Source organism: Musca vetustissima, unplaced genomic scaffold (genome assembly GCF_032173495.1).
Source record: "Musca vetustissima isolate MV318-11 ecotype Yass unplaced genomic scaffold, APGP_CSIRO_Mvet_v1 utg14365, whole genome shotgun sequence".
NCBI classification, from domain to species: domain Eukaryota; kingdom Metazoa; phylum Arthropoda; class Insecta; order Diptera; family Muscidae; genus Musca; species Musca vetustissima.
In genome coordinates this window covers 168,491-227,734 of record NW_026880519.1, presented here as the reverse complement: position 1 = coordinate 227,734, position 59,244 = coordinate 168,491, and the positions used below count along the sequence as shown (strand labels likewise).

Below are 59,244 nucleotides of genomic sequence, written 5' to 3'. Positions count from 1 at the left end.
GGTAACTGTGATATTAAGTTCAATTCTCGCTGCCTATGCTGGCGATTTATGTGAGTGAAAAAAATAATAAATAAAAAAATGAAAAAGGATAAAAAATAAAGTGTTTCAGAAAAAAAAAACTGAAAATAAAACCAATAAGAAAAGTTCAGAAGTCGGACGGGGCTGACAATATGATACCCTTCTATTCCGATTCCTTTTGCCGGTTACAAACATCTGCACAAAGACATAATATCCCATATTACCGAGAGGTGAAGGATATAAAGAATGGCCTTGGGTATGCTGTAATCCCCATATGAGTCCTTCCGATTTTACATATTTCCAATGTTCTCTGCCTGCCCTGCCTTTTTACTGTTTTAAAGTACACTATTTCCGAGTTAATTCGGGTTCAATTTAATTGTCTTTGAAATGTCAAGATCTCTCTGAACCCCAAAATACATGTCAAATATTTTTCAATTAAAATTATTTTCTCACTTTTTTTTGTTTAACAATTTTCAGCTACGGATATAAGCAAATGTAAAATTGACGACAATGTGTGTGTTGGCAAAAAAAAAAATGGAGGAAGTATTACGCAAATATCCCACCGGTAATCCTGACATTGGCATGCCCAATGTCTCGGCATTAACATTGAAAAATGTCACCATCTCACAAGTCTCAGACACATCTGCAATAAAATTAAATTTCAAATTTTTGCAATTGGTAGTTGAGGGTCTGCAAAATGGTCAGATTTTGAATACTACCGGTTGGACAAAAGATCCCAAAATTTTTGAGGCGAATTTTTTCTTTCCCAAATTGCTGATAAATGGAGATTATGAAACGGATGGTCGTATTTTGGTGTTGGCAATGAATGGCAAAGGTAAAGGCTACTTTGAGCTGACCAATGGTATTTTCAACGTCAGGGTCAAAGTGGCGTTGGAGAAACGCAACAATGGTAAAAATTATGTGAAAATAACAAAACATAAGCTGAACCTTTTACCGGAGAAGTAAGGCTATAATTTTTATTTCTTTTTCTAAAAAAACTAATTTTTTCGTGCATTATTTAGACTCTTTTGTAATATGGACAATTTGGTCAATGGTAGCCCGGAATTGACTGCAACCATTAATGAGGTCATAAATCAGAATTGGCGTGATGTATGGCATGAAGTATCGAAAGGAATTAATGGTGCGTTAAGCGAAATTCTGGATAATTTACTCAGTAGCATATTCAATGAATTTTCGTATGATGATTTTTATGCAAAATGAAATGGTGATTAATTATAATTTAAAAAAATATAATCGTATCGTTTTCTCGTAGTTACTAAATTGTGATTTTTTAATTTGTACTTTGTGTGTGTATTTGAATTATGTTATAGAAAATAAATGTTTTTTCAAGAAACTTGAAATACATACATGACAAATCGTATTACAAAAAAAAAAAAGGATAAGTTTTAAAGATGTTTAACGAATTTTCATGGAAATTGTCATTTTATTCCTACTGGGATGGTTATAAAAATTTACGAGTCTATAAAAGAATTTCCGACAAAAATGCCTTCAATGACTCCATTTTCTACTGGATTGTTTTCAATAAAAATAAGAAAATTTTTAATTTTTTTACATAAAACCACATGGAAATAATAAATGTCAGTGGCTTAACAATCAAAACAAACTTTCGTGTAAAGAAAATGCACCTACATTAAACAAAAAATAATAATGCAAACAAAACGAAGAAGCCAAAGAATAAAAAACCAGGCGTTAAACCACAAACCCATTATTATGCAATAATGTCAGACCAACATGAAGACCACACTGCCCGACCAACATTGCCCAAGAGGGGGAGAGGGGAAATCATTGAAGTGTTACTTCCACACCAACGGCAGCAGAGATCAGCCACCAAACATAGCGTCGTCGATTCATTGGAAAACATAAAAATGCTAACAAATTCGAACGGAAACTCAAGTTCATTGTAAACTTGCGAACGGTAAACATGTCTACGAAGTTGCTAATCGTTTTGAAAATATTAATTGCAATCATGCAGCAAGTGGGCTTAGTGCAATGCATTATTGTGGAAAGGAATTTACACTCGTATTATCGTCTGCCAATATCGGCGGTGCGACGTACCAATGCCACCCAGGAATATTATATACTCCAGTGCCCGTTCAAGTCTTCGTTACAAATACCCAAACCCAAGGATATGGATCTGTGCGTAATTGCAGGCAGATATAAAGACGAGGAAAAGGATAAGCGAGGAGAGAAAATAAAACCTGTTGTAGAATTGGCTAAAGCGAAAAAATATCCATCCAACAAGGCGGAGCACAGAAATCATGAAGCGCCCAAGGAGGTGAAATGGATAAAAATTAAAAAAAGAAAACCCAAGAAAATTGTGATGTTGGTAAAGAAACTATCCAAACCGAAGGAATACTATAAGCGTCCCAAAACAGAAATCACCGAACAGTACAAAGCCACCAATGTACGCTTGTATTTGGATCATCCAGCTTCGGCTTCCGAGACTAAAATTACAGTGAATGGAAAACCAGTCCAAGTACATGACTCACTGGCCTCAAGTTCCTCCATCAAAGCGAAAATGTTACCAAAACCGCCACCAAGAGATAAAAAGTTACCCACAACCAAAGATATGGATTTCGTGGATGATTACCCGTCTGAATCTTCAGAAGAAAGAGGTGAAATGAGTCCAGCCAGTCCATTGAAATATTTAAACACAAAAAATGTTTTGAAACAATTGCAATTGCATCACAAAGCTAAACCTCATCATAGCCATCCATTGGATAAATCGGAAAAATTCTATGCCCAATCGAAAAACTATAAAAAAGGTTTCAAAACGAAGGGCTATCAAAACATGTATCATCGCGATGAAATCTATCAGGATCATATATTCTATGACGATTTACACGAACGTGGAAAATATGATATTTATAAAAAATCGAAAAAGAATTTGTGAATAAAAAAATAAATTTTAGAATTATTTAAAAGGGTTTAATTGATTGAATATTCGAGTTTTGCCATGCAGCTAAAATACGACAACAATCTACACGCTTATAACGCCACAGTTAGGCGTAGTTGAGCTTCAGGTGACGACAGAAGGTTTTAAGATTAAAATAAAGTCTCAGGCACATCTTCAATAAAAAAATGGTAGCTGAAGGCCTTCCAAATGGTCAAACTTTGAATACTACCGGTTAGACAAAAGAATCCCAAAATACGACCATCATAACGTCCCAGTTACGCAGTTGGGCTTTAGGCAGAAGGTTTTCAGACTAAAATAACCATCTCACAAGTCTCAGACACATCTCCAATAAACTTAAATTTTACATTTTTTATAGCTGAAGGCCTTCAAAATGGTCAGATTTTGAATACTACCGGTGGGCAAAAAATTCCAAAATTTTAGAAGCGAGTTTTTTCTTCCCCAAGCTTCTTATAAATGGAGATTATGAAACGGGTGGTCGTATTTTGGTGCTGTCAATGAATTGCAAAGGTAAATAAAGCCTTCATTGAGCTGACCAAATGACCGATTAAAATAATGAAGTAAAAAGATGTTAATTATCATATTTTGCAACTGCACCAGATCACCAGCCATCATCTGATGCTTCCAATAAAAAATACCACATCCAATAAGAATATGGACTCTCGATAATAAAGCATTGAAAAAAAAACAGAGAATTAGCGGTAAATAAACTGGTCGAATCGAAAGTGTGAACAAATTCGGAAAATATGAACTACCTGACATTAATAAGTTCAATTTATCGAGAGTTCACTGTATTGGATTTTCGCATTGTCGAGAGTTCACTGTTGGTTGTATGAACCTAAAAATCTTAAATATTAAATTATTTGGATATCACAATTAAAAATTATTGGCCTGCCTTATTTTGAAACTACAATTCCTCTTCCAAGACGTGTTTGTAATTATCAAAATAAAACATTTATTATTTCCATTACTTATTGAACCCATGAGCTCAACAGGTGATTGGTTGCCTGTCAAACGCTTTGCAAAAACTTTGTGCTAATACTGGCAGCCACTAACAACTACCACAACTTCTCACTTCTAATTCAATTAAGATTCGATTAAAACGCCATTATTGAATTGTCAGATTATCGCGCCAAATAACTGCAGTACTTCGCTCTTTGGCGCGTTAAATAATTGCAGACTACGACCAACACTAGTTGGTAAAGCAAACAAAACAATACCAAGTTTATGCTAATAATAACTATTAGAGGTTTTACTAAGTACACATACACATATACAAACATACACATAATAACTTTAACTAGGACTAGAGGAATTTGTTTGTTAGTCGGTAAAAATTTAGACGCATCAAGTGATTTGCTATTGAAATTAGTTTTAAACACGCAATCTATACTATAGTAGGTACAGTGGAGGTACATGCCGGCTCTGACACTAAGGTGAAGCAACTTTATTTTGTTGAGAATGAACAAAAAAGGAGAAAACAAAACAAAAATATAAACAAAATAAATTTGATGGATATACTCTGAACCGGTGAAACATTCCCCCTAACTGCTGTTAATGGATGTGAAGTTCATTTACATTTGCATAAACGAGGCATATTTGTTGTGGCCCATCCACAGGTCTAAGCAGCTGATTTGTTTTTACACTAGAGGAAAGAAATAGTTGAAAATATTATGAGCTAATAAAAGATATATTTTTGAGGAGCGTTGTTTGATTTTGCACACCCATTGATGTTTGATACTGAAACCCGGTCAAATTTGAAGTATTTTAAAGGTGTATACCACATTTTGCAATAGAAATTCATAAATATGGATCAAATTCAGAGATGGTGAAATATCTCCATGTAGTAAGTGTTTCATAAAGGTTCAAAAAAGGCACATAGCCACTGATTTTAGGTCGTTTTTAAAGCCTTAGTTTCAAAGACAATTGTGATGCCTGTTTTGAGATACGTCCCATATAGCGGTTCAGACCATTTATAACATATTTATCACCGAATTTTATTTACATACAAGTTTCTCCATTGTTGGCCCACAAAATCCAACCGATTAGGGTTGCCGTTGGTGCTCGAAAAATTTACTATAACAAATAACAACCAACCACTACATTACCCCCTTTGTTTTTGTTTATTATCGTAAATTTATGTTATATGGATCGTAACCTTGGTGTTCGGCTAACTTGTCTTTGGGACCAAAAACAACAACGCCACTATCACCTGCACCAGTTGCATGTTACGTGATTTGGTGTCATCTGCCGGTTGTGACACGCTTCGTGAGCAATAGCATCAATAAAAAACGCTAAGGTTTTCCGAATAAATAAACAAACGGAGACACCAGGACAAACTAACAGACATTTATTTATAGACAGACAGACAACATGCATACATGACACACGCAGGACTCCAAGTTCCAAAATAATAAACAATAACAACAGGATATTCGAATAGGAAGTGTTGTTAAGAAATGCAAAAAGGTTTTCCTGTCATAACGGTTGAAACCTTTCGTGATAAAAGTCGCAAATCGCAAAAGACAACGGAAACGGAAATTGACTAAACACAACAGCTAAGTAAAAGGTAAAGTTACAGTGAAGTGAAAATATATACATAGTATATAAAGCAAAGAAAGAAAATGGAATTAATAAAAGTTATGCAATCGTATGTGAAAATTGGTGAAAATTTATAATTTTCTGGATGAAAATTAATGAATTTTGTTAGTAAATGTACAGGGAAATTAATTACTAACCTAGTTTAGAGTGAAAATATTGCAATAATTAATCGAAAATTAAGTGAATTGAATAAATTGAAATTTTTTTCGTATGTTATGTAATTAAGTGAAGAAAATGTTTGATAAATTAAGATTTCACAAAAAATGTTTAAGAAAATTTATAAAAAGCAAAGAAAAGTATGGAAAATTGTTCAATAAAAAAAGAAAATTTATAAAAAGCAAAGAAATGTACGGAAAATTGTTCAATAAAATTGAAAATTAAATGAAATGAAAAAAATAACGTAATATGTTGTGGAATGTTATGTAACCAAGAGAACGAAAAGTTTGTTAGTTTGAAAATTCTTCAAAAAATAGATTATGTAACCAAGTGAAAGAAATGGTTATATTGAAATTTCAGTTAAATTAAAATAGTGAATCCACACACAAAAAAAGAAAATAATTCAATAAAGGTGAATATCAAGTTAATCAAATACATAACAGGAAATTGTAACGGAATGTTACGTAACCAAGAAAACAAAAAATGTTGTTTTGAAAATAATATATTTAAATAAAATTCAAAAAATATATTTAAATAAAATTAGAAAAATATAAATAATAAAAAATAGTTATTTTATAAAAAAAAATCGTTGGTAACAAATATGTTATATGCGTAACTAATTTAAATATTACGTGATTATTGTAATAATATATTATAGAAAAAAAAATAAATTAATAGTGATTAAAAATAAATAGTATGTATTTATGTGTGTGGAATGAATTAAATTAGTACTACAAAAATTAGTTATGTAAAAAGTTTAATTCGTAAGATAATATATTATAAATTTTATTCTATATATATATTATATAAATAATTATTGTGCATTATAAATTGCGATGTTATGAAACTTGGAAAAAATTGTTATTGTGAAAATGTTATCGTTATTCGGTTGTGTGTGCGTGTCATTATTCCATGCATTATAGCTCATGTGGAAAGGATACGAAATATGATAATGTCAACCTTAAAATCGATTTGTATTGATTTTGTTTTTTAAATATAAAAAGCATTTTTATTACATAACTAATGGCCAATTATCATCTAATATTTGAAATCGTAACAGGGCGACTACGAAAAATTGTGAAAAGTGAAATGAAAATAATACCAATTTTGAGGACAACAAATTTGAATTTTTGATTGGTTCCATTGGAGGCTACCTAACATATATGGGAACAACTCTAGTTTAGTAAATACAATCTGATTTTTCTGAATTTTTTTTTCAGAGGTAGGTATTTTTATTTTTATTATGGGGATATATTTTTTTCTTGGGGGACGTACCAGATTACCCGATCATTTGACTCGGAAGTTCGGTTACGGGTACACGCTTATATCTGGTTCTACGGATCCGGTTAATATAAAATCATTTTAAAGCTTATAAAAATAACTTTCCATTGAGTGGTGATATGATGGTTATCTCAAAACGTTGTTGTTTTTTGTGATTAAAGAAAAGTCCTTATGATAACTCCTCACTGGAACATCGGAATCCAAAAATTCCAACGGTGTTAGAAAGAGTACATGTCTGGTTCTCGTATGAACTAGGATTATTGACTTCGCACAACAATTAACAAAATGGTGTAAGGACTTCACCGATTGGCTTTATCCTTGTTCATACGATATCTATACACTCACAGATAAACGTGCCAAAATTTGGAATCGATCGGATTATTAGTTTTTGAGTTATCGTGCCCGCCATTCGCAACAACGCTGTTTGGAGAAAAATGGGTTTTAAGTTTGAGAAGCCCTCTTGCCGTAATTTGATGCTAGCACAATAAATCGGCTATATCTTCAAAAATTGTTGAGATTTTCATTTGAAAATTTATAGGGACATTCTTGAATTATTGTAGGTTTGAATTAAATCAAAATACAACATTAAATTTTTTGAAACCGAGGGGGGGGGGGTTCCTTAATGCAAAAATTATGGATATGAACAAAATATGATTTTCTCTTAAATTAAAATCGGGTATTATATTCAAATACATTTTATAATTATTATTTATATTTGTAGATTTTTTGAAAGTCCTTTTCAAAAACTAATCATATTATTTTAATAATTCTGTAATCTATAAAAAATATACATTTGGAAACTCATTCGAAACGGGTTATATACAAATTTTAATGGTTAGTCGAAAATCTTCAATTTAGTCCGACTGAATTAGGCGTTAGATACAAAATCTTTAATTCAGCCGGGCTGAATTAGGTTTTCTATAGAAAATCTTCAATTCAGCCCGGCTGAATTAGGGTTTCTATACAAAATCTTAACTTCAGCCCGGTAGAATTAGGTTTTCTATTGAAAATCTTCAAATCAGGCCGGCTGATCAATAATTCGTCAACTGTGACGATCTCATATACAACTTTTGTAGTACAGCGATTGCATTTTTACTTTTTTTGCACAAATCGACCTTAGCCTTTTTTTAGCGTTTGTCAAAACTTTACCCATTTTAGTGAAAATGATACCTATTATATATAAAGTTTATATTTGTGTAATTAATAATCCGGATTAGTGAGATTTTAATTATAATTACGTTAATTTCCAGATCTTCTACTTCTTCTTCCTGCAAAATGGATGGACCTTCAACCAGCGCCGAAGCAGCGGCAGCTGGTAATGGTCCAGATCCACGCTTGGAGCTAATGGGTTCCTTTGTTATAAAATCCCTAAAATTAAAACCCGAAAAATGGACACGTGTCATCACCGTAGAAGAGACCAAGGGAATTATAAAAGAATTCCTTGATCGTCCAACACCAGTAGTCCTAATTATTATTCTAACACAATCTGCACAGTTATTGCCTTCGACCACATTTCCACTGACACAACTGAAAAGCAAGGGAGTTTATTTCATTAAAAAGCACCCAGAGCCAATACCCCGCGAGAATTGTAATCATTTTATTATCAGCGGTGATTTGGCCACACGGACAATTGACCAGTTGTCGGCATTGGTGGAGGAAGTTTTGGTACCTCTGCTATCGAATGAGATCAATTACAAGAAATGGCCATTTATGGTGGCTCAAGATGTCCAGAAACATGTCCACAGTTTAAAGAGTACCGTGCATCAGGTTAAGGGTCAGGTGAGCGGTGAGACTATCCTAGCCATGCCAGTGGGTGTTGAGAAAATCGTTAAAGCCGCCGCAGCAATTAGTGAAAACCCACAATTGCAAATTGATTTGTATTTGAAAAGTGCCATCGAAGGTGTGGTCATCAAATGGGCCACGCAGGTCCATGAAGTCATCAAGGAGAATCCGGCAAATGCCTTCCTAAATGGTCAAAATCCAACACCGACAACGGAATTTGTTTTCTGGAATAATCGTTTGAAAAATCTTTCGTTTATTTTTGAGCAATTGCGTAATGAGCGCATTCGGGCCATGGCCTTGGTTTTGGAACATTCACGTAGCGCATATTTTCCATGCTTTCAAACGCTATTTAAAAATGTAGTTACTGGTAAGATGATAATATTATTTAGTGAAATGATATTAAAATTTAAATTTTCTGAAATTTCCAGCACTTGCTGAAGCCAAGGACATTACCATGTATCTGAATCCTTTGAAGAAATGTGTCCAACAATTGGAGGAAATGGATTTTGCTGAATGTAAACCTAATCTAATACCACTAATGCATGTGGTCTGCACAATATGGGGTAATTCCCGTTATTATAATCATTCGTCGAAAATCACAATACTACTTAGACAGATCTGCAATTTGATTATACATCAGGTAAATGTATGGCAAATTATTTTAAGGCTCAGTTTTTTGCTTAGTGTTTGTATTTTAGGCCAAACGCTTTTTGGATCCCTCTTCGATATTCCACAGCGACATAGATGAAGCCATGCAACGACTGACATTGTCCATCGAAATATTGAAATTCTTTCGTGCTCTCTTTGATCACTACAAGGAAAAAATTGCCGATTATTTTAAAGAGCCCGAGGAGAGGCCACCGATTCATTGGACTTTTCATCCTAATTCAGTTTTCAAACGCTATAATGCTTTTCTGGAGCGTTTGACTACGATTCAATGGTGAGTAATTTAAAGCAACTGTGTGCAGCAAAACTCGAGTAAATCAAAGCCACGTAAACTAAACTCCTGAGTATTTCGTACTCTAATAGGAATAGAATAGAAATAGAAAACCTTAGACATTTTTAAAAATAAGTTAAATTCATTGCATTTAAAAGTATTAGGACTCTATATCGAACACAGAAGTTCGTTGTTAGCACTTGTGTTCCTATCTCAAAGTTTCTTTCATATTCCGAACCGTTGGGCGCCACTGCATCTGAGCTTGAACTACAATCTTTATAATTCTCTTTTGTTTATTATTTTCTAATTTTTATATTCCTTTATCGTTTGACATATTTATCTTTGCTCCTTCCACAGGTTCTTCTTCACGGTGATTGAATTCTTGAAGCTGGAGAAAGTTGAAATCGGTGGTCTACGCGGTCGCCAACTGAGTACACGCATTACGGCCGTTTATGTTGAGTTCAATCAATACTTTACGGCCTTCGCATCGAAAAGTTATGATGTTTTAGATCCCGATGATCTTGAATTCGATGTGGATTTTGAAAATTTTCAAATGCGTATACTAGAGTTGGACATGAAATTGGCCGCGATACTGTGTCAGGCATTCGACGATTGTTACAATTTGGAGAGTATTTTTAAGGTGAGTAGACGAAGAGGAACTTTTTTGATTGGTCGCCAATTGTGTTTAAATTATGTCATATTTTCTACTTTAATGTAATAAATGATACGATGTGGCTTTAGCTTGGATACAACCTACATGTCGATTATATTTCTTATATTTGCAAGAAATATAACGTTGGGCGCCAATAATTATTTTTATATATATATATTCTAAATATAAAAATGCTGTTGATGACCGGTACTTTTACAAAATAATAAGATCACAATAGGTCTTATGAGTCAGTCGGCAGCCCTGTAAAGCCCGGAGGAATCGTTTGTTGTACCTCCATCTCAGTAGTTCTTCAGAACTTCTAGTAAGTATTTTAGAAAATGTAGGATCTTTAACCTTCTTGGGATCTTCCAAATTACATTTTTATGACATTTGGGAAATATAAAAATTACAATAGTTCTCTATATTAAAATATTTTTTGTATCATTTAAAATTATGACGGGTTCGTAGATGTGCTGGGCGCCAGTTCTCTATATTTAAAATAGCTTTCAAACAATACTTCCTTAATTTGATTAGACAAATTGGCGCCAATTATATGTTCCAGGCTCTTTTATATTGAGATCGAAAGTTTAATTTAATATTTTGTTCACCTGTCTTCTATATTGTATCCTTTTCACCCTCTACAGCTTATTAACATTGTGGGAAGTGTATTGGAGAGACCCAAGATCAAGGAACAATTTACACAAAAATATACCGAGATCGTACGGATGTTGGACGAAGAGCTGACAGTGTGTGAAGATATCTATGACAAACAAATGTTTATGAGATATGATAATTTGACATTATATCCCGAATATAATTGTCCACCGGCGGCGGCATTTATACGCTGGTGTGGTCAGCTGGAACGGAGGATAACCATACCCATGAAACAATTTCAGGCCTTGCAACATGAGTAAGTTCCACACAATACTCTGCTAAGTACCTGGAATTTAATGTTAATCTTTTTTTAGAATAACCAAATCGGAACAATCATTGGATATTATAAAACGTTACGAACGCCTGCTATTGAAAATCGGTGCCAGCCGTTCGTATGTCTTCGAGGAATGGACGGAAAAACTAAATGAACAAATCGAAACAAATCTGGAAAAGTCGCTGATCAAACGTGATCCCAGTACAAATCTATTGATACTCAATTTTAGTGCCGAACTATTCTGCATATTGCGTGAGGTACATTACCTAAAGCAAATGGAAGTTGAAGGTGTACCGCAGGTGGCCTTAGATTTCGCTGACAAGGGTGATGTCTTCCGCACGTACACATTGAATTTGGAAAAGACCATTGATTGGTATAATACCATTCAAGAGAATAGTTCTACGGTGGAATTGAAAATGATTGAGAAGGAAATACGACAGATCGATGATTTGGTTGAGGTTGGCATTAATGAATTGGTATGGAATTCGGAAGGTAAGTTAAAGTGAATAGGCAGACGTAGACATTGGGAGGAGGTGATTTTCATTGGAATATGGCATTAATTGTAATTCATGATTATAAAAATTATAATGAAATAATATAAGGAAAAAATCATTAAGAGTACATAAATATGCTCGTATGGGAGGTTCAAAAAGGTTGGGCGCCAAAAAACAGGACGGAATCTCATTACAAAATTTATAAACAAACCGAGTTAATATACAAAAAATTGTTTATAAATATTTTTGATAAAGAATATATTTTTTTAATTGTTTTGGAACTACTTTTGAAGAAAGACTGTCATCTCCACACTTGTTTTCCCCTATATATGTATTGTAAATTGTCTATTTCCCTCTCTTTATCATTATCTCTCTCCATGATGCTGTTACAGACATTCTAACCTATCTCAATAAGTTACGACAACCTGTTGCTGCTCTTCAAAATCGCATGGATCATACACAGGGAAATCTCAAACAAATTCGCGATATAATGTCCGTTTGGGTTCGCCAGCCATTGTTCGAAAGACGAGATGGCAAAAAAGATGCTGTACTGTGCATAGATGAGCGACCCGATCGCACTGCCAAACGCTATGCAGAAATTCAAGAAGCATCAGAAAAAATACACGAACTACTACACGACAATATGATTCAGTTCGATATGCAGGATAAACAAAATGATGAAATGTGGCTCAACTATGTGGACTTTGTCGATAACATCGTCTACGAATATTTGCTAAAGACCGTCGGTGTTAGTGTCGGATATATTGTCGAGAATATGGATCCAGAAAATAATTATGCTCCGCTGTTTGAGGCCCGACTGGAATTGGTAGAACCAAATATGGTGTTTGTACCATCTTTGAATCCTGCCGACAGTATGGGTTTCAATAATATGCTAATCGAATTGGTTCGCGATATCCTGAAAATGGGAACTCTCGTGAAACGCCTTAAGAAAAATGTCAAGCAGAATTACGGTGATATGATCAAGGCCAATCAGGATATTATCGATATGCGTAGGGAAATTCTAAATGGTGTGGATTTGGTAATGGAGGAGGCGGCCATGTTTTGTCGGCAATTCGAAAGATATTCGTATTTGTGGTTGGACGATCGCCATGAGTGTATGGAATATTTTTTGGAGTATGGTCGCATACTCGATGCCGATGAAATCGAACTGGTCATGCTGAACGATGCGGCAGCCCCCAAGCCCAGTCCACCCACCATAGAGGCGTTTCGCGAACAGATCGACAACTACGAAAGTCTGTACAATGAAATTGAAGATATTGCACCCTTTCAAGTATTCAGCTCCTGGTTTCAAGTCGATGTGCGTCCCTTCAGACAGGCTTTGCTGAATACTGTGTGCAAGTGGGGCAACATGTTCAAGACTCATCTGGTGACGACGGTGACTTCGAACCTCATGGATTTGAGTAATTTTATACGCAAGGCAGACGAAGGTCTACTGCAGACCGTCAAAGAGGGTGACTACGAGGGTTTGGTCAGTATTATGGCCTATCTGATGCAGGTTAAAGAGCGTGCCGTAAAAACCGATGAAATGTTTGAGCCAATGCAAGAGACCATACAGCTATTGAAATACTACGATATGGATATACCGGAAGAGGTGAATGTGTTGTTGCAAGAACTGCCCGAACAATGGGCAAATACGAAGAAAATTGCCAGTACAGTGAAACAGCAGGTGTCACCGCTGCAAGCCACCGAGGTGGTTAGCATTCGTAATAAGGTTGCCGCATTTGAAATTTATGTTCAGCAATTTCGTGATACCTTCAAACACTATGATTTCTTTCGTTATGATTGCGCCCAGCCATATCTGTTGTGTGATCGCATCAATGACGATATGTATCGGCTGGAATGTGAAATGGCTGAGATACAGGAATCTGGTGGGCTATTTGAAGTTAATATACCGGAATTTAAGCTATTGAAGCAATGTCGTAAGGAGTTGCGCATGCTGAAGGTAAGTTCTACTCTATGGAAAAGGAGGTGTTTTTAGAAATATTTGGTTTTTGATAATAATGACCTATGAAACGGGTCTCTAATGCAATATGTGATTTTTTTCTTAACTAAAAGCCTATATTTTTTATTTTTGTGCATACAAGGCTCAAGTATTGCAATATTTTTTATGCTCAACATTTAATTATTTATGTTGTTAATAAAAAATCTCATATTATTCAGCAACTGTGGGACTATGTCTTCATAGTCCAAACCTGCATTGAAGATTGGAAGACGACACCATGGCGCAAAGTGGATGTTGAAAACATGGATATCGAGTGTAAGAAATTTGCGAAGGATATTCGTCTATTGGATAAGGAAATGCGTTCCTGGGACACTTTCATAAATTTAGAGGCAACCGTAAAAAATATGTTGACCTCATTGCGAGCTGTGGGTGAACTACAAAATCCTGCAATAAGGGAGCGTCATTGGAATCAATTGATGAACTCAACCAAGGTTATTTTTTAATCTCAAATATTATTTATGCATTATCTAAGGCGAATTTTAAATTAATTGGAATGTATGTAAATATGTTTTTGGAAAATATTTGAAATTCGTCGTTTTTGTAAATATCCGATTATATTTTTATTATATATTATCATATATAGTTTACTACATTTTAGAAAACAAATGTGGTGTTATTTCTGATAGATAAATGAACTAAAGGTTATATAGATCTTTATATTAACTTTTTAATTTTTAATGGGTATTGCTGAGGCTAATCTGTGATTTAAAGTGTGCCGAGAAGACCCGTATATTTTTGGACCTGCCGAGCCTTTAAACCCTACACCATAAGGTGCACATCTAATCGGTATTTTAATTTGGGATATATGCCATGGTTATTTTTTTTAAACCAATCAGAACCTGAAATATTAATTTAGAACCGATTCTGTTGAAAAACGTACCATACACCCCACATTATTCGTGGAATACCTTTATATGGGATCTAACCCGAAACTTGATTCTATATTGAGCATTCGTTGTATGGAAGTTTTCTATGTGGATCCAAAATACTAAATTCTATATTCTAAATAGTGGACCAACATTGATAATAATTGGTAATATACCAAATAACAGCCAATTTCATTTCCAAAGTTCCTAAAATATTGAATATTTGGGACTACCCCTATATATAGGCTATATCAAAACCTGGACCTAAAATTGCATTCCAATTGATACGATATATTGTAAATATTAGAGGTTTCATCCAGATTGCAATACTATATAGTGGAGGGTAATATTTTTATTAGGGAATAATTTAAATCGAAATAATTGGGATCGTTTTCTTCCTATAGAAAAAGTCGTAGGGCCAATTTTTGTTAAAATCCTAAAATAGCCTCCAATTCTGAGGGCAGAATTGATATTATCATATATGTTCTGAGGACAGTCCTATATGTTTTGTGCAATTCCGAATCCAGCCCCTTCTTCATTTTTCTCTTTTCTGGATTTCGAAAACGTTCATTATTGAAATTCAGAAAATCACCACCACATTTGTCATAATAAAGCAACAAAAAATATCCTTATAGAAGACGAAAGAAGGATATTAGCATGTATTTGTAAATACACAATCATTCTAGTTCCCTATCCCATATACATAACTACATAACTCTTAGATAATAAGTTCCTCTTGTAAATATCTTTATGTGTAAATATTCTTTCTATTCTTGTAAATATCAAAAAACCAAAAATTTCTACAGAGTTTAGCAGCGCTCCCCAAGGAGATAACCGTAAGTTTTGAAAAATCACACAACAAAATGAAAATTTATTTCTTCCTCTCATTAGCATGTGAAGTCCTGTTGTTGTTTATTATTCTCTCTCTATATCATTTAGAACATTTGCATGAGCATGTGTGTGTGTTTGTATTATTTTATTAATCAATTAATTTATTTGTGGCATTGCACCTTTACCTAGAAACTTGTATAGCACCCGAACCAACCAAAAACCAGCAAACGCTCTGCATGATCCATTATGTTAAGAATTTGCATGAGCATTTTGTTTCCCTCTCTTTCTCACTCTCTCAATGTGTACGTGTGTTTGTGTTTGTGTTTTATCACTCGAAATAGATGGAGTGATTGATTTCGTTTCGATTCAAACAAATTCAATTTCTCTCTCTCTCTCTCGCAAATTCCCCTTCCATTAGGTCAAATTCATAATGGACCATGACACAACACTAGCCGAACTACTTGGCCTGAATCTGCACGAGTGCGAAGAAGAAGTCAAGAATATCGTAGACAAGGCCGTCAAGGAAATGTCTATGGAGAAAATCCTCAGGGATCTGAACACAACATGGTCTGCGATGGAATTCGATCATGAACTCCACCCACGCACTGGATGTAATCTCCTCAGAGCCTCGGAAGAACTCATAGAGACTCTCGAAGATAATCAAGTTTGTCTCCAAAATCTCATAACATCCAAGTACATCGCTCATTTCCTCGAAGAGGTCTCAGCGTGGCAGAATAAGCTGATGATCGCTGATCAGGTAATAACGGTTTGGTTCGAGGTGCAACGCACTTGGACACATCTCGAGAGTATCTTCATGAGTTCGGAAGATATTCGCAAACAGCTCCCAGTCGACTCGGATCGCTTCGATCGCATCGATGCCGAATTCCGCATACTGATGGATGAAATGGCAAACTCCTCGAATGTCGTCACATCCACCAACCGACCCGGGTTGATTGAACGCTTGGAAAGTCTGCAAAAGGAGCTTACACTGTGTGAAAAGGCGCTGGCAGAGTATTTGGAAACAAAACGTTTGGCTTTTCCTCGTTTCTACTTTGTGTCGTCGGCCGACCTGCTGGACATCCTGAGTAACGGTATTCAACCGGACATGGTGACCAAGCACCTGACCAAGCTCTTCGATTCGATCGCTCGCTTGAAGTTTAATCGCGACGACAAGAATGAGGTTGAGACCGCCTCGGGAATGTACGCCAAAGATGGCGAATATGTGGAATTTCACGAAGTGACCAGCATGCGAGGTCCCGTAGAAGTATGGCTTAACCGCATACAGGCAGCCATGCGAGTTTCGTTGCGTCACTATATCGGCGACGCCGTGGTTGCCTATGAGGAAAAGCAACGTGAACAATGGTTATTCGACTATCCTGCCCAAGTATCACTCTGTGGCTCACAGATCTGGTGGTCTACAGAAGTGAACATCGCGTTCAGCCGCCTGGAAGAGGGTTACGATAATGCCATCAAGGATTATTACAAGAAGCAGATCTCTCAGCTGAGTCTGTTGATCACTCTGCTGCTGGGCGAACTCACGAAGGGAGATCGCCAGAAGATCATGACCATCTGCACGATAGACGTTCACTCCCGCGACGTCATAGCAAAGATAATTCAGGCCAAGTTAGATTCGGGTTCGGCTTTCATGTGGCAATCGCAACTGCGACATCGTTACGACGATGTGGAGAAGGATTGTTTTGCTAACATTTGCGATGCTGAGTTCCGCTACAATCACGAGTATCTAGGTAATACGCCACGTCTTGTCATTACACCGTTGACAGATCGCTGCTACATAACGTTGACTCAAAGTCTGCACTTGGTAATGGGTGGAGGTCCGGCTGGACCGGCCGGTACGGGTAAGACGGAAACTACCAAGGATTTGGGAAGGGCCATAGGTATCATGGTCTACGTGTTCAATTGTTCGGAACAAATGGACTACCAGTCGTGTGGCAATATCTATAAAGGTTTGGCCCAGACCGGGGCCTGGGGTTGTTTTGATGAATTTAATCGTATCACAGTAGAGGTGTTGTCGGTGGTTGCCGTACAGGTAAAGTCGGTGCAGGATGCTATACGCGATAAAAAGGATAAATTTAATTTTATGGGTGAAATCATCACCTGTGTACCATCGGTGGGTATTTTCATTACAATGAATCCCGGCTATGCAGGACGTACCGAGTTACCGGAGAATTTGAAGGCGCTATTTCGCCCATGTGCAATGGTGGTTCCAGACTTTGAATTAATTTGTGAAATTATGTTGGTTGCCGAAGGATTTCAAGATGCTCGAGTACTGGCGAGGAAATTCATTACCCTATATACGCTGTGTAAGGAGTTGCTGTCCAAACAGGATCACTACGATTGGGGTTTGAGGGCTATCAAGTCGGTTTTGGTTGTGGCGGGTTCTTTGAAGGTGAGTTGGCAATTGCAATGGAATTATTTGCTGGGATTTGGGCATTTCAAAATTTGATAAAGAAGTATCTGTAAAGTGTTTAAACGACAATTATCCAAAGTGGCAGAGAATTTTTTTGTTATGTAGAAAAGAAGATACCTTCGACCTTAAATTCTCAGTTCTCACATCCCAGCAAATTGTACGATATATATATTATTTTTGTATTTATAAATATTATTGATTTATGTCCCAATTCCCTTTCCAGCGTGGTGATCCCGGTCGGCCCGAAGAGGAAGTACTCATGAGGGCACTACGTGATTTTAATATACCGAAAATTGTCACCGATGATATGCCGGTCTTTATGGGTCTCATCAGTGATCTCTTCCCAGCCTTGGATGTACCACGAAAACGTGATCAAGATTTTGAACGAACCGTAAAACAAGCCGCATCCGATTTGTTACTGCAAACCGAAGATACCTTCATACTGAAGGTGGTGCAACTGGAAGAGTTGCTGGAAGTACGACATTCCGTTTTTATTGTTGGTAATGCTGGCACGGGTAAGACCCAAGTATGGAAGACCCTATTGCGCACCTACCAGAATATCAAACGGAAACCCATCTTTAATGACTTGAATCCGAAGGCGGTGACCAACGACGAACTCTTCGGCATTATCAATCCAGCAACGAGGGAATGGAAGGATGGTCTGTTCTCGGTGATAATGAGAGATCAAGCAAACATAACGGGCGATCAACCCAGGTGGATTGTGCTCGATGGTGACATAGATCCCATGTGGATTGAGAGTTTGAATACCGTAATGGATGACAACAAAGTTTTGACTTTGGCCAGCAATGAGCGCATTGCGTTGACGCCTTCGATGCGTTTGCTCTTTGAGATTTCGAATCTGAGAACAGCCACTCCTGCAACGGTGTCCCGGGCGGGTATACTGTATATTAATCCGCAGGATTTGGGATGGAATCCGTAAGTTAAGAACATAAACATAAAATCGCATTCAATTAATGTATTCCTCTTTTGCTGAAGCTATGTAACCAGCTGGGTGGAGACCCGCAAGATACCCTCGGAAAAATCCAATTTGGTAATGCTGTTCGACAAATACATCCCGGCATCGCTGGAAACGATACGTGTGCGCTTTAAGAAGATCACACCCATTGCTGAGATGGCCCACATCCAGATGTTGTGCCATTTGCTGGAATGCTTTTTGACCCCGGCTAACACACCAGCCGACTGTCCCAAAGAGTGGCACGAACTGTATTTTGTTTTTGCCTGCATTTGGGCATTCGGTTCGGCTATGTTCCAGGATCAAACCATTGACTATCGTGTGGAGTTTAGTAAATGGTGGGTTAATGAATTCAAGACGGTGAAATTTCCACAAGGTGGGTTCGCATTTCATGATTCATTCGCAGCAGTTTTAATATTATTTTTGTTACAGGAGGCACTGTCTTCGATTATTACTTGGACACTGAAACCAAACAATTCCTACCATGGACGGAGAAAATACCCAAATTTGAATTGGATGGTGATTTGCCATTGCAAGCAGTACTGGTCCACACTTCAGAGTCCATACGCATTAGATTCTTCTTGGATCTACTAATGGAAAAGAAACATCCGGTCATGTTGGTGGGCACTGCGGGATGTGGCAAAACTGTGCTAATCAACGAGAAATTAAATTCATTGTCGGAAAATTATGCTGTGGCCACGATACCCTTCAATTTCTATACCACATCGGAAATGTTACAGAAAATCCTCGAGAAACCCCTCGAAAAGAAGGCGGGTCGTAATTATGGACCTCCCGGAAATAAAACCCTGATTTACTTTATCGATGATATGAATATGCCAGAGGTGGATTGTTATGGCACGGTGCAACCTCATACTCTAATGCGTCAACATTTGGACTATGGCCATTGGTATGATCGTAATAAGTTGACGCTAAAGGATATCCATAATTGTCAATATGTAGCTGCCATGAATCCCACAGCGGGTAGTTTTACCATAAATCCTCGTTTACAGAGACACTTCTGTGTCCTGGCTGTTAGTTTTCCCGGCACGGAGTCCATTACAATGATGTACTCATCGATTTTATCACAACATTTCGCAAATGCAGAGCAAAAATTCAATCCGGTGGTTATGAAAATGACGCCGAATATTGTGGCAGCAACATTGGCCCTTCACAATAAGGCATCGCAGGTGTTTTTGCCGACAGCCATAAAATCACATTACATCTTTAATTTGCGGGATATAAGTAATGTTTTCCAGGTGAGAATCTGCAAATTTTGAGATCTGCAAGGATGAGAATATTGAAAAGTCGTAAGGCCCCGGATTTTTTTAATCGGGCTTAAGAATTTTTAGAATAGATGAAATATCACACCTCAGTTACTGGGGATTTTAGAAGTCAGTTCTAATGACTGATAATTGTCTCTCAGTCCCTAAAAAATAACCGATATTTTTAGGGATTGAGAGGCAATTTTCCATTCCAATACCAAATAACTATTAAAATATTTTTAATTTCAATTACAGGGCTTGCTGTTCAGTTCGGCTGATTGTCTACCTATGCCCACAGATTTGATACGCCTGTGGCAGCACGAAACGCAAAGGGTCTATGCCGATAAGCTTACCGATGAAAAGGATATCGATAGCTTTACGAAAATGCAGCACGACATTGTGAAGAAATCCTTCGAAGAAATTGACGAATCGGTGATATTCGATAAACCCAACATCTATTGTCATTTCGCTGGAGGAATTGGTGAACCTAAGTATATGCCAATACCGGCATGGACTGAGCTTCACAAACTCCTCCAGGAGGCAATGTCTTCATATAATGATTTGGTGGCGGCCATGAATTTGGTGTTGTTCGAAGATGCCATGATGCATGTGTGCCGCATCAATCGGATATTGGAGTCGCCGCGGGGCAGTGCATTGTTGGTGGGTGTGGGCGGCAGTGGCAAACAGTCATTGTCAAGGTTGGCGGCGTTTATATCCAGTTTAGAGGTGGTCCAAATTCAATTGAAAAAGGGCTATGGCGTGAGTGATTTAAAGGTGAGTTGACCGCGAGATTTAAATTGTGAATACGTAATGAAGTAATTTACACACTTTCCCATAGAATGAATTCTCCGGCCTCTATTTGAAATCTGGTTTGAAAAATGTCGGCATTATGTTCCTCATGACCGATGCCCAAATACCCAGCGAAGATTTTCTGGTCCTAATCAACGACATGCTGTCCACGGGTGAAATTCCCGATCTCTTTCCCGATGATGAAATTGAGAACATAATTGCTGGGGTACGCAATGAAGTCAAAGGTGCTGGCCTGGTCGATACCCGTGAGAATTGTTGGAAATTCTTCATCGATCGCGTACGCAAACAACTGAAAATAGTTTTATGCTTTTCACCAGTCGGCTCAACCTTGAGGGTACGCTCCAGGAAATTCCCCTCCATCATTAATGCCACTTCGATCAATTGGTTCCACGAATGGCCGCAGGAAGCTCTCATATCCGTGGCCATGAACTTTTTGTCTCAAAACGAAGTTCTACCAGATCATCATCGAGATTCGGTTGCCAAATTTATGGCTTATGTTCACACCTCGGTGAATGCCACCTCCAAGGTGTATTTGCAAAATGAGCGTCGTTACAATTATACGACCCCGAAAAGTTATCTGGAACAAATTAGCCTGTATCTGAAGCTCTTGAATGGCAAACACGAAGATTTACAAAGAAAAATTGTGCGTTTGGAAAATGGTCTGGAAAAATTGCGATCAACAGCAGTGCAAGTTGCTGACCTCAAAGTCAAACTTGCAGTCCAGGAAGTGGAACTGAAAGAGAAAAATGAGGCAGCCGATGCTTTGATTGAAATTGTGGGCATTGAAACGGAGAAGGTGCAAAGTGAAAAGGCCTTGGCCGATGAGGAAGAAATGAAAGTGGCCATAATTGCCGATGAAGTTTCAAAGAAACAAAAAGATTGCGAAGAAGATTTATTGAAGGCCGAACCTGCTTTGGTGGCAGCACAAGAGGCTTTGAATACCCTGAATAAAGCCAACTTAACAGAATTGAAATCTTTTGGTTCTCCTCCGGGAGCAGTAACAAATGTTACTGCTGCTGTTATGGTCCTGTTGGCTCCGGGTGGTAAATTACCCAAAGATCGTTCATGGAAAGCGGCCAAAATTGCAATGGCCAAGGTGGATAGTTTTCTGGATTCTCTCATAACATACGATAAAGAAAATATACATCCGGAAATTATTAAAGCTATACAACCGTATCTTAAAGATCCAGAATTTGAACCGGAATTTGTTCGTTCGAAGTCGGGCGCCGCTGCTGGTTTATGTGCCTGGGTTATAAATATTATTAAATTTTATGAGGTATATTGTGATGTGGAACCGAAGCGTAAGGCACTGGCAGCAGCAAATGCTGAATTGGCTGCAGCTCAGGAGAAATTGGCGGGAATTAAGAGGAAAGTTGCGGTAAGTTGAAGGATGAAATAAATGTCTTTCCCATTAGAAAATCCAGGAACTTGGAACAATAGAAAAATCGATGAGGTCTGACAGAAAGAAAGGAATGAAAAGGAATTTTTGTATAAAAAGCCGGAGAACGTGTTTTTATAAAAAAATATTCATAGAACCTCATTCAATATAAAAAAAAAACGTTTGTGCCAAGGTCACGGAGAAAATTTTTATTAAACATTATTCATAGAACCTCATTCAATATCCTCTCAATTATTTTAATAAAATTTTTCCTTTTAGAGTTTGGAAGAACAGCTGGCCAAGCTAACAGCTGATTTCGAACAGGCAACAGCTGATAAAGTGCGTTGCCAAAAGGAGGCCGATGCTACACAGGCAACCATTGCATTGGCAAATCGTTTAGTTGGTGGCTTAGCTAGTGAGAATGTACGCTGGGCTGAGGCTGTAAATAAGTAGGTTGAATTCGCAACTTACTGAAAGTATTCCTAATTCGTGTTTCAATTTCCCTCTAGTTTTGTCAAACAAGGTATCACTCTGCCCGGAGATATTCTACTGATAACTGCCTTCATTTCATATGTCGGATGTTTCACTAAACAATTTCGCATTGATTTAATGCAAAAAATGTGGACACCATTTTTGAAGAACTTGGATCCACCCATACCTACCACAGAGAATTTAGATCCTTTATCTTTGTTAACTGATGATACCACTGTGGCTGTGTGGACCAATGAAGGTTTGCCATCGGATCGCATGAGTATTGAGAATGCCACAATTTTATCGAATTCGGAACGATGGCCATTGATGATTGATCCTCAGGTGAGTTGGAAGGCCGTAAAGAGGATATAAGAAATTGATTTTGTTCGTTTCTCAGTTGCAAGGTGTTAAATGGATCAAAGAGAAATATGGCGATTCCTTGACGGTTATACGCATGGGTCAGCGTAGTTATTTGGATACAATTGAAACAGCCATTACCAAGGGTCACACAGTACTCATAGAAAATATTGATGAGAATTTAGATCCAGTCTTGGATTCTTTACTGGGACGTAATCTTATAAAGAAAGGAAAGTAAGTAATCACACAGGAGCATGAAAAGAATCAAAAGATTTGATTTTGTTTTTTTTTTATAATTTCAGAGCCATTAAAGTCGGTGACAAAGAAATCGAATACAATTCTAATTTCCGCTTAATCTTGCACACAAAATTAGCTAATCCTCACTACAAACCAGAAATGCAAGCACAAACCACTCTAATTAACTTCACTGTGACCCGCGATGGTCTGGAAGATCAACTTTTAGCCGAAGTTGTTAAGGCTGAGAGGCCTGATCTGGAAGAACTGAAAGCGGAATTGACAAAACAACAAAATGACTTTAAAATTATGTTGAAGAAACTGGAAGATGATCTACTATCACGGTTATCCTCAGCAGGAGAGAATATTTTGGGCGACACAGCCTTGGTGGAGAATTTGGAAACTACTAAGAGTACAGCTTCGGAAATTGAACGGAAGGTATGAAATAAATGTTACGAATGGAGAATTTGATTAATTTATAACCTTTCCAGGTTGCTGAGGCTAAAATAACCTCAAAAGAAATTGACAAGGCTCGTGAGTATTATCGCCCTGCGGCAGCTAGGGCCAGCTTACTTTATTTTATACTCAACGAGCTGAACACCATTAATCCGATCTACCAATTTTCGTTAAAGGTAGGACAATGCTTAAGACAATCTCGGTTTTAATGTAATTGAATGCAATTTCTGTTTTAGGCTTTTAGTGTGGTCTTCCAAAAGGCCATTGCCAAAGCCGAACCTGGAGACACCTTAGATGTGCGTGTTACCAATCTCATTGATTGTATTACCTACTCAGTGTTCCAGTACACCACCCGAGGCCTTTTCGAGTGTGACAAATTGATATTTACCTCTCAGATGACTTTCCAGGTAAGTGTTACAAAAATGAAACAAAATCAGCTGATAGATGCACGATATGGTTAAAATCGGTGTTACCAATCTGCTGATCAGTGTGTAATTCTACAATTGTCTGTGTTGCCAATCACATTTGATTGTAGTTAGATCCTTTTTACACCTTCACATTTATTTTTTTATTTTTCCAGATATTACTGATGAGCGAAGAAATCACTTCTGCGGAACTGGACTTCTTACTCCGCTTCCCGATCAAACCCCATGTTACAAGTCCCGTCGACTTTCTATCGAATCAATCGTGGGGCGGAATATGCAGTCTATCGTCCAAAGATGAATTTCGTAATTTGGATCGTGACATAGAGACATCTTCGAAACGTTGGAAAAAATTAGTGGAATCGGAATTGCCGGAAAAAGAGAAATTTCCACAGGAATGGAAAAATAAGACAGCACTGCAAAGACTATGCATGATAAGGGCCTTAAGGCCGGATCGTATGACATATGCATTGTCGTAAGTCAAGAACTATGGATTGATTTATTATATATTGACAACTCTCAGTTCGTGAGTGAAACTGAGGATTACCATTCCGATCACTTCTCTCACAAAGGAAGTTTAGAATTGCTCCAATTTATGTTACCTTGTGTAAACTCAGCTTTATATCAATTTTGTTTTTCTTTTCTCCAGGGACTTCATTGAGGAGAAGCTTGGTTCGAAATACGTTGAAAATCGTGCCATGGAATTCGCCAAGTCCTATGAAGAGGCTTCCCCTTCCACGCCGATTTTCTTTATCCTATCTCCTGGTGTTAATCCCCTCAAAGATGTAGAGGCTTTGGGTAAACAATTAGGCTTCAGTATGGATTTGGGTAATTTCCATAATGTCTCACTGGGTCAAGGCCAAGAAGCCATAGCCGAGGCTGCAATGGATATTGCTGCTAAAAATGGACACTGGGTGGTATTGCAGAACATTCACTTAGTGCGCAAATGGCTGCCCACATTGGAAAAGAAATTGGAATATTATGCCGAGGGATCACATGAGGATTATCGCATGTTCTTGAGTGCTGAACCGGCCTCAACACCATCAGCCCATATTATTCCACAGGTCAATATACTTTACTGTTAATAACGCTTTCGTTATTCTAACTCTGTATTTAATTTCTTCCAGGGCATTTTGGAATCTTCCATTAAAATCACCAACGAACCTCCCACAGGTATGTTGGCCAATCTCCACAAAGCTTTGGACAATTTCACCCAAGAGACCCTGGAAATGTCTAGCAAGGAAGCTGAATTCAAGGCTATACTTTTCTCACTATGTTATTTTCATGCTGTGGTGGCGGAACGTCGCAAATTTGGGCCTCAGGGCTGGAATAAGGTCTACCCCTTTAATGTTGGAGACTTGAATATAAGTGTTTCGGTTCTGTACAATTATCTGGAGGCCAATGCCAAGGTACCATGGGAGGATCTGCGCTATCTGTTCGGTGAGATTATGTACGGTGGCCATATTACGGATGATTGGGATCGCAAGTTGTGTATTATGTATTTGGAAGAGTATATGCAGCCAGATTTGGTGGATGGTGAGCTATTTTTGGCTCCTGGTTTCCCAGCACCGCCGAATACCGATTATCAGGGTTATCACAACTACATTGAGGAGAATATGCCCGCTGAGTCACCCTACTTATATGGTTTACATCCAAATGCTGAAATTGGTTTCTTAACCACCAGGGCGGAAAACGTTTTCCGTACAGTATTTGAAATGCAGCCAAGGGATGCTGGAGCCGGTGGTGGAGCCACGGTGACCCGAGAAGATAAAGTCAAACAAATTGTTGATGAAATAATTGAAAAATTACCCGAGGAATTCAATATGGTGGAAATTATGAACAAGGTGGAGGAGAGAACACCCTATGTCATTGTGGCCTTCCAAGAGTGTGAACGTATGAACTATCTGACCAGTGAAATGAAACGTAGCCTAAGGGAATTGGATTTGGGTTTGAAAGGAGAATTGACAACCACCTCGGATATGGAGATATTGGAAAATGCTTTATTCCTCGATCAGGTGCCACCATCGTGGGCAGCTCGTGCTTATCCCTCGTTATTGGGTTTGAATAATTGGTTTATTGATTTGTGTTTGCGTCTACGTGAATTGGAGACATGGTCCACCGATTTTGTGGTAAGTTATGGAGTAAAATGCTATGAAATGAGAAACATTGCATTTTATTTGTTTCCCCCCCATTAGCTTCCCTCTGTGGTTTGGTTGGCTGGCTTTTTCAATCCACAATCACTGTTGACAGCAATTATGCAAAGTACAGCCCGGAAGAATGAGCTGCCATTGGACAAAATGTGTCTGGTCTGTGATGTGACCAAGAAACAAAAAGAAGATTTCACGTGAGTATTGAAATTTAAATTAATAATAAACAAAAATGGTTATTGATCGACCGATCGATCAAACGATTGATCGCCTGGTGTGAGTGTGTGTGTGTGGAATAGAGTCGAACGACAATGAAAGTGGCGACATATCGTACACTTTCCCATTAATAATAAAATAACGATAATAATGTATGTATATATGTACATCGTTATATGTTTGCTTCTTTATTTAATTGACACTTTTACTTGGCCTTTTCGAAGAACATTGTCCCCGCCGCCCACTTTTCAGTACATACTGGTCCTCTCCTGCTCTGTATGTTGTCAATCTGAGGTCGTTCAAATCATGACCGATAATTGATGGCTATTGAGAAAATTTCATTTTACTGTTGTTGTTTTTTTTTTTTTTTAATGTGTAACGAAAACTTGAAGTAGACTTTAGTCTATAGGGAACCTAATAAAAATAAGGTTTATTCAAAAAGATTTAAGAGACTATGAAAATATTCTTATAAACATTTTCAATCCATACTTTTCAATTTACAGGGTAGTAATGTTAGTGCCGGAAATTCCGATAGTTTGGTAAAGGTGATTAGGTGGAGTTGGGCAATCTTGTTCACGAGGGGATCGATCTTTCGCGTTTTTTTTTTTTTAAAGGAACTACATAATATAGCTCCTTTGCTCCATATCGATATTACTCCATCGATATTTCCTGTGAAGTTCTCTAGATCTCGATAATAGAAAAGGAATGAGATCAGAAAAATGAACATATTAATCAAAGAGCTGGAACTAGTTCCGATCGTTCCCCTCTCGGAATAGTTCCAATAGTTCATTAACCTATGGGTCTGTAATTTGGTTTTCCGTTGTAGTGTATATCATTGTAGAACATTTTGAAACCTTTCACGCACTTCAACTAATTATACTGTGCAACACGAAAAATAATTAAAGGGAAATTAAAAAAAAAAAAAAATCAAAGACATTTGAAAATATTCGGATTAAGATTCCTCGAAATCCTTGCTTTAAGGTGTATGGTATTTTGGTAATATTACTTCAGTCGACTCTCTGAAGGGGTTTTTTCGGTCCCTTATTCCAGAAATTATTGGTAACTCATTTAAAACGGGGTTATAGCAAGTGTCAGAATAGACCGAACTCGAAGATCACCATAAACGTCAAAAGTTTTGAAATTATGAAAACTAATTTTAGTTTTAAAACCGGTCTTATTCCGAGTTGGACCAACTTCTACCACTAGTTGATGTTTTAGAAGAATGGTATAAAGGACAAAAATATCAAATGCTAGTATAAGTCACCGAACAAAAGAAATCGGTTTGCATAATAAATGTACCAAATATATAGACGTCAATTAAGGAGTATTTCGTCAAAGACAAAATTAGTCTACTTCGAATTTCACTATTAGTTATAGTAGAAAAGATTTTTGTAATGTCGATATTTAATGGTTAAAAATTATATCTAATTTGGGTATATACAGCAAATTTTCTATTTTAATCAAATTTCGCATTTTTTCAAATAAATTGGAAACTATCCCACATATATTATCTGAAGAATATTGCCAATGAATTAATTGATCTTAATCCAAATATTTTCAAATGTGTTGCCTTTTTTATATATTTTTCCAAAATGCTTTTGCACCAATCGGAAGGCCCGATTGCCTTCGCAAAAGCTCATACTAATTGAAATTCGACACAGTGGAGTAATATTATGCTCTCGGATGAAATAATCATAACCAGTGCGGACAAAGGTGGGAAAACAGTAGCCATGTACAAAAATGAATATCAAACGAAAATGGCAGCAATTTTGGGAGATATATGCACATACCGACGCTTAAAAAGAGATCCGACGAACATATTACAAAACAAAAACAATTCTCTAGTGGAATTAAAGATAATTAATGAAACCGAAAAATATAAAATGACGAATAAGACATCAACTGCGCCAAGATTTTATGGGTTACCCAAAATTCACAAGGATGGTACCCCTTTGAGACCTATATGCTCCACAATTAACTCCCCAGCTATCGATCTTTGTAAATATATGGTCAACATATTGAAGAACCTGACAAAGAATTCGCAATATAACGTAAAAGACGCAAAAGATTTTAAAACAAGAATTGAGCACATAAAGATCAACCCCGACGAAATTTTAATTTCATTTGACGTTGTATCACTTTTCCCTAGCATACCAGTAAATTTTGCTCTCAACACCATAGAAGATAAGTGGGATACAATTAAAACATATACATCTATGACAAAAGAATTGTTCATGGAAATTCTGACGCTATGTATAAAGGACACAAGATATTTCATATATGACGACAAAATATTTAAACAAAATAAAGGTATGCCTATGGGCTCTCCAGCCTCCCCTGTCATAGCTGACATAGTTATGGAGAAATTGCTGGACTCATCAATTCAGAGAATGTACACAAAACCAAAGATTTTGACCAAATATGTGGACGACATTTTTACAGTCATGAAAAAAGACGAAATAAAGGATAATTTGGACATCTTGAACTCATTCAACTCTCAAATACAATTTACTATGGAACTTGAAAGCAACAACCAATTGCCATACCTGGATTCACTAGTGATACGAAAAGGACCCCATCTCAAACTAGACTGGTACCAGAAACCTACAGCGTCGGGACGACTGATTAACTTTACATCTAGACATCCGAGAAGAACAATAATCAACACTGCATCCAATTTCATAAATAGGGTTTTAGACATAAGCCATCCAGACTATCACAACAAAAACATTAATATAATTAAGAAGATCCTGAAGAAAAATGATTTTCCGGACAAAACTATTGACAATCTCATGATACGAGCAAGAAAAGAAAAGACAAAGAAAACAAGCGACAACAGCGAGAAAATTTACAAAACTATGACATATACACGTGGGTTTTCAGAAAGATTAAAACATTCTAACATTTACGACAACACAAAATTTGAGCTGGCATTTAAAACTACAAACACGCTGAATAATCTTTTCAGCAAATTAAAAAGTAAAATACAAGACGAGGATAAATCCAACGTAGTATACCGCATTAAATGTAAGGGAGACAAGTCCAACGTATGCCAAAAGGTATATGTTGGCACTACTTTAAAGACAAGAATATCCGCACATAAATCGGATCAAAAAGCTCTGTACAAACCCATAGAGCAAAAAACAGCCCTTGCAGCACACTGCACAAAAACAGGACATACCCCAGATTTTAATGACATAAAAATTCTAACTCAAGAAAGTAATTATCAAAAAAGGTTTACTCTTGAGATGTTGCACATAATCAACACTCCACTTGACACTCGACTCAATTATAAAACCGACACAGACAACTGCGCTCAAATCTATAGACACACAGTAAACAAATACAAATCTGGTAGACTTTAGTTGAAGTAAGAACGTTGACTTAAAGACAACATAACTTTCTTCAAGTAAGTTTATTTACATATTGTTATTGTTGTTTCAAAATTCTGTTAAAATATATGTAATTGTAGTTCCCTGAGGATGATTGGAAAATCCAATCGAAATATTGGAAACAATAAACATTAAAAATCAAAATTAAAAACGATTTTTACTTTTAAAAAGCCTACAGCCGAACTAATACAACAAAGATAAAGTTAAATATTAAAGACTCAGACAAGAAAAAAAAATACCGTGAGAAAGTCCAAAAATTATAAGCTCATGTCAGAGTATTGCAAGGATACTGGGAAACATGGAGGAGGGTCAATAATGATATTGGGCTGTTTTTCTTTTTATGGAGTTCGATATATTTACGAGATTTATGAAGTAATGGATCGTATTGTTTATACAATTGTGTTGGAAAACGCTATAGTTCCCTTCGTTAAAGAAAGTATACCACTTGTTTGGGTGTTTCAGCATGTTGATAACCTCCAAACATAAACTAAAACATGCCAACGATTGGTTTTGGGTTTTATAATGGTCAACACAATCATCAGATCTTTACCCTACAGAAAAATCTTTGGAGTATCATGGATAGCAAAATCAAAAGAGTTTCACAAACAAACAGACATAACTTCTTCCCAAAGGTTCAGGATGCAGGGAATAGTATACTCAAGGATCAAATTGGGCATTTTTTGATGAAATGCCTCGTAGGCGTGCTGCCGTAATGAAAAATTATGGTTATGCTGTCGATTACTATCAAAAATTAAAATCTAAAAGTTGCTTTAGTTGTGAACATGCACAAATTGGGTCAATTTAGTTTTCCATAGAATATTTTTATTATAAAATAAATTTTGAGTTTAAATTTGCTTTTTTAGAAGTGAACAAAATACCTATTCATTTCTGGAAATAAACTTTCACTATATTTTCAAATCATTTATTCAGTTTGCAATTTCAGTTGCTTTAGTTTTGGCCACCAGTGTATATTGCAGCCCTCGCACCTACATAAATGTTCAATATTTTGAAACAATGATTGTTGGCTCTGGCTTAAATGGTATATTTTAAATCTTATCATTTTCCAGATTTTGAGTACTGGAATATTTGTTGAATAATTTAAAAAATAACATTTTAGTATTACTCGGAATTTGTCACATTATTTATTAATTTTATTTTGTTTATACCTATATTCTAAACATTAAGAAGTAAACAACAATAATATTTTGATGAAATATATGGAAAAAAGCAAACATCAAAGGTTGTTTGGTTTGAAAACAATTATAAAGGAATATATAATCACAAAAATTGCAATGAAATTTATTCGATTTTTAACACGACAGATTACCGCCACATAACCAACAACAACAAAAGTAAGAAGATACAGTGACGACGATGATACATTTGAATGGCGACATTTCGTCGTTATCTTTGACGGGAGCGTCGTCATCAATTTAGAACATTGGCTCCATTCGCCATCAATTAAAACAACACGAAATTGAAAACTGAACTGAACTTGTGGCGACCACGATCGCTGGAGAGATTTTTCTCACGACAACATTTATTTCGTTTCAATGAAAAGTTTTTGGCATAGTGTTTTGAAATTGAAAAAATCGAGATCTTCTAGAGATTACAAAATTAAAATATTTTCAGTAAAACTTAAGGCCAAGTCCTCAATATTTATAAAATTAAAATATGTTGACATATTTCTATTCATACTTGAAAATATTTTTTGACAAACCCTACACCTTTTTTCAACCACTGTGCCTGGCCCCAAAAAGTTTGTCGCCATTGGCAGCATCCCCCTCAATATTAGATAATTGAGTTGTGGCCATAGCTAATTAATCGATTATTTTCAGTGCTGAACATTTGAAATTTGATAAATGTTCTATTTATAGAAACACAGAAAAATATTTAATTTGTAATAAAGGGGAGAACAATCAACCAAAAGCTAAATTATACTTTTCAATGAATGAAAAATCTCCTCACACTCGAACACACACCCAAGCATACAATCTATTGTTTCATGTAATAATTATTGTTTATAGTTTTGTTTTTATTGAGAAAATAAAATTATAGTTTTTAATTAATTTTGTCTTGTTGTTGTTGCTGCTGCTTGTCTTTACAGATCTGCGCCGCGAGAAGGCGCCTACATTCATGGCATATTTATGGAAGGCGCCAGATGGGACATACAGCAGGGTATAATTATGGAATCGCGTCTCAAAGAATTATATCCACCAATGCCGGTTATTAATATACGGGTAATTATTATTGCATTAAATAGAAAATTGTTTACATTGTTGTAATTCTGAGAATTTGTAGTTAAGATACAATTTAATAAATACATAGGAGAGATAATCTGCAATAGGCTAGACGACTAGACAAAATATTTGTTTAATGGATAATTTGCGTGATTAAGATGCTGTTTTGCTTATTAGAATGGATAACAATTTCGTCACCTATTCTATACAATGACCGGTATCTACTTCTACTGTGTTGTGCCACAGTAGAATTAGATACCGATCATTATGGAAATAATATTAAACGCATAATAATTTCAAATATTCAATCTCGCCCGAAGTTATTGGCCCGGCTTATTTGCGTTACATGCGAATTTGGCGAACCGGTAGAGCTAGAACTCTCAAATTTGAAATGAGGGTCACCGATGGAGTCTAGAATAGATGTAACAAAGGGGTTTTTTTGACATTAGAACTTTAGGTATCCGAAAAGTACTAAAATATACTAAATTTGGTGCAATTTCGTAGCATGTGAATGAATAGAGCGAAAGACTTAAAATTTGGAAGGTTAAGAAATAGGATCGATACAAAATGATGGTTTTTAAAGCGTTTACTCTTGTATACAAAAATTACTAAACTGTACTTAATTTGGTCGAATTAGTTTTGGAAATGGTACTATATTTGGTAAAATTTGGATTTGTGTGAACCGAGCTGGAATCTTGAAATTTGGAAATAAGATTACTGGGTACTAAATGGTACTAAATTTGGCACAATTTGAATTTGAGTGAACCAACAAAACTGGAATTCTGAAATTTGGAGTTAAGATCACTATTGGGGCCTAGGATGGGGGTACGTAGGAAGTTTTGGAAATATATACTAATGTGTACTAAATGGTACTAGATTTGGTACAATTTGGATTTAGATGAACCGGTAAAGCTGGAACATTGAAATTTGCAAATAAGTTTACAACTGCATTGTAGAATTGAGGTATGTTGGTAGTTTGGGAAATTCGTATTATAGTGTACTAAATTTGGTACAATTAAATTTTGCCTGAACCAATCTAGCTGAAATCCTGAAATTTGAAGATAGGATCACTGTTGTAGGAAGTTTCGGAAATTTCTACAAATGTGTACTAAATTTGGTACAATTTGAAAATGGGTAATAAGATTTCCATTGAATTGCATGATGCAGGTGGTAATGGACATGGAAAATTTTCTTTTTGAAGATGAAGCCCATATGATAAAACGTAAATAAAATTAATTCGCTAAAGACAGATCCGGATGGTTAAATTTTAAAACGCATTTACGGATAATAAATCAGATTTTTGTAACGAACATTGTATACAAGTTTGCTCACTGAATCCGGTACTAGAAAATAGAAGGAGAATATGTTTCTCAAACAATGATTTTAAGCTTTTTTCATCATAAACTTTAGAATTATCAAAAAAAAAAAAAAAAAAATCATCATATAATTCCAAAACTTAACCTATGGTAATTTTTTCCCTTTTGGTTTTTATGTACTCGGCAAGGACTTCCACCAGTTCCAGTTTTTTGGCCACTTCCAGTTTTTGGCCACTATGTCAAAAAATTGACCCATAATGACAATTGTCTGTGAAATTTTTTGCCGATCAAGAACCCAGAAAGTCAAACTATAGCGACTTCTTTTGACAAAGAGCCTAGTGTCATCCAAATCTCTAAAATGTGGCACGACCTCTATATTCTTTTTTTAGGGTATAATAATTTTGTTTCATCCGTCATCATTTGAGTCGTTTATTTTGAAAGCGGTTTAAAATGGAAAAAAAACTGACTTAAACAACTTTCAGAATAAAAGACTGATTTCTTACAATTTTTTTGTATTTCTTTATCACAAATAAAATCGAATATAAAAAATATACTCCACTATAAAAGGCACCCGAAAATAAAATCCCATTTAATTTTAAAAATTCAAATTCTTGAAATCCTGAAAAATCGAATAAAATCTATTATTCAAGAATAACAAACTACAGCAGAATCAACTCCAGCGAATAAGCGATAGATATACACTCAAATTCATATGTATGTAGGTGCTCACAAACGAAAAGAAACCCAAATATTTAAAATTTCAAAATAGTAATTTAAAAAATTCATTTATGCTGGCGACGCACTGACTTCACGTGTCGGGCAGTCGTCACTTTGTTTCATTTCGAATTCTGCAATCATTTATTTGCTCTCCATTTCTAGGCCATTACACAAGACAAGCAAGATTTACGCAACATGTACGAATGTCCCGTCTATAAGACCCGCACCCGTGGACCAACCTATGTGTGGACATTCAATTTGAAAACCAAAGATAAACCAGGAAAATGGACACTGGCCGGAGTGGCATTGCTGTTACAAACTTAAAAAAATGAATACATATTTACAACAACAACATTATTATTTACTTCCTAGTCTTGTTCTTCTTATACACATAAATTAGTTTTGTTACAATTTCTTGGCACTTTATAGAGAAAAATTTAAGAGGTTTTTGCAAGATCCAATAAAAAATGTTGCCTTAGGCCAAATCACTGCAGCAGAACATAAATTTTGGAATTTTTTAAATATTTTTGGGAGAAAGGTGAGTTTTAAATGCCAATTTAATTATAAACACCAAAGTTTTTCTGGAATGCCTAGAAAATAAAAAGAACATTAATCTTCCTCAGGAATGTACTAAATAGTAATAGCGTTCTGCTCATAAACAATTCGGTAAGGAATGTATGCTCGCTGAATTGAATATTCGTTCGCACGTGTTGAGAATTTGCGATGTATGTTCAGAATTTTTGCTTTTTTTGTTTCCCAACACATTAATGTTGATAATCCTTCCTTTGCAATGGTATATTAGTGTGGGTCGCCAAATGGGATGAATTCTTATATGTCACTTGTATTATTTCAAATCTTATTTCCGAAATTTTTACCCACTCTGGTATACAGGCTAATTACTGCAAAGTATGTGAAATCATTAAAAAATAAATCGTTTGATGTTCATTACGCGTTTTGAACCACACTAAGAATAACTAACCCACTACTGATAACAAAACACCAACAAAAGAAGGAATGCGTACAGACTTTTTGACGGAGTACCACCAACCAAAAGCAGGCCACATGTGGCAGCTTCTAATCGGCAAAAAAAAAAAAGAATTTTGTAGTTCATTATTCACGTCACCGAACTGCTGTGAATTTGTGAAATATTTATTACACACAGATTTGTTTTCAATTTGTTTATATTTGTATTGAAAAAATATCAATATGACGGCATAATTGACCAATCACAGCATCATATTAGCCGAGATGACACAGCGACTTCCATTAGCCATCACCCAGATAATGATAAGTTAATATTTTAAATATAATAGTTGTGTTAATAAAATATATGTACATAATATTGTAGTTTTTGTACATATGTATGTATGTAATCACAATTTTAAGTGTTTGACTGATAAGAATGAGTTTGTATTTATTCTATATATAATATTCGGCAGATTTGGTGATATCAGTGATAGTGATATCAGAAAAAACATGCATGCGAATTTGCCCTTCTGAATTCTTTATATACTGTTCAAGGCAATTTTCTACCCCAAAAAAAGCTATTGCATAGTGTTATTTAAGCTATTGGTGTTGTTTTTCCGATTTTTCGATTTCACTCCAATTCTTATTAAAATGTCGGATTAAATTATACAAATAGGTATTTGGAGGATTAAATTAGCTTTTTTCGAATACAGGTTCCTGTCTTGAATATGTTGATGATGATCATTGGTATTTCAAAGGCCTCCAAAACACCCTTGGCGGAATTTTCCAATTGGCACAGAAGTGAATGTTTTGACATAGTCCACATATTAGCCTTTAAAGTCTGACTAAAACCAACACTATGATTTTTCTTTTATCTCCTCAATCCTCCTCAATCAATTTGGAGGATTAAATTAGCTTTTTTCGAATACAGGTTCCTGTCTTGAATATGTTGATGATGATCATTGGTATTTCAAAGGCTTCCAAAACACCCTTGGCGGAATTTTCCAATTGGCACAGAAGTGAATGTTTTGACATAGTCCACATATTAGCCTTTAAAGTCTGACTAAAACCAACACTATGATTTTTCTTTTATCTCCTCAATCCTGACAAAAGACCTTCTCCTCCTGTCATCGGTGCCTTGAGAGGTGTTTTGAGTGGAGGAAAAATTCAGGTGGGTCGCACAAGCACAGAATTACATTTTTTTTTTTTTTTTGATAATTATCGGGACATTTAAACTAAATTATGGAAGAGGGGCAAAACAAATAAGGGGAGAGTGGGGCACATTCGGCACTTTTTTAAACAGCTCTATATCTCAGTACTTATTCAACCGATATAAAAACTTTATGGTTGATTGTTGTCCTCTGATTCTTAATTATAAAAACTAGTACCAAAAACATATGATAAATTAGTATTAGTAATATATTTTTACAGTTTTGTCAAAAATGTTAAATTCGCTGAATGTGACCCGGAGTAGCTTCGGCATTTGATAGGACACTTTCGGCATCCATAGGCATATCCTGGTAATTATCATTCCTATCAGTCTAATTGGAATTCAGATTCTTTAAACGTTCCATTTTGTTTTAATATGCGACTCAATCGTTGACTTCTAAGGATATTTTTCTAGCGGCGGACGTTGACGTCTCAAGGCCACACACACCATCACAAATAGCTTTTTTCTATCGCATTTTCGTCTATAGAAGCTCGTTTTGTATTATTTATAAAATTTCGAACCATATTATTTTTTTTATAAACAAACCAAAAAAAAAAAATTATGGAAATAATCTAGCAGTTCTGTATATGGCCGAATGAGTCCACTTAAAAAGTCATTATATATGAATATACATTGAATGATTGTATATTCCCCTTTTTCGGATTATTGAATTTGTATACCTACTTTTACGGTTGTGAGCCAATTTGACTTCTATAATAGCATGAAGTTATGCGGTTAGCTTTTATAGAATTTTTGAAATTTATTGGGTCTATGAAAGTATAAAGAAAAAAATTGAGAAAAAGACAAGTGTACCTAAGGAAGTGGATTCATATAACCCATTTTCAGAATCTATACAGATTTATAATTTTTTAAGTTCCCTTTGGGGAGTTACCAGAAGGAGTGAACAATAGGCTACATCTGCGGATATGATTATAGATTTGTGTAAAAAATAATCTTTTTACAGAAACCAATACTGCTTTCGAATTGTAAACTATTTACACATTTTCAAAATAAAGACACTTTGTGGGGTGGTACCAGAAGGAATGGACCAATAATTCCCACCTGCGAACACGATAAATTTTAAGTAAAAATATTAGGTTATGCAAAGTTTGGCGCAAAACGAATAATTCTTTCCCAAGATATTATAAATTTATTTTTAGTAAAATGTTGACCCTGTTGAAGGAGTGGCCTGATGTCTAATCCATCTTCCAGCTTGATTTATGCCTGGAAGAAATATTACGATATGCAAAGTTGGGTTTAAATCGGGAGTTATCGTTCGCACTATTCAGTCAGACAGGCATTTATCAGCCAACAGACATTTCTCCCTTGAAAACGAGTATTTACATAATATTTCATTAAAATTGAATTGGAATAGTTTTCTTCACAAAAAACTACATTTTCTGGTATGAGTCAAATTGGCTCATTTTCATTTCATCCGTAAAATTCAGTGAAATTTGTAATAGGTTTGCGGTTAAATCGATTAAAAATCGATTACAATTTAATTGGATTTTCTGTGTTAAACATACCCACAACAGCACAAAATTTCCCATCGGAAAATCCGACCGGTTTTTACAATTAACCTCTACCTGAAACCAGATGTTTAACGCAATGATATTGGGTTTTTTGGTGTGGAAATTTAATATTCGTACACCAAAATCAGCGCTACCTTAAAGAAACATATGCCATATTTATATTTAGTTCTTGTCATGCCCTTTCAGAAGATAGTAGTTTCTGAGCATGCAAACCTCTAACATTCCTTTTAAAGAAAAAATATTAACATAAAATATTATTAACTGAAATATTGGACACACTTTTATATACATATCCCCCACACTCAATTTTCCAAGAATTCTTTCATGGCTTCTAGCATACCTAAGCATACCATTCCTTGATAGAAATTTCCCATATTGATGTAAATAGAGGTGGTGGAAATTATGAATGGATTAGCATATCTTGTCCCATTTGTTCTCTACATTTCTTTCCATTGTGGAAAAGCGTGACAATAATGACAACGACTCTCTGACATCTTGTGTGGCAAATATCCATACATTATTCATGAAAAATGCCGGTAGTGATCGTATCGTAACATATACGAATATGCCACACATCTCGGCTTTGTGGCCGAACGAATCGCGAATGTAGGTGGTAAGATGACTATAAAACCGGCAAACATTGACCAGTCGTAGCGTAATTCATTAACAGAGTTTTAATCCGCTTTGAGGCAGTTATTTGAAAATCCTTAAAATTCCCGCTAAGATCGAAGGTGGTGATCTCATTGCTTATCAATTTTGCAAAACCAAAAAAAGCCGCCTATAATAAAAATAAAAAAGTCAAATTCGCTTGACCATCTCGATCGATAAACTCATGCACCGGCAACATCAGCATCCAACAAACAACGTTGTTTCTAACTGAACCTTTTCCCAAAGAATTTTTTCATTGCTGTGGTCTACGTGATGCTGAGGATATCATCTTCTGAACTGCCTATGTATCTTTGAATGCCAATCGCAAAACGTTTCCCATTACCAACTACCTATCCAGAAAAAAAAACGTTGGCGTGTCGGTCAGCATCATCAATCGTTTGAACTTTCTACACACAATCTGCCAGCCACCCATCGCCCTTGGTGTCCGCCACAAGAACTTGGACTTGCTGATGGTTGGTTATCCCCTCCATTCGGACGAAAACTACTACAAAAAATCCACACAGTTCAAGTAATTTCGCTGCTTTCGTCGTATCGTCTGAGTAGCCGGTCTGGCTGTTGGTTTCGTGGCTGCCACCATTCCCTACCACTACAGACGCGCACACACACAAAACGTTTTTCTCTTGCGGCAGGCAACGTCGATCGGGCGGTCGTATCGACCAACCAACCAACAACCATCATCAACACAAACGGCCAGAGTCAGTCAGTCAGTTGTCGGCTTTTTGGTTTGTATCGATTCGATCAGTTTGCAATTTGCTGTGATTCGTGTATGTTTTATGACTCGGAAAGATTTCGCGCTAGACTTGATGACTTTTATTTCTCTTTGAAAAATATTTAGTTTTCTATCTGAATATTTTTTTCGTGATTTTTGAATGAAATTGTTTAGAACAAAAGCAAATTAATTAAAAATACGAATATTAAAAAAAAATAAATGGTTTAATCGCTCCAAGAGTGTTTAAAAAAAACGGAAAAAAAACAAAAACAAAACAAAAAAGTAATAACTCAGATTAAGTGTCGAATATAAGAAGTGTTCGCTGTGCTCTTAATTATCATCACATTTGACCCATTTTTTCTCTGGATTAAAAAAATTCCTTTTGGATTAAGAAGAAAGAACAAAAAACCGCTACAATCGTCCACCTTTTGGATTATCTTTTTTTATTTGGGATTACTGTGTTAACGTCACCAGAAGCAAACAAAATGAAGCTGTTTCCTCTATTCTTGGCAAGTAAGTATTAATGTGTTCGAGAATAAGGAGATATATTTTAGCCCCTTTTTGACTATAATTTAGATTTTTATCGAATCATAACTTCCAATGTTGGTGGAATCAATAATTTTACGATTTCACCAACAAAATATATTTTCACTCAAGAAGGAACACATTCATTTTAAAATGTAGTTTTTGTTTACATAAATTTTATTGGATAAGAAATCCTTTATGGAACATGTGCATACTTATTTTGACAATTTTATGTTGCTAACATCAAATTTTCATTCAAATTGTAGGAATATAACTGATTAAAAAACTTTTTTAGCGCCACTAAAATTATTTTCTTTCAATCCACATCATGACTTGGAAGAATATAACTCAAGATAGGACCTAAAAATAATATAGAAAAGTTCTTTTCTATATTATTTTTATTCTTATAGGGTGTAACCAATATGCCTATTCAGAATAACTACAACCGGTTGGGACATTTATATGGGGTGTGTACTATTGTAAATAGGCTCTGCAATAAGAAAATTGCAGATATTCAATTTTAAAATATCGACTAAGACCTTTAGTATACGTAGGGGAGACTGGGGCACATTCTGCAATTTTTAGAGCTCGATATATCAGTACTTATTCAACAGATATAAAAACTTTATGGCTGGTTATTGTCGTCCGATAAATAATTATAAAAACTAGTACCGAAAACATATAATAAATTAGTATTAGTCAAAAATGCTTACAATTTTGTAAAAAGTCAATTTCGCTGAATGTGTCCCTACCCGCCGCTAGCAGTCTGGTTGAAATTCAGATCCTCTAAAGGTTCCCTGTTGTATTAATGTGCAACTCAAAGTTTGAGTTTTTAGGTTATATTTTCTAGCGGCGGATATTGACGTCTTAAGGCCACACGCACCAACACAAATATTTTTTTCCATCGCATTTTCGAATATAGAAGCTCGTTTGGTCTTATATACGCCATTTCGAATCATATTAAAGGATTATTTTAAAAGACAACACCAACCGAATGTGCCCCGCTTTAAAATGTCGAATCTACCTCCAAGGTACTTTTTATAGTTATTTTTTATAATTTTTTCTATCACAAACATTATAACATTATATATTTAATTATTTTAATAAGAATATACATTGTAATTAAATACTTTTTAATAACACTGCCTTAACATTTGAACACTTTTATACACGAAATACTTACGTAAGGGAACGGAAATGTTACAAAAACATCTGTAAAAATACAAAAACCCGTGCATTTAAATAAGTTTATTAGCTAGAGATTTCAAATTTGTGACAGTTATTTATTTTGATATTCGATACCTATGGATCGATGCTAATGATGTACAATGAAAGCTTCATATCGAAAACTCGATTTCCGAATGTGCCTATATGCTCAGTCTCCCCTACTGGGTTAATAAATTAAAAATGTTACCACGAAGCCCGAAATTGCTTCTTATAATTCCCATGAATATTTGACGCAAAAGAAGAGTTTTAGCAATCATATTTTTAAACATCTACGAATTCTGAACTACAAATCAAGGCTAAAAGCAATGTTAAAATGGGCTTGTCAAAATATGGACTTACAAAGATTTGTTACTTCCCAAATAAAAGGTGGTTCGCTTGGAAAATGCGATTTTAAAATTCCGAAAATGGACGGTACCGTGATATGGGACCTCAGAACAATGGGACTCACAGAACAATCTACAATTGAGTCAAGTGAAAGTGGTTGAAAGTGGTTTAAGTCCATGTTTAGTTATGATACAAATCTTGTTTTTCTAGGAAAGTTTACAAAACATATTACGTATATATTCTACCATGTTTAAGGGAACAAACCCACGAACTAAATTTGTATCTCGTAACAATATTTTTGAAACAAATAAAACCCAAAACTTTAAATATCTCAATATAAAATGGACTTAAACCACTTTCAGAATAAACGGATCAATTACAGCCCGTTTATTTTCTAAATACCGAAAGTGGAACAAACGTTGTATGGCGTATTATCCCAATCATGTATGTCAAAAATATGAAGTCTCTATCTGATTACATTGATATATAGATATAGAATTTGAATTAGTTCAATAATATTTAAAAAATTTGTGTTAGTTTCGAATAACCACCTTCACGTTCCGAAACGATTTTCGGCTGGGGAAATATTTTTGAACAAAGAAATATTAGTGAATTTGTAATTTTAATTCCGATAGTTCAGAATATCGTCGTCACGCAGAGGTGATGTTAACGATCAAATTGAAGCTACAGCAAATCCGATCCAACATATATATACATATTTAATGGTTAGGTTCGGAAATTTTTTCTTCTCAATAATTGAAAACTTATTACATTAAAAAATGGATAATTTCATTTCTTAAGTTACGAATAAGAACACTTTACCAGGGATGAACTCAAAGTAGAAGCTTTAAGGTTCGCCATGCTTTTTATTTGATTTCGATGAAAAAATACCAACCAACCCAAATTTGCCAAAAATATTATACCTATATACCTTCAATTCAAGAAGACTGAAAATAGTCCATGATTCAATTTTTTATTAGTATACAATACTTTACACGAATTTCGGAATTTTTAAATTATTATAATTTTGAACCGATTGGAATATTTGACTACCCTCATGTGCCTCCCGGGCGTACGTACGTCCATGCCATACTATATATGTGATTGGGAAATTTATAATAATGTTTAGAAATTTATAAATTGTATTATTAGGAAAAAATGTGTATGTATATTGAAAATATCATTCAAAATACATATACATATTTCAAAGATTCACTTTCCTTACAATATTAACACCACTACTAGAAAACAGTCTCAGTGAATTTCTAAAAATTATTTATTTTTAATTGATTTACTTGTTCTATAAACTTCATACAAAAACTATTTTTTTTTTCAAAGAAGTAATTTTTTATAAGATATATAAATTTTAAAATTAAATTTAACATTGTGAACAAGAAATCGCTGGCCTTATCTAGATTAACCCTTTCAGTGTTTTTGTCGAATATATTCGACATTTGAAAGTAATTTTTCGGTTATCCTATGTACCGTTACTATTGATGTTTTTGTTTTTGCTGAAAAACAGACAAAACAGTCCAAGGGTTAAAATGAAAATTGCTATTTTTCCTAAATTCTATGCCTTTATATGATTTTAAATACAAAATTTTAGATTTTTATTCCGTCAACAATTTTTTTTGACACTGAAAGGGTTAAGGAAATGCAAATGATCATTCTGTTCCGCATGACTTTGCCCATTGTATTGTTTTGGATCCGATCTAAGATCTTCAAATAGTTCCGGCAAATGTTGGTTATATTTCTTTGCAAATTTAAATTCGTAAATGATGTAAAATATGTACTAGATTTTTATTATAACACGAAAATATCGATTGATATAAGTATCCTCATTTGCTTCTAATAACTAATACCATTACACAAATCAGATCATTTACAAATTAGTCATCATACACCAACATCTATAACTATCCATTTTATATTCCATATCAATGATACCACAGAAAACATTGTAATTATCGCCTAGAGGGAATACAAATTGTGAAAAGTGGATAACGCGATAAATATTACCATTAAATGTCAACAACAACTATAAATTGGTTTTGAATGCAGCCGAGACCAATGATGCTGATGATGATGGAATACATCATGAGACCGGACCGACTTTGCTGTCGCCACTAGGTCTGGGCTGTTTGTAAATTCCCAGTCGTAAATGAGATGCGTCATTTACATTCTTATGCGTTTTTATTTATTTTTTAATGAATTTTTAAAATCACAACAATTCATCGGAATGAGCCGAGTACATTGCAAATAGGATTCTGTGGCAGTGCATACGTACTTATATATTAATGTGTGTGTGTGTGTGTGTTCGCGCACAATTACTTAATAATCATAAAAATCCCATAAAATATTTAAATGTTTATTTCTATGAACTGCTTCAATCATTCACCACTTTGATATATGTATTAATAATGGGTGTGTTTTTATTTTATTTTGTTTATTTGTTTTCAATAACAAATTAAAGCGTTTATCGCACAATGCATAATTCAATTTGAATACCGCAATTTTTTGTGAATTTTGTTCCTCGCCTCTGACGACAGACATTTATATAAGATTCGTGTTTTTTCTCTCTCTTCGTTTTGCTTTCATTTGAAAACTGTGTTATCAGGAAATTATTATTCATTGATGATGATTTCATTCCATTTCACTGCCTCAATTTTTGTGATTAGAAACAATCTGCGTAAATTCGTTTGTATGTACATAGATTTACTTGTATTCGTACAGAGTTCGCATTTGTTGAAATATTATTTTGTGTGTTAATTTTTTGTTTCACTTTGCCTCTCTTTCTCTATGTCTCAAATAGAGGTCGGACAATGAACTCTAGAATTTGCATAGTTTCAAAGGCAATGGAAATTTTCCAATATGATTTGTAACCTTGAGACGATTTTTGGCAATGTATATTTATAAACTATATACATATATGAGAGATCATATGTGCACTGATTTTTTTCTTTTCTTTTTTTTTTGTTTGAAGGAAGAGGATCGTATTTTGTCTGCTTTAAATTCGAATATATATAATGCATTTTTAGTTTAATGAGCAAGGTTATATTTTTTACTAAAAAAATCATTCAACTAACCTTTGCCATAATAAATATCTAATCATTCATTATTTTATTCCTAAGAAAATAGCATTGCTTTTTATATATGTTTGTCTTTAATTTTATGATTTGTTTTGCCGATTTTATAACCATAATCGCATTTTTTATTTCATAAATATCTTTAAGAAATGCATTCCTCCCGCCGTTGACGAATACAGAATAATAGCCAAAAAAATGTTCTTAAATGTTTTAAGTAAACAATAAAAGTTTTTGCAATAGGAGAAGACTACTTTAGTGGTAGCTATGTTATATTCTGATTCCACTTATCTTATCCGAACTGACACATTTAAGCTATATTAGTTTGCGCAGGGCAATGGAATCAATCGCTGTCTAGTTTTAGGGTGGAGGAATATTTAATGAAATATATAATTTTTAAAAATTGTGACAAATAGTTGGCAATCTGTGGGATTGTACTAGGAGAAGTTACGCTGCAGAACTCCATCTTCGAACATAATGTATATTTGAGTTGCATATTTTGAAAGTGGTTTAAGTCCATTTTAGGTTCTGATACAAATCATGGCTTTCAAAACATATTTTATACCACTTAACTATATTTTTGAAACAAATCAAACCCAAACCTTCAAATGCCTCAATATTAGAAAAAATGGACTTAATTCACGTTCAAAATAAACGATTAACGATTGTAGAAAATATTACGATACGAAATTAATGAATAAAAATCGATACTCTTCATATGAAATTTACAAATTTTCTAGAAGGAGGGAATCCATCGATCTCGTTGTCTGATTTGATCAAGGTTCGAATTTTCAAAATGTGGATCGATTAGTTTTAAATGTTTAGATTACAAAATTTCAAAATTTTGACACTATGGGTGTTATCTTCGGACTTAATTAGTAAAAAAGTAAATGTGAAGTTTGGATAAAATCGGAAATTCCGTACGCTTCATATAAGAGCTACTAGAAAGAGTAAACTATCGGTGCCATTTTCGGAATTAATCTATGTTTGGGAAAAATATTACGATGTGCAACGTTTCGACGAAATCAGAAATTTCGGTCACTTCATATGAGATTAAAGAAATTTAAAAATGTTGACCCTTTTTCAGGGAGGAATAGAAAGAAAAGGTCGATGGGTCCCATCCTCGGACTCAATTGATACAAATATTTCAATATATATGGGTTGGATGAAATTGGATATGCTGTTCATTCGATTTTGGGCTTACAATTTTCAAAAAGTTGACCCTTTGTATGAGAGGTACTAAAAGGAGAGGACCGATAAGCCCCATCTTCAAAAAAAAAAAAAAATAAATAACTTATTATGAGATTAACAATATTTTAAAATTGTTGACCCTTTGTGAGAGGGGTATTGGAAAAAATAGACCGATCGGCCCCATCCTCGTGCTAAGTTGATAAAAATATTTCAATTTGTACTGTTTGGATGAAATTTGTAATCGGTCGATATTGGGCTTAAAATTTCTCAAAATGTTGACCCTATGTAGGTGAGGTACTACAAAGATTGGACCAATAAACCCCATTATTATACGGTCTCAGTTGATTTGGTGTAAATTAATCGGAAAATCCGTTTGCATGGTATTATAAATTTAGTTTTCAGAGAAATTTCAACCATTTTGTGGGTGAGGTACCTAATTGTCAATTTTGGTACAAAGTAGCTTGTGATCTGAAACCAATATTTCGGTAAGACTTATATTTGTCGTAGCAAAATATATATCCTCATTAGCAAAAAAAAGTGAGGGTACACAACGAGATATCCTTATAGAAAATATTAAAATAAAAATTATTTCGAATTCTTACAGTTGGATCCCAAAGGCTGTTTAGAGATTGCGGAGTGCATTTATATCTGGATTTTGAAATAATATAATTCTCAAAAAAATACGTCGTTATCATAATGTTTCATCAACATTTAAGTCGACGATATCAGAGGCATCAATAGTCATAGCTAAATGTTCGTGCGGTCAATAAAAATTAGCCTGAAACACCTCGATTTGTGAAATAATAATTATTGGCATATTCCCTGCTCTCGACTTGGTTTTTTGTGCAGTCAGACCTAACTCTTTATCTCATTTCTCTGCCAAAAATTGAAGAGGCACATGAATAGAGGACGGTATGATTAAGAAAAACGGCATCGAGGAAAGAGCTACACAAAGATTACTTTTATTTTATTTTGAAGTTTTTTTCATTCCTATGTTCTTAAATGGCCTCGGCAAATATACGACCTTATTTTCGATTTAGTATCGCAGTTTTTGTCTAACCTTATAGAAATCTATAAGTCAATAAAAATGTTTTTTATAATTTAAATTTTGTTTCAAAATATATTTATTTTTCGTTTTTTTTTTTTACTTTCCAGTGGCCATCTTTGTCATTACTCTCGTGCACTCAGCCCCAGCACCCGGAGATACGGAGTGTGAATTCAATTGTGATTTGCAGGACTATAAGCCCGTGTGCGGCACAGATGATAGTGGAGATACCAAAACCTTTAATAATATGTGCATAATCAAGACAGAGAATTGTTTGCGAAAGACCTGTGAGTAACAAATTATCTTTATAATTTATTTTATAATAACATTTTTTGTACTTTCAGCATACCAAAAAACTGGCGATGGAGATTGTCCATAAAAAGTGATGTCGACCCTGGTGCTTTATTTCTTAATATTTACTTTTAACTCTCTTCGAAATATAATAATAACAACAATAACAATATAATAATTAACTTTTATTTTATTCTTTAACATTAATTTAAAAAAAAAATAAAACGAACAACAACAATATATGTATGTCGCATTAGTTCTAAGATCAGTCGAACACAAAACAACAACAAATTCACTGTAATTAATTGTATATCTGCATTTCTTTATTCATTTTCCCATTTTCACAGCACAATTAGAGCTAGAATTACAACAAATATTTACAATAAAATATTAAATAGTCTCACTAAAAATCAAATCACATTTACATGTATTAACACTTCATTAATCTTAATAAAATGTCACAATACGGACACCACCTAAAGAAGAAACAATGTAGAAGAATTTTAAACAAAAACAAATCCGAATTTCTGTAAATCAAAACCATTGGCTACGATGAATTTGATTTATCTCAAAAAAAAAAAAAATGATAATAAATTCTTTTTTAAGCTGTATGATGGTATTTGTGTGATATTTATAAGAAACAAAAAACCCAACACAAAAATTTCATTTATGCTATTAAAAATAAGCTTTTGTGTAATTTGTAATAAGCTATTATTGTATACAAATGAAAATTTAAATAAATAACTCTATAAAAACCCTTTGTACATTTTATTATATTACTTTTTTTTGGTTAAACATTTGCTTTAATTTGCCTACGGTTCACCTTAATACACACGACATTTGCAAAATGTTACTTCGTCTCATTGTTTTCCAAGAGAAGTGCTCATAACCAATTTATAGCATACTTTTAGGAGCTTTCATAACTAACATTAACTACTATAATTTTTCTCTCTCAAGTATGTTGTAAAATATTAAAGATGGAGCAAAATATTCCTTATGACTACACTAGACAACAAATCGTTAGCAATCTCGGTAATATACTTTGCAATATTTAAGACAAGAGGGAGAGAGATTGATTTTGAATCTTCGCAAGATAATTGTGTACACCAGAATTTTGAAATTAAATTTGTAGCATTTTGATTAGGAACAAGATGTGTAGGGTTGTATTAAAGACTTTATGGACTTACGTACCAATAATATATTTCTGGCCTAGGCAACACTAAATGTTGTATGGCGCCATCTTGAATTTCCATTGGAAATGTTGACATTTCGTATCATAAACGTACTCGGTAAAGTTTTATGTATGACCATGTATTGGGTTTTTTTATGACTGTAGTTTTTTAATTCCATTTTTCTTATGTTGAAATATTTGAAGTTTTATGTTTTATTCGTAATATTGGTTTTAGAACAAATGTTTCTTCGAACCAAATCTATTTCAGACACTTTGAAGTCGAATATCAGGACCACAGTCCGGCCGTCAGTCTGACCGCCTGCCCCACAGTCTCAACATTTTTTACATTTGTTAATCCCATATCAAGTGAATTGGATGTTCAATGTTATCCAAACTTGGCAAATTGTAATATTTTACCAAAGCTAGTTCAATTGCGAAGATTGTAATCATTGTTTCACTCTCTTTGGTAACTCCCAATAAAAATAATAAAACCTGTATGCAATTCAGAAGATCTCCAGAAGCCAACTGAGACATTTTTAATTGTTCCGATGCTCATTCGAACCAATATGGCACTGCATCAATTTGTTTTTTATAATAGTAATAACAAAAAAAAAACATGACTATTATTTCATACTACAACTCTTTTTTATGACTCTGAGTCATTGAAGAAGTTAAAGAAAATAAACAGTTACATATTAACTCAACTACAGCCACAACATGTTCATCAAAATAGTTTTAATAGCATTATTTGTATAGTTAATTTATTTTATCGTCTTAACATGACGATTTACAATGCTGCACGAAGCAACCAAACCCCCCAAAACAAAAACCTGTTCGTTGAGAAAAAATGTGAACCTGTCTTGAAATTAAGTAGCCTAAAGATACTCAATTTGATTTTATTTCGTTAAGAAAATTGATTGTTTCTTAAACTATGAAGTCAAAAAATAATATCTGACGTAATGGAAAGTTCATAAGACAAAGGTGATTGTTGGTTGGGCGCCACACCAACAAAGAGTAGAGAAATGTATGAAAACAATACTTCTGAATGTTATTGTCGGTACATTGAAGTGGGTCAAAGAGAATCAATGTAGTTGTAATTCAAGAAAAAAAAGAAAATTAAACAAAATTTTATATTTAATAAAAATAATTTAGATGACATAATATTAAAAAAAGCTTAAACATTTCTGTAATACAAAACTAGTTTTTCTGATGAAATTATCAATTACACTAAATTATAAAGGAGAATGCTGGACGCCATACCAACCAACAGAGTAGAGAAACGTATGAAAACAATACTTCAGAATGTTATTGTCGGTACATTGAAGTGGGTAATAGAGAATTAATTTTGTTGTAATTTATTAAAAATAAATTTTAAGTAAAGACAAATTAAATACAATATTAAAAATAACTAACATGACATAATATTAAGAAAAACTAAATATCTCTTTCTTGTAACGCCGTGAAATATTGGTCCTAGACCCATCTTTAAGTATACCGACCGTCATATGTCGACTAGCTGAGTCGATCTAGACATGTGTGTCCGTCCGACCGTCCGTCCGTCTGTCCATTATAATTTATAAATACGATACAGCCACAGTTATGGACCAATTGTCACAATAGACCTCTTTTGTTTTTGGAAATGATCCGTTAATTTTTGGGGATGAAATGGACCAACAACGTTATTTTTGTGAGATTTTCAGAACATCACATATTTCACATGGTGAAGGTGATCTGACCAAATACTTAGAACGGATGTTTAGTTGATGGCCGGTCAATATTCCGAGGGTCAAATCAACCAAAACCTAAAGTGAACAAATTTGTATTTTATGGCGTAAATATTCGCCTCGGGAAAACAAATTTGAAAAATATGCAAGGTTAGAAAGATGAGCTCTTGACGCACAATCGGTCGCTTAGTTAGAATGCAAATATCGCGAAATAATGCCGGAGTATAGATCCGCAGAATCTTAGACTTCTGTGGTAGTTGTATCATATGATCGGCCTTTCCGAATATACTACTCCGCTCACTGCTTTTTATTATTTTAGTGTAAAATTATTTCAAATTTTGTTTACCCACTCTAATACACATTATTATTTATGATAATTAGTTTACAAAATAAATTAAATTATTGGCATGGCGCCGTCCGTCTCATTATTAGCATTTAGAAATTTGTCATCTGAATTCTTTGAATATTTTCCTATTGTTTCCAAAAAAGAAAAAAAAAAACACAAGACATTGAACTTAGAAGGAACACAAAACAAATGAAAATATTAAAACAGGTATTGTGAGAAAATCGATAACAACACTAAAACGTGTTCTAATCGCAAAATTACGACGTGTGGGAACTCACGTATTTTTTTAACACTTTATCAGCATAAAGGAAATGATTTGAATATCAGGACCACTAGAATAAATTTTCCCATTCTTTGGGTCCCCATGTTATTGGTGGGTATAAAGCATTTCGAAGAAATTCGTTTTAAAATAGACACACAGCACCCACATGGACCTCATATAAGGTTCCCAGCCAATTTTAGGTATTTTGAACGACTTGATATTGATACCCATTTAACTTTCTAATGGTAAATATGTTTATTGTAAGAGTTACATACAATTCCACATAAATATATTCAAATAACTGACCAACTTAATTTGAGTTTCTAAAGTGTTTATTGTTTTTATAATAATATTGGCAATTACAGCAATTGAAAGTTTTGGAATGTTATTACACAAATATTTGCAAACAGAATGGAAACAAATTAAAAGTTTCTATTTTGTAATTTGCAAATACGAATTGTCATAATTATTTCCAAGAAACAAGCGATGGGACATATTTTTACTGAACAACATTTTACGTTCATTGGCCAACACAAAGTTTCCCAAACAAGACCTACGACCGGCAAGCAATGATGGCCAACTCTATTGCCAAGAGTAACAACAACAATGACAACATTTACTTCAATCTCGATACCAACGTAGCCTTTCGTTATCATTGGAAAATATGGCGTTGGACGGGCATTAAACCTCTCAAGGATATAAATCCCGAATTGTATAAACTCTACGCCATTGTTTTGAATATTTTGGTCACTTTACTGTTTCCCCTCACACTGATCATCAAAGTTTTCTTTTCACAAACTCTACAAGAATTGTGTGAAAATCTCACCATTACCATCAGTGATTGTCAGTCAAATTTGAAATTCGTCAACGTCTATTTTGTTCGTCATCAATTGGATCGCATCAAAAGTATTCTACGTAAATTGGATCGCCGGGTGCAGAGCAATGAAGAATTCATTGTTTTAAAATCGGCCATCTCCATGGCCCAATCTTCATTTTTAATATTTTTCCGTCTCTATTCGTTTGGCACCACACTGAGTGTCGTAAAAGTCGTCTTGGCCGAAAATCGTTCATTACTGTTTCCCGCTTGGTTTGGTGTAAATTGGGAAGAGAATTTGTGGACCTATGTTGGGGTTATTGTCTATCAATTTTTTGCGTTGGCTGTACAGGCCCTGCAGAATGTTGCCAACGATTCTTATCCACCAGCATATTTGGTGATTTTGTCGGCTCACATGCGAGCATTGGAAATACGTGTGAAAGCAGTGGGTCACTCAGTGGAGGATGATATGCAGGAAGTACTCACATTGTCCGGAGAGAAGCAAAGGAAATGTTTGAAGGAATTTAATGAATGCATTAAGGATTATTTGAATATTTTGAAGTAAATATATATGTTTGATTAGATTTGTATAAAAAATCTCCTTGATGTATAGGAAAAAGTCCTCAGGGCATCTATGGAAAAATCGCCAGGCCGTGATTTTTTTCCAAAAGAAAAGAATACTTTAAGTCAATACGAAAAATTGTTTCTATAACAAATCCCCAGGCCCTAACGACACAGGTCCTGACGACTTTTTCTTTTCTCCAAAAAAAATTTCCTCAGGCCTTGACGTCAATTTTTTTTATAGAAAAAGTTATCAATTCCTGACGACAATTTTTTTCTATAGAAACAAATCCTCAGGTCTTGACGACAATTTTTTTCTATAAAAAAAGTTCTCAGCCCCCGACGACAATCTTTTTCCATAGAAAAAAGTCCTCAGGTCCTGACGACAATTTTGTTCTGTCGAAAGTCCTCAGGTCCTGACGAAATTTTTTTCCTATATATAAAAAGTCCTCAGGCTCTGACGACAATTTTTTCTAAAAGAAAACATTTTTTTAATATTTTTTTCTAAAAATTCTCTCTTCCCTTCACAGACTTCACTCGATTATCCAACGTATTATATCCAAGGCGTGCTTGGCTCAATTTGCCTGCTCGGCATTGGTTCAATGCACAGTGGGTTTACATTTTATGTACGTGATGGATGCCGCCAATTATGAGGCCCAATTAATGGCAATCATCTTTTTTGTTGCTGTGACGCTGGAGGCATTTGTAATTTGCTACTTCGGCCACATGATGAGTTTGCAGAGTTCAAATTTGACGTATGCCTTCTATTCGTGCGGTTGGTTAGCTCAAGCACCGGAATTTAAACGAAATCTTATTATCACCTTAATGCGTACACAGAGGACATCGACCATATTGGCGGGTTCATATATTCCCGTCGATTTGCCAACATTTGTTGTGGTAGGTATTGTGAGTGAGGAATGAATGGGAGTTTTGAACTCATATAAATGAGTTGAATGAAAAAAATCTTAGTGGTAGTTAAATGACATTCATAAAAATGTTTTTTTTTTAATACAATTATATGTTTTAAAATTCAGTTAATTGCAAATAGTATAACTTGAATAATTAAAGGTTTATTGGCAGTACTTAATGTTTTCCCCACAAGTATTGTATTGTAATTGCATATCTATTTAATAATTTTGAATAACAAAATTGCATATAAAGAAAATATGAATCAGTATGTACGGTCTTTATTTGAAGATTGTTTTAGCACTTTCATCTTATTTGTATATTTATTTCTGTTTCATTACAGCTAATGAAGTATGCCTACTCGGTGTTCACCCTACTTATACGCTTTAAGTAAATTCATATGGCATGTGGTATGGTGTTTTATGTTATATGATGTTTTTAAAAGATAATTTAATTTAATTACTCCTATGTATCACGTATTATTTTTATCTTAATAAACACAATAAATGCTTTATTCACAACATTTTTTTCGAAAAAAATATTATAAATTCTTTTGCGATTAATATATAAAATGCTTAATAAAAACTTTTTGAATTTTTTGTTATGAGGATAGAATTTTTTTTAGAGCGTTCCGTCGAGTCTCTGAGAGGAGAATTACATTTTTGAATCTTAAAAAATTCGCTCACATTCAATATTTGATTATTTAAACCTGACAGGTGATGGTTACCTGATGCCTGATTTTGCATTTCCATTCGAAAATTTGGATTTCTTTTAGCAAAAACCAACCCATTGCGGTTTGGCGTACGGTCATGTGTTGTGTTGCTTCGTTGGCTTGAAAAATCCATGTGTCACTGAATAAAGTAGGGCAATCTAGTTCACATAGCGGATTGATCTTTCCCCTTTCTTTGTTAAAAAGGAACTAGTTCCTTTATATAGTTCCCAAGTTTCATATACAAAAACAAAGACATCTCTTCTCTTTACATAGTTCTTTTTGTTTTTTTTTCCGAAAATTTGCGTGTTGAGTTGAAGAAAAAAGTGAACTAATTGAGGAAAAAAATTTGATTTTAATTAATTTCTATTTAGAAAAATTTTCAGAGAAGCTACAGAATCAAACTGCAAGGCGATTAGCACAAAGTAATTTTTGAAATCAGAAATTTTTGAAACGAGATCACAAAAAAGAACTATAGGAACTAAAGAACTGAACCTAGTTTCTATCGTTCCTTTATCGGAATAGTTCCCATGAACTAGTTCGATGCGGAATTATCCTACTCTACCACCGTGCATTGAACGTGAACATACAATGATCGAGGCGATAGGGATGCTTCAAATGACGACGAAGTTGACGAATCATAGAAATATGTGAGTACGAATCCGAAACCAAACAACAGTCGTTCGTGTGTGTCTCAATTCCAATTTGTGGGCCAAAAGTCTTTGGAGAAAATTGAAAAACAAACAAAAGAAGGCGAATTATTGTGCAGCATGGCAATATGAGCTCACACAAAGCGGTTCAAAGCAGCCTCTTTTTGGTAGACCGTGAAATCATAGATCTATGTGTGTACGAATCCGAAACAAAACAGCAATCGATCGTGTGTGCCTTCGAAGAAGAGTAAAATTCAAAAAAAAAAAAAAAAAAAATTGTCGTAAAAAACACTTTGACTCAAATTTTTCCACCTGAGCTACGTAGAACGATCAATTCTGAACGGTACATTCCAATTTGTTGGCCAAAAATCTTTGGAGAAAATTGAAAAACGAACAAAAGAAGACGAATTATTGTGCAACATGGCAATATGAGCTCACGCAAAGCGGTTCAAAGCAGGCTCTTTTTGGTAGACCGTAAATTGCTGGGACATGAGCCGGCTTGGCACTAAGAATACTAATCGAGCGCAAAAGTCGGCTTTTAAACTTTTCGATTTTTGCCTCTAACCAAAAAGTAGATTCTCAGACCTTTAGATTTTTGTCTTTGACTAAAAAATAGACTTTTCGATCTTTCGATGTTGTCCCTTTTAAAACAAGTTTAAAATCGACTAAAAATTTGATTTTTTATATGAATTGTTGTCAACAGATAAAATAAAGTTCTGGAATGTGTAATTTTTGGACAATTTGGGCTTTGTGATAATAAAACAAATAAGGTCGATTTCCTTAATGATCAAAGGTCGACTTCGACTATTAGATTTTTCAATACAAAAGGTCGATTAGTCGAAAATCGAACTACATATCCCTACTTGGTACTCAATGATTTATTTTTGTTGGAATAATAATTTCTGCATCGACGAATAAATAAAACACAGACTATACAGGGCGTTGGCAAACTTACGTATTAACAGTGGCGGCGATACTTTACAAACTGGCGAATTCTAACTAGTTTATATCAACTTACATTCCTAGCTAATTCTAGAATCTTCTAACTTTTTTGCGATTACATACATTTATTTCCAATAATCTAAAGCAGCCATTATGTTCATGGCGATATAGCGGCCAAAAAACCTTCGGAGTAAACTCTACATCATTCCGAGGACAACAATAAATACAAAAAAGTAACCTTTAATTGCTAATCGTATCTGCATAATGTAGGAATCTCTAATAAACATATGTGTTGCCAATATAATCAATTCACAATATTCAACAATTTTAATTCCCAAACATCAAGGACACAATGCATTGACAACGAGTTTCGTAGCCAAAAGATGGTGTTGAGAAGTTCAATAAAGAATTTTTTGATTTGCTTAGGATCTCAATTGGTACATATATGGAGAATTCTGTGAAAAACAATAAAACTGTTTTAATAATAAATATTTGGATTTTCATCAAGCCACGCTGAATTTGTATATTTTAGTAAAATTTTGTATTTAGATCCAGACTATATCTCCCATATATTTCTCTCCTTTCCTGCAGTGACAACATCCCCGGCCATGCCTTTCGGAGTAAACTTATGTGCCGATCCTTATAAAACAGGCATATTTCTAATTGTTTGAATCATTATTTTAATAGGCAACAAAATAGCCTATATTCGGCGCAAACCTACTTTACGAAAATATGGAACATACGCGATGGAAAAATTTCCTTAATAAAAATATATTTTTTATTTAATTCTGTTTATATTCATAAAATGAAATAAAACTATGTATTCAACACTACGTCAATGGATGGATGAAGTGGTGTTAATTTTATTTCTTCTTTTTTTCGTGATGCGATTTAACTGCATAGTGGTTGGTGTAGGTCATAAACAATAAAATTTGGTTATAAATTTAATGCAACAAAAACAACGACAACAAGAAAATCGTCATAAAACCGGCTATAATTAATGGTTTCTTGCTTTGATGCTGAATTAATTTATTTCTTCATTCTATGTGCTGTCTTTAAGGTGTTTAATATTCGGCAAGGCTTTTAATTTTTGCATCTATTTTTTTTTAATTTTGTGAATTGTTGTTGTGAATTTGTTAAGAAAACACATTTCAGGTGATTATTAATGACTCAACAGCTGTTTGGCTGTGTGCGCTTGATTGCCAATAAAAATAATGATGGTAATATTTACTCTGCTTTTTTATTTTTTGCAAAAAAAAATCAACAATTTGTTTGTATGGCTTCGAAAATAGCATTTGGAAATAGAAACAAAAACAAACCAAATTGACAAAAATCAATTGATGGTTAGTTAATTTATTGTTATTGCCAACCGAACTGATTCTTGAGTTCCTAGTGGCTTAAAGTGACGTTGAACCGGAAGAATGGCACTTGAAATGGTTCAGCAGCAGCCAAAACGAGCTCCACATGTAGACAGACTTTGTGTATTCTGGCAATGTCTGGTTTTGAGAGTTCTTAACAATTATTTTGAAACTCTATGCCAAATAAAATATCATTCCCGTTAATTATAGATACTTATAAGGTGTCAGTTATAAAAACACAGACATAATTATAATTATCGTTCAGCAAAAAAACAAATGACAGTTAATAAAATATTTCCTTATTTGAAATCAAGTAACCAAAAAAAAAATATTATTAATCGATATTCCTCATAAATTTAATATTAATAGGGGATTTTTTTATACTAATTATTTCGTCTGGATTGAAAATCACGAAACCGGTTGGATTTAATTCTAATTCAGATGATTGAAGAAAACTAAAACCTGAAACTTCGCTATTCTTGACATACGATAAACACGTGCCTTTAGACAACTCGATTTGGTCATTAAGCAGCTTTGTTTTTCCCTCATCTCGCTCTCGATCTCCCTTTCATAGAAATTTCACTTTCGCAAAATAAAAATGAAGTTGTCATGTAACGATAATTATTGAAATCTTAATTGACTGCCCTTTGCTCAGGCATTTATTTTGTTTTTTATTTATTTTTCGGTACAAAACGTGAGTCAGTGTTTTTGGTATTTCTCGGTGGTTATGGCGGGTAAACAATAGCAGACAAGTGTCAATATTAGATTTTTTAGAGTTAATTTTTTCTATTTATTTAGCAAATTCTTGGTACCCTACTTAGAGGTGATTTATCAAGTGGTATATTTGATGTGATCAATTGTTTGTTATCGACATGACCCGCTGATTTGTATACCCTTCACCACACTGTGGTACAGGGTATTATGTCTCTTTGTGCATATGTTTGTAACAGGCAAAAATAATCGAGATAGACCCATGGTTCCTTTTGAGAATATGCATAGAATCACTTTCTGTGTCGATTTATGCATGTCCGTCTGTCCGTCCATGTATTTTTGTTAACAAAGTACAAGTCGCATTTATGATCCGATTTGGATGAAATTTGGCACAGGTCACTTAATTGGCCCAAGGACGAACCCTATTGAAATTGGAGAAAATCGGTCCACGTTTAGGCATAACTCCCATATAAGAGTACCCCCAAATTTTCGGCATTTTGAGGTTCTTGAGCGCGTTGTTTAACTGTATTCGCTGAAATTTGGTACTTTGTGTTCTTATTAGGTAGCAAATCTTCCTACCAAAAATTATAAATAAAGGTCCATTTTTCGGATATCCCCCATATAAGATTACCCCCAATTTTCGGTATTTTGGGGGTTTTGATCGCATTTTTCGACCGAATTCGCTGAAATTTGGTACTTTGTGTTCTTACCAAAATTTATACCAAAAATTATAAATAAAGGTCCATTTCTTCGGAAAGCCCTCATATAAGGGTTCCCCCAATTTTCGGTATTTTCGGGTTCTTGGGCTCGTTTTATAACTGAATTCTCTGAAATTTCGTACATTGGGTTCTTATTGGGTACCAAATTACTCCACTAAAAAATATAAATATAGGTCCAGTTTTTCTGGTAGTCCCCATATAACGGTCCCCCCAAATTTTTGGCATTTTGGGGGTTCTGATCGTATTTGTCGACCGAATTGACAGTTATGCTATCTTATTATAAATTATAAATATTGGTCAATTTTTTCTGGTAGCCCCCATATAAGGGTACCCCCCAATTTTCGGTATTTTGAGGTTCTTGAACCAAATTCTTTTTATACCCTTCATATGTCTTTGTGCATATGTTTGTAACAGGCAAAAGCACGAATTTTGGCACAGCGTAACAAATTAGGTCTAGAATGATGTGTGTTAAGTTTCCTGAAAATCGGTTCAGATTCATATATAGCTCCCATATATATTTTCGTCCGATTTAATGTAAATGGTGCACCAAAGTCCCTATATATCATTCGATTTGCACGAAATTTGGCGCAGCGCAATGAATTATCTCTAGAATGATGTGTGTTAAGTTTACTGAAAATCGGTTCAGATTTAGATATAGATCTCATATATATTTTCGTCCGATTTAATGTAAATGGTGCACCAAAGTCCCTTAATATCTTTCGGTTTGCACTAAATTTGGCACAGCGTAATGAATTAGGTCTAGATGTGTGTTAAGTTTCCTGAAATCGGTCCAGATTTAGATATAGCTTCTATATCTGACCAAATGAACAATTTAGTATCGGTTGCAGAATGACCTGTTTATGGTTCCAATTTCATTTTACTGGCCATTTAGGATTCATCTGTTGAATATGCTCAAAGTGGTGAAGTGTATCATATAGTCGGCCCCGTCCGACTTTACCACTTTCCTTACCGGTTTTAAGTATGTTTTTCTCCACTGTCATAGGCGAGGGGTTTTTAAAAATATTTTTTCTCGACTTTTATAGAGGTGGATTTTTTAAAATATTTTTTCTCCACTTTTATAGTCGTGGATTTTTTAACATTATTGCTTTCTTTACTCTCATAGGCGTGGCTTTAAAAAAAATTCTCGACTGTCATAGGCGTGGATTTTTTAAACATATTTTTTTCTCGACTCTCGTAGGTTTTGCTTTTTTAAAAATACTTTTTATCTCGTTTAAAATTTTTAATAATTTTTTTGTCATCGACCTTTGTCTTTGAG

At 34.6% G+C, this 59,244-nt stretch overlaps 3 protein-coding genes across 4 annotated transcripts; all 3 read left to right on the top strand.

Moving 5' to 3' along the window:
• Positions 1-8,260: 8,260 nt before the first annotated feature.
• LOC133326198 (dynein beta chain, ciliary) lies at positions 8,261-34,649 on the top strand. Of its 2 annotated transcripts, XM_061534876.1 has the most exons (27): positions 8,261-9,140; positions 9,202-9,413; positions 9,472-9,713; positions 10,068-10,350; positions 11,007-11,272; positions 11,331-11,782; positions 12,177-13,747; positions 13,966-14,238; positions 15,480-15,509; positions 15,923-17,911; positions 18,156-18,868; positions 18,929-19,281; positions 19,338-20,161; positions 20,423-20,941; positions 21,006-22,355; positions 22,635-22,804; positions 22,865-23,168; positions 23,224-23,417; positions 23,486-23,855; positions 23,909-24,049; positions 24,110-24,280; positions 24,454-24,770; positions 24,945-25,359; positions 25,423-26,424; positions 26,491-26,639; positions 32,158-32,290; positions 34,486-34,649. In XM_061534876.1, the coding sequence occupies exons 1-27, from the start codon at positions 8,267-8,269 to the stop codon at positions 34,645-34,647; spliced, it is 13,479 nt and encodes a 4,492-aa protein (XP_061390860.1). In that variant the 5' UTR covers positions 8,261-8,266; the 3' UTR covers positions 34,648-34,649. The 2 variants fall into 2 exon arrangements, with proteins under 2 accessions (XP_061390860.1, XP_061390861.1); XM_061534877.1 differs by lacking the exon at positions 15,480-15,509.
• Positions 34,650-39,862: 5,213 nt separating this feature from the next.
• On the top strand, positions 39,863-47,202 carry LOC133326202 (vasotab). The gene is made up of 3 exons (XM_061534882.1): positions 39,863-39,922; positions 46,915-47,091; positions 47,149-47,202. Exons 1-3 carry the CDS (start codon positions 39,895-39,897, stop codon positions 47,181-47,183), a joined length of 240 nt encoding a protein of 79 aa, XP_061390866.1. The 5' UTR covers positions 39,863-39,894; the 3' UTR covers positions 47,184-47,202.
• Positions 47,203-51,167: 3,965 nt separating this feature from the next.
• LOC133326197 (odorant receptor 2a-like) lies at positions 51,168-53,273 on the top strand. The gene is made up of 3 exons (XM_061534874.1): positions 51,168-51,973; positions 52,504-52,870; positions 53,223-53,273. Exons 1-3 carry the CDS (start codon positions 51,168-51,170, stop codon positions 53,271-53,273), a joined length of 1,224 nt encoding a protein of 407 aa, XP_061390858.1.
• Positions 53,274-59,244: the final 5,971 nt, after the last annotated feature.

Bases quoted from the DNA above. Each gene is read 5' to 3' on its own strand.
- LOC133326198 (XM_061534876.1), top strand. From the start codon at position 8,267: ATGGATGGACCTTCAACCAGCGCCGAAGCAGCGGCAGCTGGTAATGGT. The intron at 9,714-10,067 runs GTGAGTAATTTA...CTCCTTCCACAG, and splicing joins CGTTTGACTACGATTCAATG to GTTCTTCTTCACGGTGATTG. The intron at 26,640-32,157 runs GTGAGTATTGAA...TTGTCTTTACAG, and splicing joins AAACAAAAAGAAGATTTCAC to ATCTGCGCCGCGAGAAGGCG.
- LOC133326202 (XM_061534882.1), top strand. From the start codon at position 39,895: ATGAAGCTGTTTCCTCTATTCTTGGCAA. The intron at 39,923-46,914 runs GTAAGTATTAAT...TTTACTTTCCAG, and splicing joins GTTTCCTCTATTCTTGGCAA to TGGCCATCTTTGTCATTACT. The intron at 47,092-47,148 runs GTGAGTAACAAA...TTGTACTTTCAG, and splicing joins GAATTGTTTGCGAAAGACCT to CATACCAAAAAACTGGCGAT.
- LOC133326197 (XM_061534874.1), top strand. From the start codon at position 51,168: ATGATGGCCAACTCTATTGCCAAGAGTAACAACAACAATGACAACATT. The intron at 51,974-52,503 runs GTAAATATATAT...TTCCCTTCACAG, and splicing joins GATTATTTGAATATTTTGAA to ACTTCACTCGATTATCCAAC. The intron at 52,871-53,222 runs GTAGGTATTGTG...GTTTCATTACAG, and splicing joins ATTTGCCAACATTTGTTGTG to CTAATGAAGTATGCCTACTC.